The sequence below is a fragment of the Rhineura floridana genome, chromosome 4 (assembly GCF_030035675.1).
Source record: "Rhineura floridana isolate rRhiFlo1 chromosome 4, rRhiFlo1.hap2, whole genome shotgun sequence".
Lineage (NCBI taxonomy): Eukaryota > Metazoa > Chordata > Lepidosauria > Squamata > Rhineuridae > Rhineura > Rhineura floridana.
In genome coordinates this window covers 128393575-128454539 of record NC_084483.1, presented here as the reverse complement: position 1 = coordinate 128454539, position 60965 = coordinate 128393575, and the positions used below count along the sequence as shown (strand labels likewise).

Below are 60965 nucleotides of genomic sequence, written 5' to 3'. Positions count from 1 at the left end.
ACCAACTGAAACTCATCCAACAATGAAGGACAAGACCGCGCTCTGGACACTTCAATGGAGTCATCTGTCATAACATCAGAGTCTAAGTCCCGACGGATGCAAGCAATCTTATCCTGGAAGTGCTCCGCAAATTCGTTGCAGCGAGCTTCCGATGTTTCCTTAGTATCAGGAGGGCCAGAATGTAAAAGCCCTCGTACCACCCTAAAAAGCTCCGCTGGGCGGCAAAGAGATGATCTAATGGTGGCAGCAAAATATGACTTTTTTGCCGCCCTAACCGCTTTTACATACAACTTAGTGGAAGCACTCACCAAACAATGACTACATCCGTCAGGAGTTCGCCTCCACCTGCACTCTAGCCTCCTTCTCTCTTGCTTCATCACTCTCAGCTCCGGGGTATACCACGGTGCTGTTTGAGTTCTGCACCGAAGGGGGCGTGCGGGAGCCATCATGTCAATGGCCCGGGTCATCTCCGCATTCCACAGATCGACCATGGCCTCGACAGGAGCGCCAGTGCCATCAGCCGGAAAAACTCCCAGAGCGCTCTGGAAAGCAACAGGATCCATAAGCCTCCGGGAGCGGACCAACTTAATAGGTTCCCCACCTCTGCAGAGGGAAAGGGTTGCCGTGAGTCTAAAGCTCAGCAAGCGGTGATCTGTCCATGACAATGGAGTAGATGAAAAATACCCCACCCTCAGATCACCATCTCCATGACCAGTGGCGAAGATCAAATCAAGAGTATGTCCTGATACATGCGTCGGGCCAGTAGCAACTTGAGACAGCCCCATGGTTGTCATGGAGACCATGAAGTCCTGAGCTGCCCCGAACAAGACAGCCTCGGCATGAATGTTGACATCCCCCAGTACCACAAGTCTGGGGGATCTCAACAATATCTCCGAGACTATCTCCGTCAGCTCAGCTAGGGAAGCCATTGGGCAGCAAGGTGGGCGGTACAGCAATAGTATTCCCAATCTGTCTTCTTGGCCCAGCACAAGATGAAGACACTCCAAACCAGTCGCCGTCTGGACAGGGTGCTTAGTGAGAGAGAAAGAACTCCGATAGACCACAGCAACCCCGCCTCCCCGGCCCTCAGATCTACCACAGTGCTGCACCGAATACCCAGGTGGGCAAAGCTGGGAAAGAGCAACTCCTCCCTGCTCACCCACCCAGGTTTCGGTAATACACACAAGGTCGGCACCCTTCTCCACAATCAAATCGTGGATAAGGGGGGTTTTATTAACGACCGACCTAGCATTTAAAAGCAGCACCTGGAGATCCGAGAGCTGGCTGACAGTACAACCAACAGTCCTGTGGATAGGAGGAGAACCGGAACAAGGCACAGACACAACTTGTCTGGGACGAGTTCCCCTTACCTGGCACGTTCTCCTCCCAACGCCATACCTCCCATTACCCGTCACAACGTTAATTGGGGCCCCCGAAAATCTCCCTGTGAGGCCCAAGGCATGTTCTCCCAGGCACATCTTAAAATAAATCTAATACAGCAAAACACTTAAACAACATAAACACAAACACACATTCACTCAATCTCATTCACACAACAACAGACAGACAAACAAACAAACAAATTAAAATACAGCCAAACTTATTGCAAGTTATAAAACGGAGGGGAGGCGTTCCTGATCCCAAAAATAACGCTAAAAGGTGATTAAAAGGTGTTAAAAGAAACATATGGTGGCGGAGCTCCAGCCGTAGCGAGCTCTTATGCCGCCATCTTCATTATGCCCAGCAGCAGATCTTCCCAGTACAAGCAGTTCAATGAGAAGCGCAGCAATGATGACAATCAAAAGAAGACAGGAGCAAACAGCAATAATAGCTCTCACTCCCTGGGCAGCTGGAACAAATGCTGTGTGTAAGAACCAAAGTAGCAGCCACAGCTGCTCTCTTTCTCTAAGCAGCAACAATGTTCCTCTTCCTGTAGGCAAAAAGGTCTCCACACGTCCCTCAGTCCGCAGTCAACATATCCCTCCAAAGGGTAGATGGAAAAAATAAACCACGGCTGGCTAAGGTTCCTGGGACCCAATCCTGCTGGATATAGTGCAAATCAAACAACAGCAATCCAACAGGGAGGGATGATGATCTTGTTTTACATTTCTTTATTGCTGTCGCCAAACTACAGATGCAAAGAGAGACACATCTATGTGGCATTGTTCTTCAAAGTAGAATCATTTTCTTGGTTTTGGTTTTACCTTGATAATGTTGTTCATGTCCTGTTTAAAACGTTAAAAGGGAACATTACCTGGGTTAGAAATAATATTTTCTAGATAAAGACACACTTTTGAAATTGAAAGCTTTTGAGAGCTGTCCAGTAACTGCATTTATCCAAAAACTGTCTTGAAAATGCAACGGGTGATATTCAATGTTAGCCATAGAGTAGACCCATTATCCTTTGATTTCAGTGGGTCTACACTGTGTATGATTCAGCTAGCTATCACCCAATGTAGAAAGCCAGCAGTTCACTCCTATATATCTAGAACTGAGGGGAAAACCCAGGCAACTAAAAAAAAAGGAAATTAAAATATTTTCTAGCCTCCATTTATCATTCTGAGAGTTCTATAGATGGCATTTTTATCTACGATAATTGAAAACATATTCACTGGAAAGTGTGTGTGGAATACTACGCTGAAGACCTGCTGGCTGAGGGGCTATGGGAAATATGAGTGGTGGGAACCAACTAGACCAGGGGCTCCCAAACAGTGGCAAGCTTCACCCAGGTGGTCCACAGCATGTTCACATTAAATATTCATATTGATTTTTAGTTTTATTGCTTTTTTATTTCTTATATTGTATTTTACTGCATTACAATTTGCATTCTATAGCATGCAAATTGTAATACAATAAAATATAAGAAATAAAAAGCAATAAAAATACAATTAAAAATCACACAGCATCTCACACAGAGCATTACAATTGCTACAATAAGCAGAAAAATAATTTAAGTGGTCTGCCAAGACCCTCAGCAATTTTCAAGCGGTTCATGAGAAAAAAAGTTTGGGAACCACTGAATTAGATCTCTTTGCAACTTCTCCCCCCCTTTCCAGTGGCACAGAGTAAATAAATAATGAGAAACTGCAGATTCTGAAGAATCTTGAATTGAAAATCTTTAAGTATTTGCTTCCCAATTCACTGAACACAATTCCAGTCAATATTTTCCCTTGTACATAACATTTCCCTCCTCGCTTCATTTGAGTCTATAGTGGGGGCACATTTGTTGTCACATTGGCGAAGATGAAAGATTCCAGTGATTTGACTTCTGTTTTATGGAATGCAGAGAGACAATAAGCAGAGGTCTTGTATTGCTCCCTGGGTGATGCAAAGCAACTCTTATGGACCACCTAGAGAAGCCAGCAACAGCAAGATAGCTTTGCCCTTCCTGCCAAGTTATACACCTCAAAACATTCAAGGCTTATCATTCTTAACCATTTCTAAAACACGAAGAGACTGAAGAACTCCAAAAGGATCTGGATGAATGAGCAATAAAGCTGCAAATAAGATCCAGACTGCACTCTTATACCCACTCCCTAAGCAAGCTCTGTTGAACTCAGTGGAACCCACTTTTGAGTAGACGTGTATATGTTTGTGCCATCAGATTACAAGATTGCTGTAAACCACCCAGAGAGCTTTGGCTATGGGGCGGTATATAAAAGTAATAAATAAATACAGTAAATAAATAAATAATCAGTGTAAGTAAGTAATCCTAACTTCTCATACATACACAGAATGAATCTGAACTGGTGCTGAGAGATCTTAGGGTTGTGCTACACAGCTCGATAAAAGTGTCCTCAGTGAGTGGCAGTGGCACAAAAGGCAAATTCTGCACTTGGTTGTAGTCACTGCTGCTAAAGGTGGCATAACCAGGTTTTGAGTCTAAGGGGGCAATTACTTTTTCCCATGGCTGCATTTAATAAATAAATGAAATAAGTTTTCAAAATCAAAATTGTGTGTTGTTTGTTCACTCAGCTTCTCCTTTCTCTAATATTAGGTTTTGGTTCAAGATCTGATAACATTGTGCCCAAAATATGCAACAATGCAGAAAATCAGATAGGGGGCAAATACTTTTTCACAGCACTGTATAGTTCTCATATCTCAGAAAGGATCATAATGCTGCAAAAGGTGCAGAAAAGGTCAACCAAAGTTATTAAGGGCAAGTCATTGGAGTACCTGTCTTATAAGGAAAGGCTAAACTCCATAGATTTATAAATTTATGAATGGTGTGGAGAAAGTGGGTAGAGATGTATTTTTCAGTATCTCTCCTAATATTGAAACTGGGGGTTAGCTACAGAAACTGACCAAAGGAGAGTATATGTGTGTGTGTACTTTGTACAGCACATAATCAGCTGACAGAACTTGTTGCCACGAGATCAGTGATGACCGCTAGCTTGGATGGCTACAAAAGGGGTTAGATAAATTCATGGATGATAGGTCTATCAATGGGAGTTAGCCACAACACCTAAATGTTACCACAAGGTTGCTAGGGGTCTAACAAAGGGTAGTTTTGTTGCCCTGCTTGGGGGCTTCCCATAAGTATCTGGCTGATCAGTAAGGGACTTGGAATGCTGACCTTGTTCTAATCCACCTGGAGTATCCTAACACTCATAGCACTTAAGGCTGCAGTCCTAACTCCACCTGCCTAGGAGTAAGCCCTGCTGAATTCAACAGGACTTACATTCATTCATTCATTTCCCACCCTTCCTCCCAGCAGGAGCCCAGGGCAGCAAACTAAAACACTAAAAACACTCTGAATCGTCTTAAAAAACAGACTTTAAAATATATTAAAAATAAACATATTTAAAAACAAAAGCTTTAAAAACATATTAAAAAGCAATTCCAACACAGATGCAGACTGGGATAAGGTCTCAACTTAAAAGACATGTTGAAAGAGGAAGGTTTTCAGTAGGCACCGAAAAGGTAACCGAGTTGGCACCTCTCGAATAAGGGGAGGGAATTCGAAAGGGTAGGCGCCACTACACTAAAGGTCTGTTTCCTATGTTGTGTGGATGGACCTCCTGATAAGATGGTATCTGCAGGAGGCCCTCTCATCTGCAGAGCGCAGTGACTGACTGGGTATATAAGGGGTATGACAATCTTTCAGGTATCCTGGTCCCACGTTGTATAGGGCTTTGTACACCAAAACCAGAACCTTGAACGGCCTGGGAGCTAATGGGCAGCCAGTTGTACTTTGGAGTAGACATGGTTAGAACTGAGCTTTAAGTGTACAAAGTGACTTGCCATGATGGCTATGCTCTGCCTCCACTGTCTGAGGCAGCTTGCTTCCGAACACTAGTTGCTAAAAACTGCAGGAGGGGAGAGTGCTCTTTGCACTCAGGTCCTGCTTGCAGCTTTCCATGGGCAGCTAGTTGACCACTGTGAGAGCAGGATGCTGGACTAGATGGGCCTGATCCAGCAGGCTCTTATTATGTTCGTAATTCTTATTTCATTCATTATCTGAACATCCTGAGGCGTAATGTCTGCTATCACCTTCCCATTCCACCCACCCGCATTTGCTTTGCTTATCATTTAGTCTGATAGAGTTTGAAGAACTCAAAAGCTTGCACCTTTTTGGGGTTGGCCTAACAAAGTTATTGCCCTAGTCTGGACCCGAGGGACAAGTTACAGATATCCCTATTGTACATGAGGGTAATGGAGGCTGAGAAGGCCAAAAAGACTTAATATTTTCCTTGCTGATCTCTGAAGTGGGGTTCCTGGAACCATATCTAACCCACTGGACGACACTGGATAAAACCTAAGAGGAAATGTTGTAATATTGACCCTAAACTCCATTCTAAAACCAGGCTTGTCCACCAACAGAGAATTCAGTCTCTTCACACTTTGACAATATTTTATAACCTGTCCCTAGTAGAGTTGCCAGGCTCAGGGCCTGAGATTGATCCTGTATCTTTAGGAGAAGAGAAAGTTAGCGAAGTGCAGGTGTTCTTGCAACTCTGTAATGGGAAAAACCACAAGGTGGAATTCTCCCTTCCAGGTACAAGGAGCGAAGTGAAAAAAGAATCGGATAAAAACTCAAATCCCTTTGCGGCTGTATTAGCTCCTCCCATTCTTCTTGCCCTTGACAGGCCAGCTGAAAGCAATAGGGGAAAGTGGGGCGGGGGAAAGGTATTGTACGCCAGGCCATCGCCGCACACCAATAGAAAACAAGCAGGCGCTCGCTCACAACCAATAGCGGCTCAGAGATGCACTGCCCACCATAACGTAAGAGGTAACGGCCGGCCAAGGGGCGGGAGCACAAAGCTTTTCGCTTTAATGTTTGTTGCTTATGGTCCCTTTCTAATCTAGGGCTCCGTTCGTACTTTACGGCAAGCCGCCCTTCTTCTCTGCTGGAAAATTATTTAGCCGAAGGGGCGCAGCTGCTTGCGCCAATAGGCAGCGGAGTTGCGATGACAAAAGAGGCGGTGCCGTAAAGCGGAAGCCGGTCGTGAAGAGGCAGCTCGTCCCCAGTGCCAGCGCTTGAGGAGTTTGTCATTGGAAGCGGCAGAGGCGACTCGCGTGGCTGACCTGCGCCGAGCTCTTTGCCTTTTTTCTCCGCTGTTCCTTCGCAGTCGTCGTCTTCCGCCATGGCGGCGGCGCTGGCCCGGAAGGCCGTGGACTATGTGCGCAGCAAGGACTTCAGGGACTATCTTATGAGGTGGGAAAGGAGGAGAGGGAATTCGGTGTTTCTCTCTCCGCTCAGCCTCCCAACCTTCTTGGGCTCTATTACGCTCCCTCGCCTTCTTCGGGGTATTATTCACCTGCTGTCTGAAGGTGCTCGGTGTGGGGCGGTCTTCATATCGCGTGTTTCACATTTGCCCGGGTGATGGGATGGGTCCCCTCGTGCCTTTTGCAGTCGCTGAGTGGTGGCTATCCAGCGGACCTTTATAGGCTTTGAGGGGCTAACGGGTAGGAAGGAGGTCCTGAAGACTTATTGTCTGTGCATGCTTGGGGGCAAATATCCCTTCGTTGTGCATAAGGGGTCGGGCGCCCCATCATATCTTTTATTTTTATTTGTTTTAGCGGTCTGTATCTCAACGTGTGTGGCGGCGTCACTCGCCGGAGTCCTAATTTAGTTCTACTGCGTCCCCATCTCTGGGTGGTCGTGGTGGCGAAAGCAATATAGCTGAAAATGGGCTTGCTTTGTACAGATGCTCGGAAACGCGACATTTAAAAACAGGAGAAATTGGGCCGGTGTGTGGCTAGGGTGACACTTGAGACCAGGGTGCCTTTCAGGTGGCTTTAGGAACTCTTTTTACCAAAGATTGGAGTCCTGGACTGTGGTCTCACGGTGGAAGCAGTCAGTTTGCCCTTCCATGAGAAGGCGCCAGGAGCGCACTGCTGCTCCTTCTGACCCGATAAGTCTCTGATGACAAGGGGGTGGTAGATCTCCCTTTCAACCACAAAGGGACACCCCCTCCCCAATATCAGTAGTTTGTATATATAAAATTAAGCTATGCCACCATTCAAAATCCATTTGAAAGTGACTGCATTTGGAGGGACGATGCAGTAAATATTCTAAAGCAAAACAGGTTCTACTGGTTCGGCTTCAGTGTAAAGATATGTTGTACAGTTGCTTTTTAGCCAGGTCTTTATCTCTCTCCCTGCCCCCAACTTTGACAGGTTGGTAGGACCACCCACCTGTCAATCATCAGATTTTGTAATGATGTGAGGTGATTGACAGATGGCAGGTCCTGCACTCTTATCAAAGTTGCCCCACAGGTTGGGATGGGGGGAAATAGCCACCAAGCAGGGTTGAGAGAATTCAGTCCTGTTTTCTGCAGGGTTTGGGTGCATATGAGTTCACCCACAGCAAAGTATCACATGCACCTGAACTAAACAGAATTGAACTCAAGATTGATGTTCAATCCTGCTTTCTGCAGGAAAAGCAGCTGCATCTCTATTTGCCCCACACTTGATATCACATATGATGTCAGCAGTGGGGAAGTGGGCATGGTTTGGGGAAAACAGCTTGATAGCCCAAATGGGGAAGCCTGGTGCACTATGTTTGGCCCATGGGCCGGAGGTTCCCCATCCCTGCTGTACACATACCTGGAGTTAAATTCTCTTGAACTCAGTGGGATATGCTTCTGAGTTTATGGATGTCGGTTGTGATAGTCTTCTTAATCTGTACTTGCCATTATCCCTTTTTAGAAGAGAGACCCTGTATTCTGCAACTGCCTGTTCTAAAAATACTCCACAGAACAGACATTACTGCTTTTGAACCATTTAGGTACCTCAACATGTGAAAGATTAGCTGATTTGAAAGGGATAGTAAAATTCTTGAGATGTTGCCTTTAGTTCATAGATTACAGTACTTTCTTCAGGCTACAATCTTATACACAGTTGAAATTCTCATTGGGCTCAATTGTACATACTTCTGAGTAGAGATGAATAGGATTGCATTGCCAGGTGGGTTCTGACTTTCTGTATTTGGGTGCATTCACTGTTTGAAAAAGTAAGTTTTGTAGGCACTGAATGTTAGCTGTCCAGATAGAACTAGATTGTCAGAAAGGTCAAGTATGTGTTATTTTTAACCCTAGTTTTTAAATTTTGCCAATCTTTTAAAAATCTATTGAAATGAAAAGAAATGAAACTTGATTGCTCAGAGTCATAGGCTACCACAATTTGTCACATGTAAAAGGAAAATACAAAATACATATTAAAATACAGGTCATGTTTCAGCAAAGACAGTTCAACAACATACAGTAAAGGAACAACAACAAGTTACAAATAAAATTTTCTCTCCCAAGCGAAAGATTCACTGACCCACCCCTTGACTTACTATACAAGTACTACAGCCATAATAGTGCTGGGGCACATCCCACTCACCTCACAAGGTTTTTTTTTGTATCTAACTCTTAATTTTCCTGTAGCTAGAGCAAATTCTGCCACCTGGATAGTTATAAATATATTGTTGCCTGCTAGCAGAATACATATCTGCTCCAGGGAAGGTCGGTCTGACAAGGAGTGAAGGATGTAGGAAAGAAATTTAAACCTTGGGTACTTGTATAGGGGGCACCTTAGTAAATTATTTACAATGTCCTAAACTTCACCAGATTCACAGATACAAACTCTTTGATGAGTTGGAATGTTACAAAACCTCCCATCCAGAAAAGCAGAAGGCATAGTCTGAAATCATAAAGCTGTGAATGATTTTCTCAAGGGTACTGCTGTCAGAAATGTGAAGTATTGCTCCATGTGAAATGCTGTTTTATATAGTGGGTACCAAATAGAATATGACATTTGGGTAACTGAATAGAGATCCCACCATCTAGAATAAAGATGGATTCTTTCTTTGAACAGCTGTTTAACTCTAGCGGAGGAGAAGGTAAAACTTCTGTGTTGATCCCATAATGGACAGAGTAGATTTAAGAAAATTTACCCAGCAGCTTTGGGTTAGAGTTTACAGTTGTTCTAGAAAGCATTTCTTTGGCAGGCGCAAATCATTCATACAAGCCAACTTCAGCCAATACAAGGCAAGTGCAGCTTGAGCACAGGATTCTATACAATATAGTCCTATTTCTGCCCTTAAGAGATGCAGGTGTGCTTTGAGGGGCAGCTAACAGGGACCTTGTGACGCCCTTCCCTGGCTCTCCCTGTCAGGTTCCTACCTGCGCGTGGTTACTGCCTGTCACTAGGCACCACCAGGGACTCCACCAGTCCGGACTGTCCTTTTATATGGTTTCTCTCCCCGCTCTAGCACAGATCTCAACAGATCCCCCTGCTAGGCAGCACCACCAGTCACGTCCTATAACCAGTAGTCCCAGAGACTCTGCCTGAGTCTCTCTATCTGGTTACCTCTGTGACTGAGTGCTAAAGCTGTCCCAATCCCTTTGATTTACTCAGACTGCTTATAATTCTGGTTTGCTCTGAATACTTGTGGTGTTATATTCTTCCCTTCACCCGCTGCCACCATTTGTCACTCTTCAGCCTTGGTTATTTACCTCACCCTCCCTTCTGGTCTGTGAAACCCCAGCCAAGGATCAGGCCTTTGGTAAACCAAATAAGTATTTTATTATATAACAGAGATAACAAGATTTCTTTAAAAGGCACTTAAGCATATGGTTACATCTATTCCTGAGGTACTGGTCTTAGTATTAATCCGAACTCCACCCTCTCCTCTCAAAACCCACCAAAACAACCCTCTCAAGTCCACCAACGTCCACACACGTCCACACCACATCCACCCAGATTTACCTGACATTCTTCCTTTTATACTGTTAGCCATTTTAAACATCCAGCCAATCATCCAGCATTCTACTGCCCATTCACTCCCCCTCCTCTTTCACTCCACTTACCATGTATCTTCTAAACAAACAGCACTTACCCTATTTACACTAATACAGGATCATCACAGACCTCATGAAGGAATTCTGCACTACCTCAAGAGTAGAGGTATTTATGTACACCCAAAGCTCCACCATACAGCAGTTGTGGGACTATCTTCTTCCGAAACACTTCAACTGCTGGTGCAACCAAGCTACCACCTTGGAACTTAGAGAAACGCATCAATGATTGTATGGAATGGGAGGATTTCAACTTAACTGTATCCAGATGTGACTTCCATGAAAGTTGGGCATTAAACGCAGGTCCCTGGTATCTGAAATTACATTGTTGTTCAATGGGTTTATCATCCAACTTCCATACACTGGTTTTTTCTTCCTCCCCAAAACTACCACTTTTGTTTTGGCATGATTCATAATTAGATGCTCCTTTGAACACAATGTAACTCAAACTTCTTAATAACCTTCGCATCCCAATTAATGTAGTGGAAATCATAGCTATATCCTCGGCATACAAGAGGACAGAGAGCTTGGCATCTAGAACTGAAACTGGAAAATATTCCAAAGCATTCAATTCACAAACAATGCCATTGATATAAAAATTAAAAAGGAAGGAAGCCAAGAGGCATCCCTGGCGTACTCCTCTGTTGGTTGGTGTATTTTTTTATGGTAATCCATTTGCCCCAAGCCTTACCCTGAGAAAAGTATTAGAGTCCAACATTTGTATTGAATACAATAAACTTCTGTCAATATTATACTCTTTCCATAGCCTGGTTCAGGGCAAAATGACTGCATAGAAATACTGTGGTAGGAAATAATTCATTTAAACATGTGCACTCTCATGAGTTAATTGTTAACATAAGAAAAATAAAGCAATGTGACCTTGGGATCATTACACGAATAAAAAAAGAAATGGGATAAAATGGCTTTAATTTAGACCAAATCCCAAAATAAAAGGACATGAGCTTGTGACAGTGAAGGACACTAAGATCGTATTAAAAACTAACATTGTTTTCGTTTCATGAATTTTTATGTGCAAAAATCCATTAGTAATCAATATACCTTTTCCTATTTGCCTTATACCATAAATGAACTTCCAATTAATTCAAAAGTTCAGAAACTATCCCATGAAATGGGTGGCAAACTCCATAAAGAATTCTGTTTCTTTTTCAAGTTTTTCTTAAGGGGAACAAGGCTCAAATTGTGTTGATAATTGTGAAGGCACAGAAATGGCTTTACTTTCATCCTTGCAATATTGTTAGAACAGTTCTTCAACCTAATAATCCTAGTTTGAAATACAGAGACAGCCAAAAACAACAACAACCCTGGCTGAGAATTTATGTCCTTTGCAGTGCAATCCTATATATGTTGACTTAAAGCCCCTGTGAGTTCAGTGGGACTTACTCTCAGGTCAGTGGGTACAGTAGGGCCTCACTCATATGGCATATTAGGTTCCAGACCCCCACCGAAAAGCGAAAACTGCCAAAAAGCGGATCAGCTGTAGTGCGAGGGTCTGGAACCTAACCCACTGATCGCACCAGAGGAGGAGATCAGCTGTAGAGCGCTACAGCTGATCTTCCCCTCCTCTGGCATGATCAGCTCAAGCAGAGGAGTCTGATTGTGTCAGAAGAGGAGATCAGCTGTAGCGCTCTACAGCTGATCTTCCCCTCCTCCAGCGAGATCAGCTGGGAGCAGGGAGCTCCAGCCCCTCCCCCCAGCTGATCGCCCCCTGGCACCATATTAGCGGAATGCTGTAGTATTCAGTGCCTGAGGCCTAGATAGGCTTCATGTCCAGTAGTACTGGTTAATCAGGAACAAGCAACATCAGGTGGTAATCATGACCTCGGTTAGAATTCTGGAACTCTTAAGTATTGCTTTATTGCTGAAATATGTAAGAGAACTGGGTTGTTTAATGGAAGTTGTTTTTTTTAAAGAAGTTGTAAGATAGCAGGGGACTTTTCTCTTATAAATCTTGGATAATTTGGAAATAGGTAGCCAACTGCAAAAGAGGACAGGGCCCCTGCACCTGTAACAGTTGTGAAGAAGAAGGGATTTCAAGAGGTGCAGGAGTTATGTTCTCTTCTGCAGTTGGCCATCCTATCTGGAAAACACTAAAAAAAAAAGCAGTAGCTTCCAGAGAGGTGGCCATAATATTTTAGGTTTTTAAGGTATTGCATCTCTTTTACTATAAATGATAAAGTAGAACAGAAGAAAAATGTTCCCTTCCTGTAATAGACAGATATCTCTGCAAGCTGAGCTTCAGCCTTTTGTAGATACCCATGATGACATTATTACCTAAGGGGATTGAGCAAGTTTAAGTAATGAAGAAAGCTTTCAGTGCTGAAATGACTGGTGGGAAGACACAAAACATTATATGGTGTAGATTGGACTTAAGGTCAAAGAAGGTTTTTAGGATTAAGAATGTCCTAAGGTGGCATAAGATCATTGGCTTGTTCCATGCAAGAGAAATATATCTAATTAGTGAGGCTGGTACTTTATTGTTAAATGTTAATGTTAGAAATTCAGATCTGTTATGATACAGTTGAGTTTCAAAGTAACATGTGTAAACATGATGTGTTTGGGAAAGAGCTTAAAGCCTGTTTCCATAATGACACCACAGCTGTCTTTACCAATGCCACATTCATATTGCACAAGTTAGAAATGGCTTACACAGTACAGATCTTTTCCAACCATTTGAAGTTGCTGTTTAAGCCAGGGACCCCAGAAGTCAAGAAGGCAAAGCATCTATTTAATTTAAAAGGATGCTGCCTCTCCTTTGCTTAAGCTAGAACTAACACTCCCATTCATTCAAGTACTTCAATGAATTTCTATGCCTCCATACTCATGCCAGTACTATACTTTATTTAATTAATGAATTTATATGCCACTGGTCAAAAATCTTCCCACAACTGATTACAACATGCAAAAACAATTAAAAACTGTATAAAATATAAAACAATACACTAATGACAGCAGCAGTAAAATATTTAACTTCTTCCAATCCAGTTCCAACAGCCAACTATCTCAATAAAAACAGAGGCTGCTTCCTCTTACCCTCAATAAAAGCAGTAATGAATAAAAGTTTTTAGAGCCCATCTAAAAATATAGCAAAGGAATAAAGGAACTGGGTTTATTTTTCTTTCTACAAAGTTACTTGTGAGCCCTGTTGCTAAGATACTCCCTAGCTGGTATAATAAATTTTACTTCAGCTACTGGTTTAAATTCAAGAACTTTTTTTAGATCTTTTGGAATCGCTGATGTAAGATTACCCATTTGTTAAATCTTAGCGCTTCAGAATTAAAAATATTCAAAACCTGCTATACAAACCTCATTTTATTAGCAATAAAGGAACAATATTTAGTCTTTTGAACTAAAGCTTTCCACACTCCAGGCAATCTCACTTCATTCTATCGGATTGCGTATAATACCTATGCTTTTGCAAACAATTATCCCCTGTTCCTTAATCTATTATTGTTACTGTAGCAAGCTGTCTTTGACCTGAGATGGGTTTGCTTTTTCCTCAGCTTTCTAGTTAATTGCTCTTTCAGTCTCATAGTAGCAGTGTGTAATTTTACATTCCTGCCATACTGAAAGTTTAATTGTAGAAGATAACGTACTCTTGAATCTCCATGACTATTCTATCACACTTCACAAATAAACTCTGCAAAAGTTACTAGCCCAACAGCCCACAAGAGACCGTTGTTAGTCTGATTATGCTTCACAAGAAGATGACTACTAGCTCTTGTAAAGTTTCCCTATCTGATCGCTGGTGTCAGATCTTACTTGCCATAGGAGGCCAGGCTAGTGACTACTTACAAGCTGCTTCCAGCAGCAACAACAGAAAACACTCCGTAAAACCAGGCTGAAAGTAAATGCCCTTACATACGAATGTTACCTTCTAGAGGAAGTGGAAAAGTAACAGGAAATGCAAGACAAGCTTCATAGGTAGACCTAGTCCACAAAGGATAGCTATTATGACAAGAGTTCTGGGATTAGTACAGAACTAATTTTTTGTCTGTGTAATACATCTTTTTTTTAAAGTACAGAGGAAATGCTGATGTCAGTATGTCCTTACAGAAGTAATTTCTTCCAGAGTATCTTCTCAGTTTGTACTTTGGAAGAACAAACAGGTAACAAAGGCCTTTGAAGAGTATGTTTTGAAGTGCTTGCAATATTTAATTTTGGCACAATTGAATTCCATATGCCCCAGGCTTTCAGATGGTAATGTTTGATAAGAGGAATATTATTGTTGCATAAATTGTGTAAAACTATAATTGCCAGACACATCTAGTGCTGAAATGGATAGAGAAAAGGTTTTCTCCCTCTCTTAGAACTCGTGGACATTAAATGAAGCTGAATGTTGGAAAAATTCAAGACAGATTTTAAAAAATACTTCACACAGTGCATAGTTAAACTATGAAATTTGCTCCCACAAGAGGCAGTGCTGGCCACCAATTTGGATGGTTTTCAAACAGTTTTAGAAAAATTCATGGAAGATAAGGCTATGCTGTGCCTCCGAATACTAGTTGCTGGAAACCACAGGAGGGGAGAATGCTGTTGCACTCAGGTCCTGCTTATAGGCTTCCCATAGGGATCTGGTTGGCCACTATGAGAATAGGGTGCTGGACTAGATGGGCCACTGGCCTGACCTCGCAGGGTTATGTTCTTATGATTTCTAGTGCTGAAAAGGCAATGATGATTTAAAGTATAAAGATTTATTAAAAGTTTTTATGTGGGTCTTTCTGATTCAACCAATGCTCTTCCTTCTTGTGTATTAAATGTATGGGTAGGACATGATTGTGTTGTCACATGCACATGCTTATAGCATGAGACTGAACCACATGGAAGTAGCTCACGCTGCTGGGAGCACATGTGAAGCAGAGCTTAAGAATGTTAATGAAAGATAGGTACATGCGATGCCGGGGCCGGCCCCAGATATGCTGGGGCCCTGGGGCACAAGCCTGTCCTGGGCCCTGGCGCCCCCTTCCGTGATTTGTTGCAGGATTACTGCCGCGGATCGCACAGCGAGAGCTTTGGAGCCCCACCATTCCCTTTCTTGACCTACCTTTCTTGGATGTGTTGTGCGGTTGCGTGTGCAACGCTGCCCTTTACCAAGATGGAGGCCAAGGTTTTCCTGAGGGACTGAAGCCTCTGCTGCCATCTTGGCTCATGGTAGGGATGCTCACGTGTAGCACACGTGTGCCATCAGCCAAGATGGCTGTAGAGGCATCAGCCCCTTAGGGGAACCTTGGCCACCATCTTGGTTAATGGCAGCGCTACGCGCACAACAGCCAAAAAAGGTAGGTTGAGCAAGGGAATGGCAGGGGCTCCGGAGCTCTTGCAGTGCGATCCGCAGCAGCGATCCTGCCACGAATCGCAGAGGGGGCCCTCAGGGGCCCTTGTAGCCCCAGGGGCCCTTGGCCAGGGCCCCACCTGGCCGCCCTTTGGATCCAGCCCTAAATGAGGCATATAGTGTTTCTGCTGCTTTCCCAAAGGCCTGCTGTGGATTAGTAAATGTAACAAATGCAATAGAGAATGGTCCCCTTGTCACTAGTGGATGTATGAAACCCCATAATATATTTGTAAAAAATGGTATTTTGCCCTTCATCATCAAACCATCTTGGGGTGGGTTGCAGCAGTCAGAACTACATAAAACAAATCAATAAACTTTAAAATGGGAATCTTGTAAATAATTATTATTGATACAGGATGTCTGTAAAATTCATTTTATAGATATTGCCATGACGGGTGGGGGTGGGTTGGGGTGGACCGATGACAGTAGTTTTATTTTTTGACTCTGTTGTATTCTGTTCTCTTTGTGGTAGTTTGCTTTAGTTAAAAGGAAACTGGTTGGATTTATTTCTTATTTTGAGATACATGTTGTTTATGTTTTTGCAAATTTTAACAGATGTATTTGTAATGGAATCTGTTCAGTCTGTAAAATCAATAAAATTTAAATTACAAAAAAAATAAAAATAAAATGGGAATCTACTCTCTGATCCAAATACATTATCTGAAAAGATGTGCCATTAATATTTAGGGCCAAATTCCACATGTTTAAGGATAGGATATAAAATAGTTGGAGTCAACACAGTAATGCATGACTAGTAATTATGGGGGGTTGTAAATTACATGGTTTACCTTTCAGAATCAAGCATTTTCCCATCCCCCAAGAGGAGGAATAGAACGAAAAGCAAAGCATCTGTTGTGTTCTTGTCTGGGCTAAGAACAAACTTGCCCTTGAGAATCTCTGTAACTTTGGTGTGGCTGTCCCAGAGACACCTAACCAAATGGGGATTCAGTGCAAGCCTGGATATCCATTACTGATCCAGTTCCTGTACTAAGATACTGAGTTAGTTTCCCACCTGGTAGCTTGTAGCCTCTGCTTAAAATTGTACTTGGTAGGTGATTTTTAACAAATGTGTATGCATTAAGATTTCTCATTGTGTGATCCCCAAATATTCCATGTAATTTTATTTGAAAGGCACTGCACATTGTCATCCACAAAACTAGCTGTGGACTTCCTTGCTGCAATACAACTTTTTCATTGTGGTAACAATGAGGAATGGGGTTTTTGTTTGTCTTCCAAGTCCAGGTCCAGTTTCCTTACTAGATAAAGCATCTATTCATATGAATGTTGTTTTCTAAGACATTTGTAACACTATTGATCATGGAAATGTGTGTAATTCCTTTTTTATAGTTGTCCATTAACAGTTTTTAGATTGTAGTGTGTCTCCAGTGACAGCTCCGGACTACAATGTTAGATGGGAAAGCAGCATCTAATTTGAAAATGGGGGCAGCATGTCCAGTACCATTGTTAAAATAAAAATCTAATAATATATCCAAGGCAATGCATATAATGTACACAGAAAGTTATTACACGCATCCATAAAGTAGGAAGTTTGAAATAAAGAAATAACCCCTAGCAAACATCACTGAGTAAATTTTATAGATCAAAGTTACATGTGGCTTCTTATTTCAAAAGACATTAATTAGAATATAAAACTCATTTTAGCAATTGGTTGCTAAATTAGCAAACTAAAGTGCTTTGACTTTTTGTGAAGGAAACATAATTGGTGTCTCATATACTTACTACATTTTATTTCATGAAGCAAATGATTCTCTTAATTTTCTCTTTCATGTATCCTCTTAAATGTTGAACCGTTGGCTTCTCCTAACACAGTACGGTAAGGCACTGTCTCTGCTTTCTTTCAGCCACTTGTAATTGTGCTGCTGTTGCGTGGTTATGAACAAGTCCTAATATACATTGGAGTAGATGTGCTGTTCTCTCCATAGATAAGTTAGATAAAATATTCATTCTTCTCCATTTGTATCATGCCCACATTCTAATAGTTACCCTGAGATCTCAATAAATTCTGACTTGATATGTAGACAGACTTGATTTTCAGCCATTCTCTTTGGAGATGGAAGCTTTTAAGTGTTTGCCCCTTGAAACTGTGTAAGACACTTGGTGCCCCTAACTCCCACTGCTAAAAGGGAGGGGAAAGCATTTAAAAAGAACAATGCAATGAACTGATTTAATCAGTACTGGCCAGCTATGACTCTTGTCTCCACAGTACCTATAGCAATAAGGGTTACAACTAGCTGCTGTATTCTGAAGTATGTTCAAGGCAGTGATACTGTTGTGCTTCTCCTCTGTCAGCTGCAAAATTGGTTTGTGACTCCCCCAGCAAACCAGCAGTGTGGGAGCATTTTTTGTTTGGAGAAATTGCTGAAATGAGCTTTGTAGCCAGCAGTGCTACACAAGTAAACTCAGAACTGGAACAAAAAAAGGACTCTAGAGACTTTGGGCACAATCCAGCTCACCTTTCTGCCGGGCTGGGGGGAGTTAGGTGCCATGGAATCCTGACTGCACTGGCAGGCTCTCAGCATTGCCAGCAGCAGCCCTCCACTGCGGCACTGCCAGGAGCCTGCTGGCACCACCAGGGGTCCACTAGGGATGGCCAGCCAGGTGGATGGAGGACTGGTGGAAGCCCCGAAAATGGGGTATGGCAGGGGTGGAGCTGTGGTGGGGGACATGTGCAAGATCCTTCTCGCGTTCGGAGCCCTCCCCCAGGTCCCGATCCACCCAGCAACTCCATTGCCAAAAGGCCGGAGCAGTAAAAACATTCCCATGGTGGTCTACAAAGAGTGCTTACTCCCTGGGATGCCTGTTTGTGGAAGCCGGTGCTTCTGGCTGGCTCATGTGTATTGCTCCCGATGGAGCCAGTGTTCAGTCGAGCTGGTGGCTCCCGCGCAGGAGGAGGATCCCACGGGGCTTACCACCAGGTTCCCATCATTTAGATTGTTCTGTCCAGTAATTCTTCCCTTCCCCCTGGGCCAAAAAAAAAGCCAGGCTAGTAATTATTTATAAACTCCAGGTGAGGCAAAATTAGTCCCACTTTCATTTAGCTTTTAAAGATGGTGTTTTCATGTTCATGTTTCTTACCTTTTACATTAGTAATGCCAATTCAGTTGGTTTATTAATAATACGAGTGTTTAATTACTCAATATCCTGTTGAGTAGTCTTAGTTATATATGTATGTTAATTTGGTGCACCATGGTATTCAGTAATGTTCTTTCAAACTTTTCACCACTGCATTTTCTGCGTGTGGTTTTTATTAGGGAACTGAACTGGGTGAAATATGCATAGAAATCCTTTTTGCCTTTAATTCATATAAGAATGGCGAGTAAAGGGATTGCAGGAGGTGCCAGGTTCAATCCTTGGTCTGTTCTATTAAAATGGTTTCAGGTTGCAGGCCTGTGAAGGATTGCCAGCTAAACAGTGCTGGATAAATGATTAGTCTGACCTAGTGTAAGGTAGTTTCATGGTTTTCTTTTATCAACCTGGAGTGAAAATATGCTAAGCTAATGCTTTGATTCCAACGGAATCAAAGTGAGTACCCGGCATATGCTGGGGGGTAAAGAAAGGCCGGGGAAGGAACTGGCAATCCCACCCCATATAAATGGTCTGCCTAGTAAACGTCGAAAGACGTCACCCTAAGAGTCGGAAACGACTCGCACTAGATGTAATGCTGAATAAGAACCATCTTGTGTCTAGAAATTCTAGTTTTAAAAATATGAACAAGCAGGGGTATAAAACTTCATTTTCTTTTATTGTTTCTCTGTTATAGCACTTCTGGGGGCCAGTAGCCAACTGGGGACTCCCAATTGCTGCTATCAATGACATGAAGAAATCGCCAGAGATCATCAGTGGCCGAATGACCTTTGGCAAGTAGTAAAATATTTTACCTAGCAATGAAACTGACCAATTCCTAAAGTGCCAGCAAATTTTACTTAGATGTGTATGCTGGTGTCGCTTGAAGAGCTACATTAAGTTATATTTCTTGAACAGTTCTGCCCCTGGCAATGCTGCATGACAACCTACTATTCAAAGAGAAAAATTCCACTAAGGTTGTACAGGCCTAAACTATATCTTTGGTTCCTAGCTCTTTTCCCTAGCTACTGTGTCTGATAGGAGTGGGATACCTGCAGTCATTTAAAGAACGGGTGGGGTGGGGTAATTGATCACTTGACATATAGTACTGCTGAACAAAGTTAAAAGGTATATAAATATGTGACAGCATCCTTGAGTTCCCATATCACTATTCACACAAGGCAGCAACTCTGAAGTATAGAAACTATATATACAGTACCTATTTTATGTATTTACATAAGAAGAGCCTGCTGGATCAGGCCAGTGGCCCATCTAGTCCAGCATCCTGTTCTCACAGTGGCCAACCAGGTGCCTGGGGGAAGCCCGCAAGCAGGACCCGAGTGCAAGAGCACTCTCCCCTCCTGAGGCTTCCGGCAACTGGTTTTCAGAAGCATGCTGCCTCTGACTAGGGTGGCACAGCACAGCCATCACGGCTAGTAGCCATTGATAGCCCTGTCCTCCATGAATTTGTTTAATCTTCTTTTAAAGCCATCCAAGCTGGTGGCCATTACTGCATCTTGTGGGAGCAAATTCCATAGTTTAACTGTGCGCTGAGTAAAGAAGTACTTCCTTTTGTCTGTCCTGAATCTTCCAACATTCAGCTTCTTTGAATGTCCACGAGTTCTAGTATTATGAGAGAGGGAGAAAAACTTTTCTCTATCCACTTTCTCAATGCCATGCATAATTTTATACACTTCTGTCATGTCTCCTCTGACCCGCCTTTTCTCTAAACTAAAAAGCCCCAAATGCTGCAACCTTTCCTCGTAAGGGAGTCGCTCCATCCCCTTGATCATTCTGGTTGCCCTCTTCTGAACCTTTTCCAACTCTATAATATCCTTTTTGAGATGAGGCGACCAGAACTGTACACAGTATTCCAAATGCGGCCGCACCATAGATTTATACAACGGCATTATGATATCAGCTGTTTTATTTTCAATACCTTTCCTAATTATCGCTAGCATGGAATTTGCCTTTTTCACAGCTGCCGCACACTGGGTCGACATTTTCATCGTGCTGTCCACTACAACCCCGAGGTCTCTCTCCTGGTCGGTCACCGCCAGTTCAGACCCCATGAGCGTATATGTGAAATTCAGATTTTTTGCTCCAATATGCATAATTTTACACCTGTTTATATTGAATTGCATTTGCCATTTTTCCGCCCATTCACTCATTTTGGAGAGGTCTTTTTGGAGCTCTTCGCAATCCCTTTTTGTTTTAACAACCCTGAACAATTTAGTGTCATCAGCAAACTTGGCCACTTCACTGCTCACTCCTAATTCTAGGTCATTAATGAACAAGTTGAAAAGTACAGGTCCCAATACCGATCCTTGAGGGACTCCACTTTCTACAGCCCTCCATTGGGAGAACTGTCCGTTTATTCCTACTCTCTGCTTTCTGCTTCTTAACCAATTTCTTATCCACAAGAGGACCTCTCCTCTTATTCCATGACTTCTAAGCTTCCTCAGAAGTCTTTGGTGAGGTACCTTGTCAAACGCTTTTTGAAAGTCTAAGTACACTATGTCCACTGGATCACCTCTATCTATATGCTTGTTGACACTCTCAAAGAATTCTAGTAGGTTACTGAGACAGGACTTTCCCTTGCAGAAGCCATGCTGGCTCTGCTTCAGCAAGGCTTGTTCTCCTATGTGCTTAGTTAATCTAGCTTTAATAATACTTTCTACCAGTTTTCCAGGGACAGAAGTTAAGCTAACTGGCCTGTAATTTCCGGGATCCCCTCTGGATCCCTTTTTGAATATTGGCGTTACATTGGCCACTTTCCAGTCCTCAGGCATGGAGGAGGGCCCGAGGGACAAGTTACATATTTTAGTTAGCAGATCAGCAATTTCACATTTGAGTTCTTTGAGAACTCTCATGTGGATGCCATCCGGGTCCGGTGATTTGTCAGTTTTTATATTGTCCATTAAGCCTAGAACTTCCTCTCTCATTACCACTACTTGTCTCTATTTCCTGGGAACTACTAAATTAAACTACTATATCTGTATCCCACAACCTTCCAAAGACTAAAAGCAGTTAATATTTAATTGCTTCCATGGGAGGATTGCTTAATACAATTATCATACTTTTCTAAAAAATGCATAAAAGAGGCACTTTTCTTTCATATGATGAGTACGCATAACAAACCCGAAGCATTGCTGAAGGGAATGTTGAAATCATTAGCGAGTGGATGGTGTGAATCTGATTCTTGTAGGAGGACCTTTATTAAAGAGCCATTGAGAATAGGAGTAATTCAGGGAGTTTTTTGTTTCCAAGTTGGATTGTGCTGTTAACAAGGCATCTTGAGTTAGATCAGTGGGATAATGGACTCCCTAAAGGTCCAAACTGCTTGGTGTACTTGGATGCCCCCCAAAAGTGCATTTTTAAATGACTGCTGCATTTTTTTTTTAAAGTGAAACCGAGATGACCAGGGAAACACCTTGAACTTTAGTAGAGATGGGTGTGTGTGGATTTTTCATTTTAACTGGCAGGTCTAGGTTTTCTTCACAGTGGATTACTTTCCCAAGGCACTCCTATCAAAATGCTTCTCTGTTTCTTAGACCAGTAGTCTTGTATAGCTTTTTATATACCCATACTCTAAGTGCCTTTTCTCAAAAAGCAAGTGAATCTTTTCCCTTTAACACAATGCCTAGAACTACAGTACACTGGTTTCCTACAACATAAGGTTAACTGTAAAACTGAATGTGAAAATACACATTCATAAAGAATATAAAACCCATAGAATTCTTCTTCTAATTAATGCAGTAGTGGATTTTCAGTCACATGGGTTTAATTATTATGTTTATATGTAATTTTTAAATTCTCCATTTGAATATTGGAGAATTCCAGCTGTGCTTGAATTTGTATTTAGGGAGAAATCATGAACTTTGTTGAAATCTCATTAACCTTTTAATAATTGGGTGTCTAAAATACAACCTTTCTGACAGTTCTAATAATTAAACAGTTTTTAATATTGATCTTGTCAATTTCAGTGAAACAAACATATATTAGATCCTTTCAAAATTAATGCTGTCAATAAGGAAATCATAAAATGTCTCTAGAATAGTTCTCTCTGAATTCAAGTGTTTAGCTCCAACTGATATAAAGCCAAGGAAACACTGACTGATTAAGAAACAAGAGGGAGATGTTAGCATTCTCAGGGGAAGTTTTTAAAAAACATTGCAGCAAAACTCAGTCCAATGAAGACTGAGCATTCTCACTAACAACATAATGTTGTGTGTCACTTGGAATACAAAATGAGAGGAGGAGAATGCCCTGACTGAGCTTCTTCCATCTTATAATGTCCTGGCAGAAGGTGTGGCTAGCTAGCAGGAATCCTGAGCAAGAGCACTTGCTGAGAGGTGAGGATGAGCGCCAGTAGTAATGGTAGTTGTAACTGTAAAATGATGAAATAAGTGTATCTTACTTGGCAGTATGAAGTGAGGTTGATTATGATTACTGTTTTAATACATTCAAAGAGTGCTTGAAGTCAGAGTTCCAGAATACTAAAATCTTGTATTTTACTTTTATAGCACTTTGCTGTTACTCATTGACTTTCATGCGGTTTGCATACAAGGTGCAGCCAAGAAACTGGCTGCTGTTTGCTTGTCACTTTACCAATGAATTTGCACAACTTACTCAAGGAGGAAGATTGATCAAGTTCAAGTGAGTGAACTTTTAAAATCTGGTATTGCAATTAGGGAAATATTGCAGTTAGGGAAACAAATTAAACAGCCTTTTCTCATGCTTCTGTTTTCTTCATAAGCCTAGTTGGCTAGAGACTTTTCACTGAATCAACTCCTTTTTTTTCTTTTTGACAGCCTAGAAAAAAAGAACTGAGTGTCTGTTTAACGGGGGAAATGGAAAAGGTGCTCCACAGATTACAACAAAGGAAGGTCTATATTTGCTGCGTCGAATATTATTGCATCACCATCATCATTAAAACATAGCAACGTTCAGTGTCATCCCAGCCCTAAATTTTGTAGACTGACTTTTAAAAAAACCTGTGTAGCAGTTTGAAACATTACATCAAATATTTTGCCTTATAATTACTACTTTTTAATATATTTATTTATGAAATTGTTCCATGTGCACATACCAGATTTTCAGAAGGATAAGAATTGTTCTTAACAAGCTGCAAAAAACAGGCTCTGAACCAATTTGTGTAATTTGATTTTAAGAATTTAACAATGGGTATTTGCCTGGCACACAAATGTACTAAAGAGTGGTGGTTCTGTCTCCTTAAGTGCGTTGTAGTTGCCATAAAATAGTGCATGTGTTTAGGAGCATCCATTCATCACGGTTTTTATAACTAAATTGCAGGGCTGTCACATCAGCAATACAATGCTGACTAAAAGCAAATATTTGCTGACTAACTGCTCTCAGGTTGCTGATTTGAATGTTGTATGTGCTCTCCCACATATACAAGTCTAACTCCTAGTTCCTAAAATTTAGGGGATTCCAACCCCCCAGTCCCTCAAAATAAAGTGAAGAGGGAAAACAAAATTTCTTTGTTTTATGGGCTGGTTGAAACAAAATCTGAGAGTAGCACATTCTACATGTAGATGGAAAGTAGGATTATTATAGGAATACCTTTTTGCCTTAGGCCTGCTTGACATCTGCACTGCAGACAAAATGTTAGCATGGAGTCTGCTTTTGTAAATGCCAACATTTTAGGTCTGAAAAATGGGTAATTTCTTGAGTGGGTTAGCAACCATATGGTTTCGTCCTATGCACAAGAGAAATTTCACATGTGAGTTGTTTGCAAATGTTGCATCCAGTGCTTGGATATTTTGTCGCCTTTGGTCAAATGTGCTAAGTGAACAAAATGAGTAAGCTTCTACAACCCAGTGTGTGTAGACTGCATACCCCAAATAGTTCATCCAAAGTGTCACATCTTACAAATACTCTGAATGCTGTGGATATTCAGTTTGTGTCAGTGTCCTAATTCATATTACTTACTTAAGATGTTGATAGAAACCTTTAAATGTTATTTAACACAAAATGTAACCACAGACTTAAATGAAGACTTCTGGAAAGAAAGAGTTGAAGGATACTTTGGTCTGCCAGAATTATAAATTTAAACACGACGTTTTAATTACTTCCTTCTATAGCACTTATGACTTTTATCAACAACGGTAAAGTACCATATACAGGTTGTATTTAAGTTTTGTTGTTAGCGCAAGAACTCTGGGGGCAGTAAACTTTCCCAGCGTGGGCGAGAAGTGACAGTAAGAAACTTCTAATTAAACTAATGGCAATAAACTATTCTGAGGGAATTTTGTACTGTCAATTTTCAATAATGTTAATAAAAGCAGTACTGTACTTGCATTACTGGATTGTACAAAACAAGCTACTATTTATGGGAAATCTATGAAGGATGGGACTTCTCATGTGCAAGGTCTGTTTCTGTTGTAATGACCTCCAAACTAATATTAATACATTGGTAAAAACACACAGGTGGTTTCTTTCTACTGACTTACTAATGTAAAAGTGGGTTCTATTGGATTTTAGTAAAGAAGTAAAGAATACATGAGGAAGAACAGCAAGCCACTGTTAATGCTAAAGTTGTGATTTTTCTATGTCCATTGATGTCCAAGTATCCATTGATACTTCATGATAGTAAACTTTTCTTTGCATCCATGAAAAACATGTACCCCTTTATAAACCAATGGCAAGTTGTCAGAATTCTTTTCATGGAATCAGAATTTCAGATTCATAGGGTGACATAGCTGTTAATTTAATATGGATGTGCAACTTCAGATTCTGGCATACATAATAAACATGTTTGCAGCAATTGAAAATAGTCTAAAATCCCCATGAGATTGTAATATATGGTAAAGTCTGCTATACACACACTACAAGTGTGTGTGTACTTTGAAAGATTTAAATATTTGCAGTTAATATGAGATACTTTCACATTTGGGGATTTGAAGGTTTCTTTGACAAGAAACTATAGTCATATCACTGAAGTATAAACGTTGAGTGTGTTGTGTGATAAGGTGTGTATATTTGACTGGGCTGGATTTCAAGGTATAAGTTGAACATTATATTAATGGGTTTTTAATTAACCACAAAACATGCATGGGTAATCTAAAATACCACACAGTGAATAGCGTAATAGCAAGGCACAGAAGACTTTGACGACTTAAAAACAAGGCAGTCTTCCTTTTAAAGATTTGAAATGCTTTCCTAAGAAAAATGGCTGCGAGAGTTAAAACACATACTTGACCTCTTTGACACCATTGTCAGCATGGATAGAATTTTAAATCTTTAAGCCCATAGGGTTGTATTTATTTATTTAAAATATTTCTATCCTGCCCTTCTACCCTACAATAGGGCACTCAGGGCGGCTACAATGAAATTGCACACATATATAATAAAACACACAATAAAATATTAAAAATTACAGTAAATTAAAATGTATAAAATACTATTAAAATACATAAAATGCATTATGCACATACGTACATAAAATGCATTATGCACATACGTACATAAAATGCATTATGCACATACGTACATAAAATGCATTATGCATACACATACAAACATACATGTATATATGTGCATACACATATAAGAAGGTGAGAATAAAAGAGCTTAAAAGATTAAAAATAAAAGATAAAAAACTTAAAACAGTGTCAGGCTGACCCGTCAGTCCCAACCAAAGGCTCTCCGGAACAAAATAGCTTTTACAAGTTTCCGGAAGACCTTCAGGGAGGGAGCAAAGCGGGCTTCTTGGGGCAGGGAATTCCAAAGTCTGGGAGCCACATTTGAAAAGGCTCTCTTCCACATGCCTGTCAATCTAACTTCTTTCATTCCAGGCACGCAGAGGAGACAAGAGGTAGATGATCTTAAATCCAGTCTAGGAACATATGGGCATAAGTGGTTCCTTAAGTACACTGGTCCAAGGCCATTTAGGGCTTTAAAGGTCAAAACCAGCACTTTGAATTGGGCTCAGAAACAAATTTGGAGCCAGTGGAGTTGATAAAGCACGGGGTGATATGATCCCTGTGCCGTGTTCCAGTTAACATTCTGGCTGGTGCATTTTGGACCAACTGTAGTTTCCGAATCATTTTCAAAGGCAGCCCTATGTAGAGTGTGTTACAATAATCAAGCCTCGATGTCACCAATGCATGTGTCACCGTGGCCAAGTCAGCTGCTTCCAGGAATGGACACAGCTGGTAGACCATTTTGAGATGGCCAAAAGCACACCTGGCTACTGCAGCCACCTGATATTCCAGCAGCAAGGCAGGATCCAGAAGAACTCCCAGACTGCGGACCTGCTCTTTCAAGGGGAATGCAAGCCCATCCAGAACAGGTTGCAACCCTATCCCTGGGGCAGTTTTTCCCTTGGCCAGCAACACTTCCATCTTGTCTGGATTAAGTTTCAGTTTGTTTGCCCACATCCAGCTCTTCACAGCCTCCGGGCACCGGTTTAGGATGAGCAGTATTCACCTGAGTTCTAGTCACAGTTGACCCATTGAAATGCACAAACCTTTTAATTCTAGTGGGTCTGCTCTGAGTAGGAATAATATCGCCTATAATAGCCATCAATTTCCCTGAGGGAGTAATGACAAAACACTGCAGCAGTGCATGGAAGAACATATCTTAATTCCATAGCAACAGAATAAATTGGTAACTAAGGGTACAGCAGAGCAACCACTGAATACTGGGTAGCCAACCACATTTACCTGTTTTGCTTCATTCCAACACACTTTGGAGTACACATAACAAGTAGGAGAACTTTTCCCTCTTTAAGTGTGTGGTAAGTAAGCTGGTCACAGGATGGTTTACAACAGAAGCTACTGGAGGTTGCTGATTCGTAGGGTCGCCATAAGTTGTAATTGACTTGAAGGCACATTACAAAGTTGATCATCTGTTGGTTATCCAATGTCTTTCTCAAATAGGGCTTCTCAGAGGTGGATCCCTATGAAATGCCCTAATTCCTGAATTGTGACAAGGGAATTTAAACTAGTGTGTTCATTTTGTTCCATGGTATATTTTACTTATTTTTAAGTATGTACCTTGCAGTGAAACAGGTTCACGGGGTTGCTTACAAAAAAAGTTATAAAGTCACAATGAAATAAAACAAACATTAAACCACCACAGCACGAAAGAACAGTATAAAAGCAGTTGGTGGAATTAACAAACACAAAATAAAATTCACAGAAATTCCAGGTGACATTATTATATTTATTGTTTACTACAACAGGTTTTGTCTCAAAATGACAGTTTTTAAAATATAATATTTAAAATGCATTAGAGATAAACACAAAAAACCCCAACCACACACATTAACTAAAAGTGCTCATCCACCAGTAACATAAAAAAGGATATATCCTTTTCTACCCAACTAAAAGTTGAGCACCAGTTAGGAGCAAAATGCCTAATAGCTTGATATTTCAAATGGCTGTGGAAGTGAAATGGTCTTTATAAGAAAGCAGAAGGAAAGAAGCAAGGTATTCTAGGCAGGGAATTCCACAACTTAGACATGGTTACAAGGGCCTGTCTTGTATCCCAGATAATGAAGAGTCATGGAGAGATTTTTTTCTGGTAGATCTTGCTGACAAGAGAAGTGAGTGTGGTTACTTTATATGTATTTGAAAACCCTCCCCTTGCAGTCTTGAGATACATCTACCCATGTCATTGGACAGATGTGGATATACCCCTCATTGCTGGGACCACCTACATCCCTTTTGAAATGGACACATTGCAGGATAATGCAGAATAAATCTGCAATGAACCTTTATTTTTGGAATGAAGCCAGTATTGAAGGGCAAAAAATATGCAATACATCCAGATTGTGTGTAGACTAGGTAGAAAAGCAAGATCCCAGTCTCCATTGATGCTAGAATAAAATGTGTATGCATTCAAAAACAGTAAATAAACAACATTTGTTGAAAAGTTCGACACAAGTGAAACGTGTTGTGTAAGCCTAGGTCTTTGCAATGACAAAAAATTTATAGGCAGGCTCAGTCATTTGTTATATATCAGCACGCGGTAATGCACCTTGGGGAAAGGATTTGTAGATTAGGCCTCCTCATTCTATTTGGTGGAAGGCTCTGAAGCCATCCAATGAAATTAATGTTGCAGCAGAGCCCGATTGGACTATATGACATCATGGACTATATTAAGCAAACACCTAATAGACTCAGATGTTAGGGAAAAGCCCCTTTGGTCCAGTGCTATTTGTTGCCCAATAAATGTTTAATCTTTTAACCATAATGCCAGATAACAGCTTGGCATCCACATTTATTAGACCCAAACCCAGAATGCACAGGGTATTTCCTGAGTTGAATAATAAAACCATTCTCAAGGACTTCTCAGATCCCAGAATGTACCCTTCGAGGATACTCTTAAATGAGTTTGGTCAGCCCTGGTGTCAGGCCTTACACAAAGCTCCTCTGAATCCATCAGGCCCTGGGATCTTGCCCTCTAGTCACTTAATGGCCTCCCCCACCTCCTCTTCCATTATTGAGCTTTTCAGCAGATCCCTGTGCTCATCAAAAAGGATGTTGTGGTCCACTAGCATCAGATAGTCATCAACTGACATTGTGGGAGGATTGTCTGAGTACAGAGTTGTAAAGATGTTTGTGAAAGTAACTTTCACCTATACTCTTGGCATAATAGCAATGCCGTCAGGATGCCTAATAGCATAGGATCCCCTCGTCATTACGGAGGCATTTGACTGCATTTCTCAAGCACCTTTTTTTAAACATGTGCCCAAAGTCAAGATGCTTTATGACGAAACTCATAGTGCTTGCTCTGCAGGGTAGTCAGAGTTGTATTGATTTTCCAGCATCTGCAATTCCACACTTTTTGTCACTAGAGATTTGTAAGTGCAGGTTGAGACAGAGTTCTGATATATTGCCCATCGCTCGTAACATTCAAAATAAATGCAGTTCATTGATGACAGAAGGAAACCTCAGGTAATGGCACGCCTTTACCATGACGTGATTCATTGGTTGGATAGGAGTTAGAGCGAGCAACTTGAAGATCGCTGGGGGGGGGGGAAGTCACGCGGCATGCGTAAACAAAGGGATTGAAACCGAAGCTTTTAAAAACAGGTCGGGTTCCCCACTAGACGTGTAAGGCAAACAATAGATTACGGCACCACAGAGTTTTGGAAATCACGTGTTTCATGATTTTGCATTTTGATTCGGCCCCGCACATGGCGGCCTTCAAATAGCCAGACAGATACAGGAGGGGGCGTGGCCAACGGGTAGTTTGCCGTGTGTAGTGAGGAAGCGATGGAAAGGTAAGGGCGGGGCTACTCCAGATGAGGATTTTTAATTAAGAAGGAAAAAAAGGGGGAGGGGGTGGAGCCATGACGGCTGGCTGAACTCTAGAAAGGTGTTTCCGGGTTTCCCTCGACTCCCTACTTCCGGTGTCGCTGTTTCTCCGGAGGAGCTGATAAGCAGAAAGCCAGGAGGAAAGGGGCAGCGGGGGGTTGGGCTTCTCGGTGGTGTGGGTCCGTGGTGCTGAGGAGGAGCGGCTGTTGGGATAATGGAGAAGCTGCGGCGGGTGCTGAGCGGGCAGGACGATGAAGAGCAGGGGTTGACGTCTCAGGTACGAGGTTTCTGTCTTTTTACTCAGTAATTTCGGGGTCTCGCGGCTTCGCCTCAGGCCCAGCGCTCCCCGGGGTCGTCGAGGCAGTAATTCTGGGCACGCTTATTCGAGAGCGAAAACCACAGCGGGCTGAGGGAGGCTGACTCTTGAGCAAAGGTGGCTTGCCCGGCCGCCTGCTGTCTTCGCCATTGTTAAACCTTTCGCTTTCCTTTAACCAGCAGAGGTCCTAGTAAAGGAACACAAACCAGTGGCGAGGAGCTGCTGTTTAACGGAGAACGGGGCTCTGGACGAGGGCTGCTGGCTGTCGGGGGAATTCTGAAAGTCTGTAAAAGGAGTTGAAGGCACAAATATGTGGGCGGCAGTATAAATTGTGGCTGATTCGGGTAGCCAGTTGCTGTTCGTGGATGCCCTTATCCCCTTACTTTTCTCTGGTATGGGATTCGAGGAAGGGGCCAGCCCAGGCTGGCAGCATCTCTTTCCCTTGTTTTGCTCCTTTTCCCCAGATCTTCAGGGTCCGGGACTGAGGAGATTTTTGCAGTGCATGTCGAACTCGGGGCTTGTAGCTTCATGCAGTAGGTTTGGGGTTCAAGCCCTGTCTTCAACAGGTTGGGCAGGGAAAGACCCTTGTCTGAAACCTTGGAAAGCTACTGCCAGCCTGGTTAGTTTCTGATGCAGCCTGAGGAGCTGGCGTCAGGAGAAGTTGGATGGTCCAAAGTATGTATATGAGCTCTTGCACGCAAATGCAATAGCGTTTTTTACTGTTGTTCTATTTTTCTGTGGGGTCGATCAAAGATGTTTCTGCGCTATAGAAAAATAGTAGGCAGAGATACATTTCGTATCTCTTTCCCCTTAAAGAACAGCTTGGTCTGTCCTTTTAGCTCAGATTTAGAAGCTGGAAAATGGAGTGCAGATGCTATTTGTGGGGTGTGTTTAATCAATGGCTTTTTCTTAGTTGCTTATGAGCAACTACCACACAGTTACATGATCACATATGTTTAACATAGGCTTAGTATAAGAAGATGTGTTGACTCCCACAAGGTTAACTAACTTTCTTCAGTATAATAAGCAACAAAAACTGCTTATACAGTATATACTGTTTGTTCTCAAGTCAAACTTCCAGCATAAGATCTTACGCATCCATTGGGACCTAGACTCTCATTTTATAGCAGTTAACCCTAGTGAGGTGTCTGGAGCACAGTCTTATCATGTTTTGTTGGATGAGTTTCAGTCGGTTCAGTTCGAGGACGTGGACAAGGTGCTTGGACAGGTACGTGCAACCACTTCGGTACTAGATCCTTGCCCCTCTTGGCTAATAAAAACTGGCAAGGAGGGAACAGTTGGCTGGGCCAAGGAAGTGATAAATGCCTCCTTGCGAGAGGGAGTGGTCCCCGGTTGTCTGAAAGAGGCAGCAGTGAGACCACTCCTGAAAAAGCCTTTCTTGGACCCAGAGGATTTCAGCAGCTACAGACCAGTGGCGAACGTTCCTTTCCTGGGCAAGATCTTGGAACGAGTGGTTGCTGTCCAGCTCCAGGCACTATTGGATGAAACCGATTATCTAGATCCATTTCAATCGGGTTTCAGGCCTGGTTTTGGCACTGAGACGGCCTTGGTCGCCCTGTTTGATGACCTATGCCGGGAGAGAGACAGAGGGAGTGTAACTCTGTTGATTCTCCTTGATCTCTCAGCAGCTTTTGATACCATCGACCATGGTATCCTTCTGGAGAGGCTTGCGGAGTTGGGAGTTGGAGGCACTGCGTGGCAGTGGTTCCGCTCCTACTTGGCGGGCCGTCTCCAGAAGGTAGTGCTTGGGGAACACTGCTCGACACCGTGGGTACTCCAATGTGGGGTCCCGCAGGGTTCGGTTTTGTCTCCCATGCTTTTTAACATCTATATGAAGCTGTTGGGTGCGGTCATCAGGACTTTTGGAGTGCGTTGTCACCAGTACACTGATGACACGCAGCTCTACTTCTCCTTTTCATCTTCTTCAGGTGAGGCGGTCAATGTGCTGAACCGTTGCCTGGACGTGACAATGGACTGGATGAGAACTAACAAACTGAGACTCAATCCTGATAAGACTGAGATGCTATTGGTGGATGGTTTCTCTAATCAGATGGTGGATACATATCCTGTCCTGGATGGGGTTACACTCCCCCTAAAGGAACAGGTTCGTAGTCTGGGAGTCGTTCTAGACTCTTCCCTGTCACTTGAGGCTCATGTAGCCTCGGTGGCACGGAATGCGTTCTACCAACTTCGATTGGTAGCCCAGCTACGTCCCTACCTGAGTAAGGAGGATCTTACATCAGTAGTACATGCTCTGGTAACCTCACGTTTGGATTACTGTGATGCGCTCTATGTAGGGCTACCTCTGAAGACAGTTCGGAAGCTACAGCTGGTGCAAAATGCAGCGGCCAGATTGCTAACAAGAACGAAGCAATCTGACCATATAACACCTATTCTGGCCCGCTTGCACTGACTTCCAATACACTTCCGGGCCAAATTCAAAGTGTTGGTATTAACCTATAAAGCCTTATACGGTGCAGGACCTCGATATCTGTCGGAACGCCTCTCCCGTTATGAACCGGCTCGTGCACTACGGTCTGCTACGAAGGCCCTCCTCCGGGTCCCGACCCATAGGGAGGCCCGGAGGGCGGTGACAAGATCAAGGGCCTTCTCAGTGGTGGCCCCCGAACTATGGAATAGTCTCCCCGAGGAGGTCCGCTTGGCGCTGACACTATCATCCTTTCGGCACCAAGTTAAAACCTTTCTCTTCTCCGAGGCATTTTAATTATTTTTTTTGTTAATGATTGTAATGTTTGTAATTTGATCTTAGCTTACACAGTTTTTAGATTGTGAAATCTGATTTTAGATTGTGATGTTTTTGTACTATATTGTATTTTATTGTATTTATGTTCACCGCCCAGAGAGCTATTGCTAGTCGGGCGGTATATAAGTTTTAAAAAATAAATAATAAAATAAACTTGTCTGTCTTTAAAGCTCAGTAGAAAAGCCTGTCTCTAGAGAGAAAGAAATGTGTGGTTTTGGCCCTTTATGCAGCTAGGTGACTGCAACATAGTATGATAGATCATATTAAGAATTCCAGCTTTCCCTTATATGTTGCCTGGATGCACCTCTGATCTGGGGGAAACATGCTATTGGTGAGAAGGAGAATGTTGTTTGGCATTAATAAGTGATTAAGATCCGAGTTTCTTGCTACTGCTGAAAACTTTATTTTATTATGTTTAGCCTCTGCACAACTATGTATGTTGGACCACTCACCACCTTGATCAGTGGTCCTTCTGAATATAGCTCCCCTCATCGTTATTATTTCAGCACGGCTTTGAACTTTGGTTTTAGGCCTTCATAGATGTAGATCTGTTGTCTTAACCAGGGCTGTGGAGTCTGAGTTGGGAGCAATTTTGGGAGGAGTCAGAGTTGGTAGAAATGTACCAACTCTGACTTCCAAATAAATTTTGATTGACAAGAAGCAATTTTGGGTGGAGTCGGAGTAGGACAGTAGAAAAATAGAGGAGTCGGAGTCGGACAGTAGAAAAATAGAGGAGTCGGAGTTGAAGGTTTGGTGTACCGACTCCACAGCCCTGGTCTTAACTAGTAGCTGGGATTCTATGGGTCAGTGACCTGGAAGGTTTATATTGTCTGGCCCCCTCCCAGCAGCTGATGTAATAATACTTATTTTTCTATAGATTGTTAGTTTTGTTAAACTTAAAGGCAGGGCTGTGGAGTCGGTACGCCAGACCTTCACGAGCCCAATCCCTGGGGCTGATGGGAGTTGTAGTTTAAAAAAGTAACTTTTTCAAGCTCTGGATTCACGTGGTGGTGATGAAATGCCTTGTGCTACCATTTTACTACAGTAAATTTGTTATTACTAGTTAATATACATTTGCCATTTATGAAGGAATCGGAGTCGGTACATTTCTACCGACTCCAGCTCCACCCAGAATTGCTCCCGACTCTGACTCCGACTCCACGACTCTGACTCCACAGCCCTGCTTAAAGGGTAAGCAAGTGGTGCTTAAGAAGTATTGATAACCTCATATGGAGCCCCTTCCCTTTGATCACGATTAAAGTTGATCAAATGAAAATGGTCATAAACTTTTGCTCTGGACAGAAAACTATCTGGTGTGTGCCACCTCAAGTTTCACAATGAAAGAAAAGTGGGATGTGTAAGTTTGATAACGCCCCAAATGAATTCAGTATTTTATATTTAGGTGACATGGCTTTTTTGTTTTGATTAGTTTGTCTTGTCTTTAAATTGGGGTAGATATTAGGGCTGTGTGTCAGATTTGGCCGAAGCCTGAACTGATTCAGGCAGTTCTAGGATTTGGCTGAATTGTGTTGAGACACCTCCAGATTGCCCTGGGTCAGGTCAGACCACCCTGAGCAACCTGGGACTGTCAAAGGTGGGGTGGTGGGGGAGAAGGAGGAGAGGCGTGCTTGCATTCATACTAGAAAATAAGCCACCTTTATTTTGCTGGAACTTCTTTCAAATAAGCATGTGCAGTAGTGGTGGATGGGGCAGGGAGGCATTGCTTACCTGGCTGCCCAGCGCTACACATTGCTGCCAAATGCTGAGGGGGGGGAGGTTGAGGAAGTGGGTGCAGATGCACAACTGCATCCACACCTTGTCATGATCCCCACTGTCTCACCCCTCCCCCTCAGTAACTGGCTGTAATGCTGGTATTGGGAAGCCAGGTAACCCTGACAGCCGGCCACTACTGCTCCTTCTTCCCCTACCTCCTTCCGAGCACATGTTTAATTAGGGTTTAGTTATCGGATTCGAGAACACCACGCACAGCCCTAGTCTATAAGCATTGCATGGTTTCTTGTGATGCTGCATGGTGTTTAAAATTGACAAGGTTCTAAAAAAATTCTCAAAATGAAAAACTTCTTTCCACACACCAGTGGGTTCTCTGATCAGGAATATGAGTGTTGCCCGCTTTCTCACTTCTTGGTGCAATTGTTGAATTTTTATATTTTTTTCCTTGCTGCCTATATAAGGATAAAGATTTCAATCAGAAAAGGTAAGCTAGACATGATTATTTTTTTCAAGCTTTTGCTGTTTGTTGCTGTGATCATGGGAGAAGATTTTTCAATAATTGGAATGTCAGCACAATGATCTGAGACAAAAAGAAGTACCTGGTTTCTGATAGTAGCTGTTAGAATTAAGGGTGGGGGACTGACTAGATACTGTTATCTCCTTAAATACAAGGCAAAGGCAGGCAGAGAGGTAACATGTCCTCCCCCCCCCCTGCTCACAGGCTTTTATTTGTGATTTGCAATGCTTCTCCTAGGTAAATTAAAATAAAATGCTGCATATAAAATAATTTTAATGTTTTGTTTTGTTTTAAATAGCTTGGCTAAAATGAAACCTGAATATATGCTTATTAAATTCTACACTTGAGAGATTTTAATTTTAATTGATCAAGAGTTAGTAGCTTTTTGACATAAAAGAATGGATTACGGGAGTGTTCTGGTATTTTTAGGTTAAGCATTATTATGGCATGCTAAGTTCTATATAGCGGTGATATGGGGTTGATGCAGGGCTTAGAGGGGGTAGGAACTGGAGGTTGTCTTGGGTGTTCGGACCTAGCTCCTGTCTCCAGGAAGTGCCACCTTATATCACTTGGAGGATCATCCATTGTGTTCATCTGGCCAAACTTGTTTACTCTTAGTTTTATGACTCTTAACTATTTATGCTCTGCAACTTGCTCAGCTCTCAAAGCAAACAAAAACGTTGCTTTGCATGAAAATAAACTGCTCTGCCTAGTAAGTTGCAGCCCTTGCTTCTGGCAAGTTTTGAGCCCTTAATTGCCTCTGCACATGAGCAAAGATGCATGGTCTGCAATGAGCAAAAGTTTTGAGCTACTTCTTCTGGGGTGTGATGCCATTGGGACAAGGCATGAGAGTCATCTAATGTAAGAGAGAAGTAGAAGGGAAAGAGTAGCAAGAATGGAAAACTGTACTCTCAGAGGTAGTGTAGATGCTTTTATTTAGCTGTAAATGTACATGCTTTAGTAATTTGGAGCAGTGTTCTTCAACCTTGGTTCCCCAGATGTTGTTAGACTGCAGCTCTCATCAGTCCCAGCCAGCTTAGCCAATGGAGCTGTAGTCCAACTGAACAACAGTGAATTAGAGTAGACTATCAGTACTCTTAAAGAGGGTGGTGGTGTGTTCATTTGTTTTGAGCCCTTGAAGGGAATGCTGTGCCAAAGTGTTTGAAAATAAAGCCCTATTCAGGTGTTAGTCCTCTGTGTGGTGGGCTGATCTGTGGAAGGGGAATGAGACCACCTATCCCTATCCCCAATGTTGTGCCCCCTGCTGGGCCTCTCAATTGCACAGAGAAGCCTATGCAGCTAACTCCCCCGTCATACTTGCATGAATGTGTGGAGGTCACAGAGGGGTGGGAGGGTGGGGGCAGAAATGCTGTGAATGAGGCAGGCAGATACAGCATAGAAGATAATATGTGAAGGGAACTGTAGAGTATCTGTTGGTAATGGAAGTTGCTATCTTTCAAATTGGAATGCACATTGACCAAATTCATGAACAAATGCTTGTCTTGAAGCTCAAAAAATTGTTTGCTATCTAAAATGGGACTGAGAGTGCCCTGAACGTTTTGGAGAAAGAGTCAGATAAAAATGTAGTAAGTAAATTTGAACCGAGTCCTAAAAAGACAGTGGTGTTATATAACCCAAGTTGAGTCTGGAAGGAGGAGAGACAACATATTCTGAACTGTGTTGCAGTCCCATGGAAGAAGCAGGTCTGTAGCTTGGGAGTGCCCCAGGATCCAACCCTGTCATTAGAGGCTCAGGTAGCCTCAATGGCTAGAAATGCTTGTTTCCAGCTACAATTGGTTCACCAGCAGCCCCGTTGGACAGAGACGACTTGGCCACTTGGCTCCATATTGGACTATTGCAATGTACTTTTTGTGGGGCTGCCTTTCAAGACTATTTGGTAACTTCAGCTGGTGTAAATGCAGCAGCCAGATACCTGGCTGGGGTTCCATTTAGAACTCATACAACCCATTTTAAAACAACTGACTGGTTGCCAGTTTGTTTCCAGGCTCAATTCAAGGTGTTCATATTTGCTTTTAAGCCCTAAATAACTTAAGCCCCAACTATGTGAGCGTTAATATCTGCAGAGAGCTCTCTTGGTAGTTCTGCCACCCACAGAAGTGCAAGGAATGGTGGCCTGGAAGATGAACTTGCTTTCCACAGAGATCCCTAGCATTTTCATTGTACAGCTTCTGGCATATGCTGAAGCCACGCATCTTTATCTTGGCCTTTGATAATTAAGGTATCTTTTTTTGTGAGACCCATCTCTTTTGCAAAATTTATATTGTTCCATTTGGAACAGTTTCATACATTATCATTGTAATGATTTTATCTGTTTTATAATTGTATCATCTATTGTTCTTACCTGCCCTGGGAGGTTATGGTGAAGGGCAGGTAAGAAGTCAAATAAATAAATGTAAATGTTCGCTTTCTAATGCCAAGATCTGCTTGTAAGTTTGCTCATAAACACAAGTAACTGATTATAGTATGTTTGTAAACATAGGGTGATTACCACAACATATTACAGGTGCCAGTACATGTTTAGATCCAAAGAAATGTAAGCCGAAGCAGAACCTGTTTTATTATTGCTTGCTCCATGAAATATTGAGCAAACGCTAGTTGAAGACTACTTGTAGTACAGCATGACAATGTATTGGGAGTTTTTATTGTATGAGAAGATGGTAAATAAAAATATAATGCAGGCTGGAGCTCATACACTGTAGTGGGCTATTAAAGGTTTTAACGAGAGCTTGTGCAAACGGAAATACAGTTTTGGCTTGGAGATCAGTTACCTTACACAACACTTATCCTCTTGGTCAGAAAATAACTGTATCATGGGGAGAAAAGGCTTTTGGCTCAAAGATACACTCTGTGCTCTCTAGCAATTATGTGGCTAGCAAGCTATTAGAGAGATTCCCTCATTTGAAAAGCCTGTTTGAATTGGTCTAACATATGGATGTATTTGTTGGGTATTGTGATTCTTGATTCTTGTATTGATGAAATCTTCATCCTAAAGATGTTTTGTTCTACTATTAAAAGCTAATTTTTTCTTTTTTTAATCCAAAGGTACTTGATTCTTCATCTCTTAGTTTTAGTACTCGAGTGAAATGGTTCGCTATATGCTTTGCAGGTGGCATTGTGTGTTCTATTCTTGTAAGTAAAAACGTTGTGGAGCATATGAAAAAGCAACACAGTGTCTTGGATCTCTGTGTTGGTACTTGGTTTTATTTTTCTTGGGCAAAAGTTCTAGAGATGCATGGAACTCCTTGTGTAAACACTAGTCATTTTGCATGTTTGGAAAAAGTATGTGGTATAGCCCTCATGCCATTGTCTCACCTTCAGTCTAAAGTGAGATTGTGTAATCAGGAAAAACTTCCTAACTGTTAGAGCCGTACGACAATGGAACCAATTACCTAGAGAGGTAGTGGGCTCTCCGACACTGGAGGCATTCAAGAGGCAGCTGGACAGCCATCTTTCGGGAATGCTTTGATTTGGATTCCTGCATTGAGCAGGGGGTTGGACTCGATGGCCTTATAGGCCCTTTCCAACTCTACTATTCTATGATAATTGAATATACTTCATGTCAAAATCTCTTTGTCCCTATAAAGCTGTTATATCTATGTAAGCATTTGAGACTTCCCTTCTCTGGGATGAGTGTTCTACATGAGGTGAGTTTTTTTAATGTGAAAGAGCTGTTCAGATATGCACTCCTCCCCACAAATGTGGCTGTAAGGGTTGTGCATGACAGAGTATATGCTCATGCACTGCTGTCCACTTGAAAACTTAATTCTAGAATTTATCAATCACCTTTCCCCATAAAAACGAATGTGGACCAATTTACAAATCTAAATCTGAAATAAAATCAATTTAACAATATTGATAATTAAAATATAATTGATAAAAACATGAGCATCAATATTTAACATCATTCAACAGAGCCATGTCTCATAAGTGATCATTTATAAGTGGGCTTCCCATGGGCATCTGGTTGGCCACTGCGAGAACAGGATGCTGGACTAGATGGGTCATTGGCCTGATCTAGCAGGTTATTCTTATGTTCAGCGATCAGGGAAAGCTTCAAACTTTTTTTTAAAAAAAGTACACAAAACTGATAGCAGAAACGGTTGAAGGAGATTGCAGTTCCCTCCCTGGAGAGATCTGCCAGACACAGTATGGGTGCTGGTACAGGAAAAGACCTGCTCTCTTTGTAAATGAGAGGATGTAGGGCAAGGCCTCATTTGTAGATCTTAAAGGATGGCGAGGCATTTATATCCAGTTTCTGGCCAATGTGACTTCAGATGAAATAAGGCTAGCCACTTTTTATGGTTTTTGTTCTGGATAGAAAGGTTAATAAGGTCTCAGTTTCCTCATGCTCCTATATCAGGAGGGAGAAACTTCCATTTGGGATATACTGTTGGTTTGAAGTATTATTTTATACAATTCATCTCTTACAATCTGGAATATGTGGCCTTTTGAATTGGCTTCAACTTGTGCTTCTGCCTTTTTAGTTGTACTTTCTAAGAAGAGTAATTATATGAACTATGAAATAAGCTATTAACTTATACAGGCACTTCTATTAATTCCAGATATTTAAGTCTGTCACCATTAAACTTTTAGAGTCTATTGATTAACTTCAGAATATCTAGTTGCCAGTAGAGGGTACTATTGCAGAGTCTAGATGCTTGCTGTCATGATGATTTTGTGTTAGTATAAACTCTAAATATGTCTTACTGCTCACGTATCGCTCCACAGCTAAAGTATGAAATTGAACTTATTTTATACAGGGGACAGGGATGCTCTGGCTCCCACGTGCAGGCCCAAAACTCTTTGCAGTGTTCTACACCTTCGGAAATATTGCTGCTTTGGCCAGGTTTGGAAAGATTTCTTTATTTAAAAATTTAAATGAGATTTGTCTGTACACTTCATTTGGAGAGAACTGCAAACTGAAAAGAATATTGCACATGCTACTTTTAAAATGATACACATAATAAAAGCATTTAATCTCTATAAAATGAAAACTGACTTCTTGTGTTGCTATCTGTTTGCATGTATTTTATGCAAAATTTTAGAAAACAAAAAGATCTGGCTCATATTCTGTACAACTAGAATACCTCAGAAAATATTGACACATAAAAAGGAGCTGGGGAACTCCTGCCTGTCTGGGTAGATTAGAAAGTTATGATCAACTCATATGCACATGTTCATACATACATTTGTATTTTTATGCATACTATCCTTGTAAATAAACCTGCCAAATAAGTTGCTAGTCCGTTGGGTACTGGTAGAGAAAGGATCTAGGCTTCTGTCCTTCTTCTAGCAGACTATTGCAGTTCCAGATGCTATTACAGAGGAAGGAGCTACCCTCTCTAGAGCAACCTATTCAGGTTTTGCACTGGGCATAGAGGAGGGACAAAGCACTCCATCTCCTTTCCACTAGCCTACCCACTCACCTGCATGCAGTTCCTTATTGCCTGTGAGTACCAGGCGAGTATTTAAATACAATAAATACAAAACTGATTACATACACATGTGCACTTCCTTCATTTTTACATGTGCATACTCCATTTCAAGATTAAATAGTTTACTTCACCAGAAATGTTGTCAGTCAAGAACTTCTGTTCTGTAGTATTTGTACTGGTACTCCACTGTCCAGTAAACTACTGCTGTTCTTTTTGCTTTGTACTAGTAAAGCATAGGTGCAAGTATGTCCTTGAATGTCTTTTTCCAGCATTTTGGGGAAAGATCAGTAAATACTTCGGCTAGTCTAGGAGTAATTAAGCATTGTACTCCTGCTAGTATTACAAACATGCCTCTTAAAATTAGAAAACAACTTTATATTTTTAAAACAACGTTTTTACCTGTGATAGTAAAAAAAAAATTGTCTCCTAAGACTCTGAAGCAGATTTGAGGTGGGGCAGGAGGGGGAAAGTCCTATTGTGCATGTGGAAATCCTTGCACTGATGAGATGTGCTAGTTGAATACCACCCTAGCATATAGACTTTCAGCAATTGGCAATTAGCATTAGGTTAAGACATCTTGTTAATATATAATGTTTCAGGCTTTTAAATCTGTGGTACTTCTAATGAGAAAATAGAAATTTCCAGTGCCACAAGGCTAGTCCATGAAATTCCAAATATAGCTCATTTCCAACATCTCCAGATATTCTTCCTCCGGTATAAATCAGCTCTACTGATTATGCTTTCCACACTGCTAGAAGGGTTTTTAACAAACTTTTAACAAACACACGCACTTCTTTTGTTCAGTTAATCTAGGCATGCTTATTTTTTACTTTCTTCCATACCAGTACCTGCTTCTTGATGGGTCCTATGAAACAGCTGAAAAAGATGTTTGAACCAACAAGATTAATTGTGACAATTGTTATGCTGGTAAGCTATGTCTGTTCTGTTTGAAAGCAATGAAAAGATGTTGAGCTTCCTTGAGCTTTTGGCAGGGTCAGTAACAGGAATATGCCCAAATTAATATTTGGATTATAACATCATTAAAATCACTGCAATATTCTCTAAAATCTGAAAGATGGAAATAAATTTTCATGTTTAGAACAGATTGGTTTCTAGCAGCGATCAGACTTGGTATGTTATAAACAACAATTGGATATTGTGATCAATTTTGTCAAACTTAACTTTGTGAGTCGAATGAGTCATCCAGAGAAAGTGACTTGGGTAGTAAGTTTTTTTAATGTTTAAATGGTATCTTTTGATCTTGATATGAATTTCCCCCTTTATATGATCAATTTCAGCAAGTAGAGAGGCAGGGGTATATACTGCTTCTAGAAAGATACTAAATAAAATATGCTGAAAGCTGCTGCGAATGCACTAACTTTTGGTAGGTTTTATACATTCCATTGTTTTAATGGGAGAAAATTAACTAAGTTATGTCTTTCTTAAGTATATACTGATATAAATCTTCTTTTCTCCAGTTGTGTTTTATCTGCACCCTATGTGCTGTGTTCTGGGTAAGTAATATTGACTTAGTACAGGGGTTGCTAACCTTTTGGGGCACATTTGGAATTTCGAGAGTGAACCTTGGGTACCACCACTCTGGCTGCTTTTCTTCACTGCCCCCAAGGCCAACCAGAGTGTGCATGTGCACTTTGCTTTTCCAAAGGGTTTGGGTAAAAGTCTGGTCCAGCAGAATTTGAAAGAGCCTCTTTGTATGATTTTACATGCAAACCCCATTTAATTAAAGCTCCCATTTGTAGATTACACAGTAAAAGCTGCATCTGTAAGTGAAGCTTGAATGGTCCTTGCATTTAGGACTTGTGTAGCACACTCTGAAATAGGGACAGGGAGCCTGTGGCCCTCCAAATGTTGTTGGACCACATCATCCCTGGTTATTGTCAGCACTGGCTGTGGCTGGTGGAAGCTGGAGTACAACATCTGTTGAGCCATATGTTCCCCACTCCTGCTCTAAATGTTTTTTAGTGTGATGTAGTCCAAGCCATAGATGTTATACCATGTTAAAAGCATCTTGTCAGTATAATATTCACAAAGGGTAAACCAGTCTAGTGAAAATATCTCTATTTTTAATGCTACAGTCATACGTAAACTCAGTGGAGAAGATGTCCTGTTGGCTTTGGGGGAAGTATGTATAGGTTGTGTCAATTACATTTGCACACCTGAATGACCTTTAAAGGTGCTGCTTGTGCCCTCTAATGGAAGTGTGCAGCACTGTGTCTTGCTTTTAAATAAAGGTTAACATGCAGTTGGAGCTTCTAAGATTCCTTTTATACGTCTTGATTTAAACGTACCACTAACTAGTTCAACACATGTTCCTTATCTCTTTCTCTAGTGGGGCAAGAAAGGGCTAGCTCTGCTTTTCTGCCTTCTGCAGTCCTTGGCAATGACCTGGTAAGGTTTTTTTGTATTTTTTTCACACCAACTACTATCATTTAAAGCTCATTATGTGAAATATGAGTAGGTATGTTATGTTGCCAGCGAGAAATACTATGACCACCTTGATTGTTCTGTTGCCTTTTAAAAATATAGCTCATCTGCTTCAAGGCTTATTGCAAGTATCTAAAAAGCAGAAATGATTTTATATATCTTTCCTCTTCCCAATCCACTCTGAAACTTAAGATTTGGGCTCTGACTAGAACTAAGGTAATACATGTGTGTGAATAACAGTGTTCTTGTGAGCCCTGGGGTCTTGGGAAATTACCAGGAGCTCCCCAGTGCTAACATCAGTAACAGTGAATATGGTTCCTTCAATATATGGTGATATGGGAGTGCTGGGTGTGTTCTAGCATGTGATTTCTGCAAAGCAATGGAGAGGCTCAGTAGGCCTTGCCAACGTCCTTTGTGAATGTGTGCACCTTAGAACATGTCTTAGAACTCTGTGCAGTCTTCATTGAGTTGTCTGGCACAGAACCAAAGTGAAAAGCATTCTCTGAACATAGGGTTGAAAACTACTGTTGTGTTTTTTAAATAAGCAAAAGTTAACTCCTCTTCAAGTCTTGTGAAAACGAAGTGATTTTTTTTTGTATGCCTAGTATTTTTAAACAATAAAGTTTATGTAAAAAAGACAGTGAATAGTGATATTTAGACTTGGCATTTTAGATGCTAAGTATGCATACTTCCCAAATATGCCTCTTCAAGCGTGCGTATGGATATATGTATGCTGCTTTTCACTCTACATTCTGTAAAGCAAGGGAATATTCCATTGCAGTTCTTTTGGTGGACGGACACTATTGGATGTCACCCTCTGTTAAATGGGAAAAAATAGATTCAAAGTTAGTTTCATGTGAGCCTTTTCTCAAATTCATTGTATTGCAAAAACAGCATCCTATTTTCTTAACAAAACTGGAGTTTTTCACTATGCCCCAGACCCTGTGCAACTGGGAATTGTAGCAAATTAGAAATCTTATATACAGCAATCTTGTGCTATATTTTGTCCCCAATCCACATGCAGTTCAGTATCTTTGCTCTTGAATACCTGAACAGGAGTGCACAAAGTTCCACTGGTGTTGGGTTGGGGGGTGGGGACACAGAAGTACAGAACACATCCTAAATAACTTTGGTTTCATACAAGATGTTAAAAATTTGGTGGTATCTTCTCGTGGTGCTATCTTCCTGTTGGTGAATGGTCCCTATGATTGACCCTTAATAAGATTCAGAAGCTTCTCTTCTTTGAAATGTGTTCAGGTTTCACTTAAGGTGACATATGCTGCAGTAGTATGACTGTACAACGTAATAGCCATTTTTGTTATCAGCTGTTATGGGGTGGGAGTCTGAGTAAAAGCAATACCTGAAGTGGTGAATAGAATTGCATAACTTCACATACACATTGATGGTAGTGTTAGCATGGCCACTGTGGTTTATGCATTGGTAATATCACAATTGGACTACTGGAGAGGTGGGAAACCTCCAGCCCACAGGTCAGTCTTGGCTCACTGAGGGGCCAGTTTGGCCCACGAGACCATTCTCCCCAAACCACACCCACCTGCCCCTCACCTTTATGGGTGTTTCTTTTTAATTTCACAGTATTATTATCTTGTGTTTTGGAATTGGCTTATTGACTATTCCATGTTTGTAATTTGTTGCTTTATGGTCATTAGTTATGTTTTGAAAATGACTTACTGCTTATTTTATGTTATAATTTCCTGCTTTATGGCTATTGTATTTTGTGGATTGTTTGAGATACAGGTATGTTAGCAGATGTTTAATTCATGCAGATTTTGATGGTTAATTTGTTTTATTATTGTATATATTGTATTTTATTACATTTTTTCTTCTGTAAACTGCTTTGCAATCTTTTTCGATGGAAAGTGGTGTGTAAAATATTTGAAACTTAAAAAAACCTGACATTGCTGGTGACTTAATCTGATTGGTGGTAGGACAGGGTTTAATCATGCATTGGCTGCGTGCCCTCTTCCTAGCGGGAAACAGGATTGCGCAGACAAAGCAGTGGTATCCAATTCCTGCTCATCAGCTGGTGAGTAGGGGTTAGAGCCCTTTGCAAAAGCACTCTGAAGCAGCTCTGCGCTTCTCCTTTATATGTGTGTGTGTGGCAGCAGCTGTGGGGGGAGATGAGAAAGAAGCAGGCTCTTTCCTCCTCTTCCTCACCTCCACCCTGTTGCTACTGCCCCCCCTTGCTTGCTTAAAGGATGGAGCTGCTTCGAAGATCTCTTCTCCAAACGGCTTTAAGACAGCTCCCCCTGCTTCCGTTTGAGATCCCTTTGCAAGTTTCCCTGCATTCCTGTTCTAAACGTCCAACATTGGGGGGTTTAAAGGGGGAGCAACAGAAGACTTGCAATCCCTTACAAGGGATTTTGACAGGTGGCCAGCCCCACCTATCTGTTAAATTTGACCCTGCAAGGCTGATCCTGTTAAATTGTGCATATTGGAGCAAAAAAATCTTAATTTCACATACACACTTAATGCTTCTGAACTGGCGGTGACTGACCAGGAATGAGACTTGGTGGCTGTGGTGGATAGCTCAATGAAGATATCAGCCCAGTGTGCAGAACTAGTGAAAAAAGGCAAATTCCATACTAGGGATCATTAAGAAAGGTATTGAAAATAAAACTGCCGATATAATGCTGTTATACAGTCTATGGTGCAGCCACATTAGGAATACTGTGTACAGTTCTAGTCACCTCACCTCAAAAAGGGTATTGTAGAGCTGGAAAAGGTTCAGAAAAGGGCACCAGGATGTTAAAGGGGATGGAGCAACTCCATTATGAGGTAAGTTTGTAGCAGCATTTGAGGCTTTTTAGTTTAGAGCAAAGGCGAATTAAGAGGTAACACAATAGAAGGGTGTAAGATTATGCATGGCATGGAGACAAGTTTTTCTCCCTCTCTCATAATGCTAGAACTCATGGACATCCAATGAAGCTGATTGTTGGAAGATTAAGGACAGAAAAAAGAAAGTGCTTCTTCACGCAGTGCATAGTTAACTGTGGAACTCACTCCCAGAGGAGGCAGTGATGGCCCTTAACTTGGATGCCTTTAAAAGAGGATTAGACAGATTCCTGGGGGATAAGGCTATCAGTGGCTACAAGCTATGATGGCTATGCCCTGCCTCTATAATCGGAGGCAGTATGCTTCCAAATATCAGCTGCTAGAAACTGCAGGAGAGGAGAGTTCTCTTATGTTCAGGTCCTGCATCCAGGCTTCCCATAGGCATCTGGTTGGCCACTGTGAGAACAGCATACTGTACCAGATGGGCCATTGGCATGATCCAGCAGGCTTCATATGAAGCCAAAAAGGTCCTCCACTCCTGGACTAATGCAATATGCTCTATGTGGAGTTTCCTTGAGATTGGTCTGGAAGCTGCAGCTGGGCCAGAATGCTGGGGCCAGATTGTAGAGTAGATCATGTTGACATGCATATATTACATCTGTGCTGAGGGAACTGCACTGGCTGCTGATTAAGTCATGTTTGAGGCCTTGTTACTAACGTATACAGCCCTGAACAACTCAGGACCCGGTTACCTGAAAGACCAACTGCCCCTGTATAGATCTCTTACATCATCTGGGGAAATTTTTCTTGTGGCAATGCATCCTACAGAATATATCAGGTCCCTGCATACCCATCCCTTTGTCATACATGAAGCATCATCCATCCGTTGCTTCAGATGTATGATAAAGATGTATCTCTTTGCCCAAGCTTTCCATGACCGTTAAATTGGACCCTTTTACTAGATTTGTTTTATCTTTCTTTATAATAGTGTGTTACTGGTTTTTATGTTTTAGCATTTTGTTTTTGTGTATCATCCAGATTTTTAAGTATTAAGTAGTTCAGGAATTCTTTTAAATGAATAAATAACCAGCAAAGAGAAATTTGGGATATGGTGGATAGCTCAGTGAAAACTTGGGGTATAGCAGCTATGAAAAAAGGCAAATTCTATGTTAGGTAAGGGTTGAAAATAAACCTGCCAGTATTATAATCCCTGCAAGTCTGTAGTGCAGCCATATTTAGAGTATTATAGGCAGTTCTGACTGCCCTGTTTCAGAATTGGATATCACAGAGCTGGTGAAAGTGCAGAAAAGGACCGCAAGCATTATCGAGGGGTTTGACTATTTGTCCTACAAGGAAAAGCTAAAACATTTAGGGCTTTCTTCTGCTATATGTTTTGTAAAGTTGTTTTTTATCTGTTCATTAGGCATTTGGACATCTCTTAAGGTATAACCAAATTTTTCATCATGGTTCCTGAGATCAGAGAAGGTTTTTGTCCATCTGGATACAACTGGATACCATTTCGAATCAAGATGGACTGAACCTTTCAAAGCAGTACTGATTTTTTAGTTTCATAGAATTCGCAAGCAATGATGGTTAGGAGGCTGCTAGTAGTTTCGAAAAGGAGGAACCATGAGGTTTATAAAATTATGCATGAAGTGGATAAACCTGTCTAGAACTTGGATCACCCAATGAAAATGGCAATAGAGAAAAAAGTACATCTTCACACAATGCACGGTGTTTGTCATTTGCTGCTGCAAGATGTGGTGATGGCTGCTATCTTAGGCAGTTATAAAACGGAATTAGACAAATGAGTGGGCAGCGTTCTGTCAGTAGTTATTAGCCACAGTGGCTATGTGGGAATTTCTTCTTCAACGAGAATGTGCTACTGAGACATATGTTGGCCACTGTAGGGGGTCATTAGTCTGATGGAGTACAGCTGTGTATGTTCAGGATTAACTTCCTGACATATTACTATTGGATTTTCCTTAGGTTAAGGAGACTTGGTTATGTACCTAGCCTTTCCTCTCTAGGAGGCTTACAAATTAATACAATATTTTATTACAGCTTTGTTTAACACTAGCCTGGTAGCCATGGGCAACAGATTCCATGCAGGTGAATGAGTGGATTAATGTAGGAGGGAGAGTCCCCAGCAGACTAGTAGTTTTTGTGGGGTTATTTTCAAGGTTGTTTTATTGTGCTCTCAGACTGCTTTGGTCCTATGGCACTTGCAGAAGGCCAGCCTGTGTACCATTTTGCAGGAGGCTATGCAATTTGCTTGCAGCAAAATCTGAAGTGGAGAGTGGAGTCAGGAATCTCTTGGCAGTACACCTAGTTCTTTTAAAAACTCTTATTCTGAAGTTATGTATAATCTAGATAGTTAATCTAAAAGGCATACAGAGGCAGTAGATTGACTTTTTTGAGGGTGGACTAAAACAGGATGAGTGAGCTAGAACGTTAAGCTTTTCCCTCTTCCTCTTTCAGGTACAGCCTATCATATATCCCTTATGCAAGGTGAGTCAGCTTGCTCTCTTGTCCTGCAAATATAAGAGAGTTTGTATAGTTACAGCTTTTAAAAACAGTTCTTGTCTTGTGAGGAGTCTTTCAATCTTTTTCTGTTTAATAAGTATCAAGCACATTTTATATCACTTAACTAATATTGCTATCAAAGAGCAAACTTCCTGTTACACTCAACATAACCTTGTATCATGTGGCTTCTTAATTTACCAGGCTTCTAATAATCCCTTCCTTAAAGGGCCAGGGTGTCATTTTGAAATATCACTGCTTGAAAGCAAAACTTGCTGGTTTTTTGTGAATTTTGCCACCAAAGGTTTTTTAGAACAGTATAGCTGATTGTGAATTGCTGTTACATTGTAGCATAACCCTAATACATGCTTATTTGAAAGTAAGTCCTGTTGAACTCAATGGAGCTTATTTCCATGAAAGTATACTCCAGATCATGACCTTATCCTGCTTAAAAGAAAACTGGGACAGCTTGAGAATTTGCTTATTGAAAGTAGATTGAGGAAGATTTTTCCTCAGACCCTCAGTAACAAATTTGCCTAGTTTACACAATATGTTAAGCCAGACTATATCTTACTGGGATCACCTGAATGTGTAGGCTTTTGGAAAGGAGCTCACATTTGCTTTGCTTCTCCCTTGGCCTTTTTGATCCTGTACTAAGCTAAAGTGCGGCTTAGCTTGCTGCCCAAATCCAGGCTCATGGTTAAGTTCTCTCCTCGCTGCCCACAAGCTGTAGCCAAGACTTGATCGTGTCATGCAAACCAAACCAGTATTTGAGTTCTTAGAATTCTTCATGTGATTACTACAAGTTATGATCACAATTGTGGAGCAGTATGAGAGTGAGTTTTACTATAATAAATGTGGTTGATAAAGTTAATATGCAGTGTATGGATAGTGTACATAATGATTTGTTTTTCTTTTAAAGGGATGCGGTGATAAAATGCTTCACATCCTGCCTAGCTTAAAATGAATAAAGAGGAAGTCTGTAATATTTTTGGGGAGCCAACTACATTTCTGCAAGTTTACTTGGATTGTTTCAGCTCCTGAAACAGTGAAATCCTCCTTCCACAATGGGTTAAATTGTGTTAGCAGAATAAAGTTTTTAAAACTTACAGCACCTGCACATCTGTTTTGAAAATAGTTGACCATCTCACATAATGGTGTTAAAACTGTTGCATCAGGTTCTGCTAACAGTTTAATCTCAAACGTAGATTATTGAGTTTCAGGAAAAAATGCATGTAAATACTTTTGTCTTAAAAATTTGCTATTTATCTTACCTATTTGTGCATTATTTGTTATATGCTTTTCCCAAAGACCTTTAAAATTACTATAAAATGAAGTATGTTGATAAATTTGTACCTAATGGGGCTCTTTTGAAAAGTTTAAACCTAGTATAGAAACATTGTGAATGTATCACACTGTTTTTAAATGCTTGAGCTCTTTGTTAAGCTTATATTTTAAATGCCAACTTTTTATACTGTGATACTTAAACACTTGACTAAAAGTGCTTATGAGTAATATATTAAATCATTGACTACAAAATAAATATAATTTTAAAAATATGCAGACTCTTTTGAATCAGGGATGTAGTATAACACCAGTTTTGTAGAATAACTTCACTCTGCAATACCAGGTTGGTTCACGTGTGATGCCAAATTATGGCATGGCATTTTATGATGGAGCCTTGAGCTCACGCACCCCCTTCACATTAAGTGTAGTTACATACTTCCTGTTTGCACAGTAGTTTGCCAATTTGGATATAACAGCAAACTGAGTACTGAGTATGACTTGGATATCACCCAACAAGTTGCTATAAATGAACAAATTTCATTTACCAATGAAGTAACCAATCTATGGTTACTGTGTGAGCTTCTCAATGCTTATTTAGAATCCTATTATCTAATGTAGTGACAATCTTACAGCATCACATCACTTTGATACAAGCAGCTCTTTCCAAAATGACGGCTACCTTGCACCATGTGTGCAGTAAACATGCTCTATATTTTTGCCTATTGTGATCAATTACAATCTCTGTGCATTCAAACTTTTCCTTGTTTCTGCCCCTGACAGCGTTGGTCATCTTCCTCTGCAAATTGGGGGGGCAACACAAAGAACCAACCAACGTGTGATGTATGAAATTTGTGATTAAATCTCCTGGTGTCTGCCTTTTTCTAAAAGCAGCCATTAGCGGTGGCATTTTGGATCAGTTGCATTTAGGGGGAAGATTCTTTCCCCTTCCACCAATTCACTAGTGCAAATTGTCTGCTATTGGTCGTGGAAGAGGAAACCATAAAGGTGTATTTGCACCTCTGCGACTGGAAGTGGACTGCCTTCAAGCAGGGCTGTGGAGTTGGAGTCAGAGTCGTGGAGTCGAAGTCAGACAGTAGAAAAATAGGAGTCGGAGTCGAAGGTTTAATGTACTGACTCCACAGCCCTGCCTTCAAGTCGATCTCGACTTTTGGTGACCCTATGAATAGGGTTTTCATGGTAAGTGGTATTCAGAGGGGCTTTACCATTGCCTTCCTCTGAGGCTGAGAGGAAGTGACTGGCCCAAGGTCACCCAGTGAGCTTCATGGCTGTGTGGGGATTCGAACCCTGGTCTCCCAGGTCATAGACCAACACTCAAACCACTCCACCATGCTGCCTCTTGTTGAAGGAAAAACTTTCCAGACCAAGATTGTGCTCCAAAAGACAGAGGTTTATTGATCAATAACAAAAGATACCAATATGCATAATGGGAGAGGAAGCTCTCTCGAACTTCACTCTGCCAATCAACAGGAATACATTGCTTTTTATAATGATTAATACATCATACATACATTGTGCCTTGTGACCCCCTTGTGCCAATCCCTGCCCTGGTATCCTCCCCTGGGGGCAGGTATCTGGCCTATGTGTCTAAGTACTGTTTTTGTTCATCCACATAAAAAGGAAGGGTTTTTTATGCCCTTCTTACCTTGTTTTGACACATTTAAGGTACATAACAAGACATCAAAAAACATTTCAAAAAGAAGTAACGATCAACACTTCACACAATACATTTCCAGCATATATGACTTCTCCTAAGAAAACATTCTTGCATCAGTTTCTCTTTTTAACACTGAGTTGCCTTGATTGTGGCTCTGGAAACTTGCTAACCACAAACCACAATCTCTTCTGACAAACTGTTAGGAGAACATTCAAATAAATATGCTTCCCCATTATAATGAACACTGCAAACAATATATTTTAACAAACACAGCAACCCAAACACACTAAATATGATAAAATCAGAATTCCATTCACACTCTCTACCTCTGCGACTAGGGAGATGGAAATGCACCAGGCATTTTGTAGGTTTAATCCTTCTCCTTTGCAGGGCTGCTTTTAGAGGAGATGGATCTCCTGATGTTATCTCAGATCAGCAATATGCATAATCTTTCCCAGTAGTTCAGAAGGCTATGAATGTGCTGAACATCCTACTTTTTTGTATTTTGCTTTCATCACAGAGGACTGCATATGTTAGTGGTAGGATGTATATGGTGAATGGGGAACAAGGCTGGTAGATGAAAGATATAGATGGACAGAAGTGTGGAAAGACCAACATTGGTACAAATGTTTGTGTTGAAAGTCAGCAAAATAGAAGAGGTAAGTCCTATGTAGGATTTATTTCAATATTAAGATAGATTGCAGTGTATTGTCAGTAATAAAGTGGCAATTTCCAACATCAACTTACTACAGCAAGAGACATTAAAAATCCCTTTAAAAGCTATTAAAACTATTACAAAGCCTAGAAAAACACTGTCTTCTAGGCACCAGCAATGCACTCACATAGAGCATTGACATACTAACATACACAGAAGGGCTGACTCAGACTAAATGTGTTTTTAAGAGCATGAATGTTCCATTCATGCACTTAAAACGCATTTAGTTTGAGCCAGCTCTTCTGTGTATAATAATAGTAAATCAGTGCTCTGTGGATGTGCTGCTTTGCCAATTCCTAGGCCTACACAAATAGAATGAAAGCAGCCTTAGAAGCTAGGCTTTATGTTCTCAAAGATAGGGAGTAGCCTACTGCTGCTTTCTCCAGAACCCTAGGTGTTTAACCTTGTAATGAACATCTAGCAGAGACTCATGCTACAATCTTCATTGTAGTAGCTGACGGTATGGCTACAGCATCCTGACCAATTTTTTACATGTTTTATTATTTTTTTGCATCATCCTGTCTAACATCTTCCCATATTGAGAGTGCTGGAGAACTATGCCTGTTCCCAACTGCCCAACTGGATTTTGGAGCAAGTATAGTGGCTACGGCTACCTGCAGTACTTTCATGAACAGGTAGTTTGCCTATGGCTGCCAAATCAACCCAACGTATGCTTCAGCAAGGCCACAGGCTGACAAAGTTTTACTGTGTGTAATAGATCAGGAGGGTTTTAAGGGGGACAGAAAAGGCTTTTTTAAAAATTAAATGAAGAAAAGCGAGTAAGTCTACAGCCTTACAAATCCCAAAATCCGCCACACGGATTTTTTGTTATTTAACTCGACCCTAAAAGAAGAAAGGGCCGGGGCCTTCCCTTTCCACCTGATAGTGGGCGGGTTTTAGTCCGCAGCTAAGGTGGCTAGCTCGCCGGTCGGCCTTACCCAACGCCTCTCTCCACTCTCCACCCCCCACCCCGCCTGCCGCCCTCTCGGCTCCTCCTCTTGACTCCAGCCAGCAGCGGCCGCCGCGTGTCTCATTCATCCGCCGTACCAGGGACGAGGTGCGCAACGCTGCCGTATTCGTTCACGGAAGACTGGAAAACCCGATTCAGAGGGAGAGGCTGACCGCCTCTGAGGAGAAGATGTCGAGCTGAACTACACGGAGGAGGAAAAGGGGTTCTACTGGCCGCGCCATGTCCTTGCCTCCTATCGCGCCACCACCTGCTGCCGCCCCCCGACTACAGCTTAGGAATCAGCAACAGCCTTCGCCGCCAGTGGCGGCACCCAAAAAGGCGGCGGCACCCCTCGCTCCAGCCAAGCCTCCTCGAAAAGGTCGCGGTGCGCCTTCGGAGCACTCCGGCGCCTTTTCGAGTTCTTGGCCCAGCGCTTCTCTCCAAAAGCAGCTGCCGCGTAACAGAGCCGCCCAAGCTAGCAGGAATCCCACGCCGCCCAAAGCAGCAGCAACAGTAGCTCCCGTCTTGGGGGCTCCTCAATCTCTCGCCCGAGGCCGCTCAGTCTTGGGGCCGCCGGGCTTGGGCACACGCTCCTGCGAGAGCCCTTGCGCGGCGCAAGCAGGACGTGGAGAGGCCGCGCTACGCTTTTCGCTCAGCCTTCCCCCGGAGGCAATCCGAGTGCTGCAGCGCCGGAGCCTGGAGAAGCAGCACCAGCAGAAGCCCCGAGGGCGGACGCCCTGCTCCGCCTCCCCCGACGCCACGAAACGCCTCCTGGCGGGCGGCTCAGCCGCCGGCGGGGACTTGCGCGCTCTCCTACAGGTGTCGCTGCTGAACGAACACCACCGCTACGACGATGTGGAATACGAGGAGGAGGTAGAAGGGGTGGCCGGTGGCCCTGGCGCCTGCACGGCGGATGAAGGGCTGGTGCGCAAGTGCACCGAATGGCTTCGAGGCGTGGAGAACGCCGCTGCCCGGGACCGGACCGACAAACTGGACACCCTGCCTCACTTGAGCACCCTGTGAGCTCTTTGCGAGTGCCTCCTTATGCTCGCAAACGCCCTTTACAAAGAGGCAGGCGCAGGTCCTCCATGTTTTTTCCCAGGTTTGCATCGCAGTTTGTTCATCGCGGAAGGCCTTTCCACATCACCTGTTGTTGTCTATGAGCGGATTTCTTCCAGGTCGGCAGAAAGCTTTTCCACCAGCGCAGGGGTGTTGTGTGTGTGTGCCTTTTCTCAAAATTAATATAAACGTTCCATTATAATCTGCTCCAAAGTCAGCCATCCCTCTCTCTTGCCAGAGTCGCATCATCTAAACATCTTTCTAATGGATTGCTACAGTTGAGCTGCACAATTCATCTGTGCTAATAGGATGTCGAAGGAAAGGTGTTTACCAACACTCCCCCCCCCAAAGTCAATGGACATGAACATGAGATAAGCCTGCCTAAAGAGTACTCTGACCCTGGGTTGGGAATCAGTTTCACGTTCTAAATGGGCCATATTTCTGGGGCGTTGCCAAAAGAAAATGTCTTGGCTCAAAATACTATAAAAAAGGTCAGTTTTGCTGATGATGCTGGGAAGAATTAACCTGTTGTATTATTCTTGGTTGGCCTACTAGTTATGACAGAAAGGGGAATGAAGTTCCACCCTCAGTGTATAGATTTTACTGAGACTGGCCACATACAAGTATTGAACTGTCTCATCTCATTGTGTTTTAACTTATGGTAACGTAACAACGCGCTTAATGTTTATTTTATTTTTGTACTCTTTGCAAGGAACTGAGTGCACAGAGACAGCTGAATCTGTTTTGTCACCCTTTACAAAGGCTTAATTTGCAGTCTGAGGACCATGAGATGGTAAGGAAACAGTTTCTCCAATCTTTCTTTCCTGATCCTCAGATTGCAAAGTTTACAAAAGTGCTTTTGTACTACACAATAAGGTGCTGTGGCACAAAGAAAGAGACTGTGCAGTACCAGAACTTGGCACAAAGTGTACTAACAAGCTTTTTTAAAAAAAAATATGAGTACATTGTAAATGAAGAATAACACAGTGATTTTGTAAATTTGTAATACTTCTATTTATTTGAATAAACAGTTAAAATTTGTGAGGAAACAGGTGTTTGGGTATAATACAATTGCCTATTTATTCTGCTATTCCAGAGTTATTAAAGGGGAGGGGAGGAAATAAAGGCTATCCCGTTGTCAAAAAACTGGGCATGATCCAGCCAACGTTAAGCATTTTTAGGTCCTGTTATTTCAGTGGGTGAGATTTAAATACATAAATCTTTTATTGAAATCAACAAAACTTCAAATTGCTTAACTTTTACTGGGTTATTTTCAACTATGCTAACCACGTGGCTGTTCTATAAAACCATCCAACAGATTGGCATGGTATCTCACTGGAATGATAGCTGGGTCTTTGAGATCACTGTACCTGAAGGAACCAGAAAGGCAAGATAAACAGCAAGGGCAAGACACTGCCAGGTAGTGGTTTTTGAGGAACTCTCGTTTAGTAACACTTCCTTATTTTTGTATATAAAACTTTTTGTGTGTGCCTGTCTTTTAAGAGAACTGATAGTAGCATATTGAACTAACATTTGACATACTAGGAGTCTATGTTGATACAGAGGACGGAAGAAGGCAAGAACCCTTGACCCTGTGCATTCACTGGCAAGGGGGCTGGCCTTGCTGATATCAATTGATCCCAAAGGATCAGCAAACACCTTTTCTTTCTAATTATTAACATTACGTATGGAGCAAAGTAGTAGCATAGGCTTATAAACAGAGTCCCTTAGCTGGAGCTGGTGCATAAAGATTACCCAAATAAGGGCAGCAACCAGTGTTCTGAGGGTGGGGGAGGCCAGAACGTGTTGTTCTCTAGTGACATGTTTCAACTTCTAACTAAATACCTTTTCGTGACTTTAGTTGTATGTGTTTGTTTGATGCTAATTTTAAAATACAAGGAATGCATTCATTGAAAGGGTTTTAATGCAATTTTCAATGCATTTTCTCCAAAATATTGATGCCAGCAACAATGGAACTGCTTGATCAAGGGCCATTTCATACATTATCTGAACAGCATGGGAGTCACTTAAATGTGGAAGAATCTCAGGCTGCTATAGTAATTTGTAATAGAAATAGCAACTGATGCGGATTTTCCTCCATTCCCATGCCAGCATTATCCAACTCACAATGTTCTTCCTAACAGATATTACCAGAGTAGTGTGTATCAAATGAGGCAGTAGGTCCCATATGGCTTAGGACACACATGAATCAGTTTGTTATAAGTTTTATCTCTAGCCAAGGAAAGAAGATATAAAAATGAGGATCTATTTGGCAATATTTCTCATAGTTTGGGAAGGAATGGCATGGAACATGATAATGTGGCTTTGCATTTCCAGAAAGGTTTTAACAATGCTGTGCAATCCAGAACAAAATAGTGCATTGCATGTACCTGAAAGTATTTAGTATCTATGCATTAAATAGGACCATAATTGTGATCCTGTTGATCACAACATGATCAAAGCTTTTTGAGAATTACGTTCCAATCCTCATCAAAGGAAGCTTAGTTCAGTACGCAATAGTCAATACCCAGCCAGAATAAGTAGAGCTGCAGGTGATTTTCAGCCTCTTCTCCTGTAATGAGCTCTGAAGTCCTGGGAAAATGGGAGAGGGAGCTGTGATGCAGAGAAATCCTAATACCACTTTTTTCTTACATCACTATGCATTCTTGCATATTGTGCTATATGTGGTACAGGGGTAGATGGCATGTGGCCTTCTAGATGTCATCAGACTCCAATTCCCATCATCCCTGCCCATTGTCCATGGCCGCTTTAGCTGAGACCCACATTTATGGGCCTTTAAAAAAACAGTAACACACAGCCGTATATTTGTATGGTGATAATTTTGCTGTTGCAACCCCCCCTTACCTCTGGTTGTGACAGTAGTGGGTCCTGACCCACCTACTGAAGACCAACAGTGGAACATATTTGAGGAATATCTGGTGGTGATGCTGTGTTTGGGTCCTGATGAAATAGGAGGCTTTAGGCAGGTGTCTTGGGATAAGGTTGGCCCAGTACCTTTGTAATACAGAGGTTCTTCGACAGGATTTTTTAAAATGCAGAAGATTGATAGCACAGTCCAAACCTGTATATACTATAGCAAGACAGTTCTAGAGTTGCATGTTGGGAGGGCAAGGAGCACAAACTCTGGGTCTCCTTTCCCTTCATTAAACTAAAAAAAACCACTTCATTTTTAAGGCGTCAGCTGCCTGCCATCTTTATTTGTCTAGAGACATCTATATACATGAATTAGCATATGCTAATTAGCATGTATTTGTATCATGAGCTTGTGGCCTGAGTCCTTTAAATACCTAGCAACACTCCTATTGTGTAACCTTGTGTATCTGGGCTGGCTTTTCATTTGATGACTAGCATCCAGTGGTGATTTGCATGTGTGAATGAGGCATTGCAGATAGGATTTTCATATGACCCATGCAAAGTCTACGGCATGTTTTTCTTAAAAATGACACGTCAATAATGAATAGGACTTGATTTTCATTATGTTGTTCTAAAGCAGAGATGGGGAACTTGTGGCACTCCAAGAAGTTGTTGGATTCCAAACCCCAGAAGGCCCAGACAGCATGGCTAATGTTTGGGGATGATGGCAGTTGTAGTCCAACAATAGAAAGTCACAGGATCCTCAGCCTTGATACAGAGTAATAAGATAGAGTATGATTTATCTCCATGTTAATGTTTGTGAAGTCATTTCTGGGATAATACAGAATAGATTATGAGGATAAACTTGCATTCAAATAAGGGATTATCTGTCCTTGTGGCAACCAAAATCGTTCCTCCTATCTATATGACAAAAGTGTAGTTAAAATATTTTTGGAGTTAACTTAGTTATTTGGGGGAAGCACCCTGAAATTCATCCTTGTAATTAAGCCCACAAGCATAACTAGCCTGTGGATTTTTTTTGTTAGCCTGTTGGGGCTTGCCACAAAAGCGATGGAGAACTGCATTTTTATGTGAGACACAGAAAAGGAACAGAGAGCTAAATCCTTTCTCTGTCAGCCCAGTCATTTGCCTGCATTAAATTTGTGGTCATTTTATACCTACCAGGTTGGTGCTTAAATCCAGAGCTTGGAAAAGTTACTTTTTTGAACTACAACTCCCATCAGCCCAATCCAGTGGCCATGCTGGCTGGGGCTGATGGGAGTTGTAGTTCAAAAAAGTAACTCATGGGTGGAGAACCTGTGGCTTTCCAGATGTTGCCAGACTACAAGTCCTTTCATTCCCAAACATTGACCATGCTGGTTGGGCTGATGGGATCTGGAGTCCAACAACATAGAGGGCAACAGGCTCCCCTTTCTTGGCTGAAATACAAGGCAGGGCAGCTTGATGATGAGTGCTAGTTGATAGGTATCAGTTAATTTTATTCAGAATTAAAAGGGTTTTTTTAAAAAAAAATTTGAGGGGCTCATTGCCACTTGCATGGCTCTATAATGAGTACATAGACGTGTGAAAAAGCAGCACAGAATCTGAAATACTTTGTAAGCTTGTGTTGTGGACATCAGTGGGACTCCTTGTGCTTTTACAGTTAAACTATTACATGTTTGCAGGAGGAACGTGCTAGCAGCAGCTAGAAATGGAGTTTTACAAAGTAAAATGCTGTGACTGAGAAAGACAGCAACAAGGGCGCTGTCAACAAATGAGATCATTTTCCTTCTAAATGTTAATTGCAGCAATCCAGCTACAAGTAAAGAGGAATTCTTGCTCATGCTTGAACTGGGTTCCATGAGAGGATATTTGTCCATAATGGGGAAATTTTGCATTCACTGTCACTTTTTCACTTTAATGGGCAAGACTCCATTAAGACTTTCTCCACACATAAAAAAGTTTAGTGTTTAGCAACCCAAACACACACAAGCTTACTCTGAAGAAAGTTCCAATGAATTCAAGTGACTTATTTCCAAGTCAGTATGCGTAGGATTGTAGCTATAATAATTGAGAACCTGTGTTTGTGTATTGCTATTGTAACAGATTATTATACTGCCTTTTGGTCAAAAAGGCCCCCAAAGCAGCTCACAAAAGTTCAGACATGAATATAAAATCCGAGTTAAAAAAATGCAACTTACAAAAATTTAAGACAACAAAATAGAAACACTTTTTTAAAGGCTAAAATCCAAATACATCCATGTTCCCGCTGTAGGCAAAGGGTAGTCCCCACAAAAACATCAGAAAGCAGGATAAAACTTTTAGGGAGTATCCTACACAGGGAGTGAGGTAGGGCAGGTGGAAAACCTGGCCCCTTGACGATGGCCCAGCACAGTCTCCCCTGCAGCAACAGACACATGTAAATGTATCCATGGATATGGGTGGTGTGAGAAGGAAAAGGAAAAAATCTGTCCATTTCCTGGACTTCTTTATCATTTTTTTAAAATATAAGTTATATTGAGGGATTAAATACAACTGACTTTAAATCTACTCAAAGGAGGGACCAAAGAAAACTCAGTGGCCAGGTTCACATGTCATGCTATACCAAACCATGGTTTAGGATGAACATGACAGACTTCCTCCATGGTCCTTTTTGCTGCCACTTTCTACCTCCATGGTGCTTTTTACTGCCGTGTCATAGAATCATAGAATAGCAGGGTTGGAAGGGGCCTATAAGGACATCAAGTCCAACGCCCTGCTCAATACAGATGGCTGTCCAGCTGCCTCTTGAATGCCTCCAGTGTCGGAGAGCCCACTACCTCTCTAGGGAATTGGTTCAATTGTTGTATGGCTATAACAGTTAGGAAGTTTTTCTTGATGTTCAGTCAAAATCTGGCTTCCTGCAACTTGAGCCCATTATTCTGTGTCCTGCGCTCTGGGACGATCAAGAAGAGATCCCAGCCCTCCTCTGTGTGGCAACCTTTCATGTACTTGAAGAGTGCTATCATACCTCCCCTCAGTCTTCTCCAGGCTAAACATGCCTAGTTCTTTCAGTCTCTCCTCAGAGAGCTTTGTTTCCAGTCTCCTGATCATCCTTGTTGCCCTCCTCTGAACCTGTTCCAGTTTGTCTGCATCCTTCTTGAAGTGCGGAGACCAGAACTGGATGCAGTACTTAAGACGAGGCCTAACCAGTGCTGAATAGAGTAGTACTTCATGTGATTTGGAAACTATACTTCTGTTAATGCAGCCTAATATAGTATTTGCCTTTTTTACAGCCACATTGCACTATTGGCTCATATTCAGGTTGTGATTAACGACAATTCCAAGATCTTACATGTCGTATTGCTGAGCCAAGTATCTCCCATCTTATGACTGTGCATTTGGTTTATTTTCCCTAGGTGAAGAACTTTGCATTCATCCCTGTTGAATTTCATTCTGTTGTTTTCAGCCCAATGCTCCAGCCTATCAAGGTCCCTTTGAATTTTGTTTCTGTCTTCCAGGGTATTAGCTGTGCTCCCCAATTTTGTATCATCTGCAAATTTGATAAGCATGCTCTGTACCTCCTCACCCAAGTCGTTAATGAAAAAGTTGAAGAGCACTGGGGCCAGGACCGAGCCCTGTGGTACCCCACTCGTTACTTCCACCCAGTTTGAGAAGGAACCATTGATAAGCACTCTTTGAGTACGATTCTGGAGCCAACTGTGGATCCACCTGATAGTTGTTCCATCCAGCCCATATTTAGCTAGCTTGCTAATCAGAATATCATGGGGCACTTTGTCAAATGCTTTGCTGAAGTCGAGATATATTATGTCCACAGCATTCC

The 60965-nt window shown here is 41.7% G+C and overlaps 3 protein-coding genes across 3 annotated transcripts; all 3 read left to right on the top strand.

Annotated features, from left to right (window-relative positions):
* The first annotated feature begins 6241 nt into the window (after nt 1-6241).
* MPC1 (mitochondrial pyruvate carrier 1) lies at nt 6242-25171 on the top strand. The gene is made up of 5 exons (XM_061624358.1): nt 6242-6658; nt 17470-17473; nt 19421-19517; nt 23250-23382; nt 23538-25171. Exons 1-5 carry the CDS (start codon nt 6588-6590, stop codon nt 23554-23556), a joined length of 324 nt encoding a protein of 107 aa, XP_061480342.1. The 5' UTR covers nt 6242-6587; the 3' UTR covers nt 23557-25171.
* Nucleotides 25172-30045: 4874 nt separating this feature from the next.
* On the top strand, nt 30046-50140 carry SFT2D1 (SFT2 domain containing 1). The gene is made up of 8 exons (XM_061624356.1): nt 30046-30291; nt 38427-38513; nt 40145-40230; nt 41665-41746; nt 42298-42333; nt 43170-43228; nt 48542-48571; nt 49506-50140. The coding sequence occupies exons 1-8, from the start codon at nt 30229-30231 to the stop codon at nt 49543-49545; spliced, it is 483 nt and encodes a 160-aa protein (XP_061480340.1). The 5' UTR covers nt 30046-30228; the 3' UTR covers nt 49546-50140.
* A 2994-nt stretch (nt 50141-53134) lies between these two features.
* Nucleotides 53135-55317, top strand: PRR18 (proline rich 18). Its single transcript, XM_061624355.1, has one exon. The coding sequence runs from the start codon at nt 53450-53452 to the stop codon at nt 54230-54232; it is 783 nt and encodes a 260-aa protein (XP_061480339.1). The 5' UTR covers nt 53135-53449; the 3' UTR covers nt 54233-55317.
* The last annotated feature ends 5648 nt before the right edge of the window (nt 55318-60965 follow it).

What these genes read in the sequence shown, in the direction of transcription:
- PRR18 (XM_061624355.1), top strand. Translation starts at nt 53,450, where the DNA reads ATGTCCTTGCCTCCTATCGCGCCACCACCTGCTGCCGCCCCCCGACTA.
- MPC1 (XM_061624358.1), top strand. Translation starts at nt 6,588, where the DNA reads ATGGCGGCGGCGCTGGCCCGGAAGGCCGTGGACTATGTGCGCAGCAAG. An exon ending in CAGTGGCCGAATGACCTTTG is followed by an intron (nt 19,518 to 23,249) that starts GCAAGTAGTAAA and finishes TTACTTTTATAG; the next exon opens with CACTTTGCTGTTACTCATTG.
- SFT2D1 (XM_061624356.1), top strand. Translation starts at nt 30,229, where the DNA reads ATGGAGAAGCTGCGGCGGGTGCTGAGCGGGCAGGACGATGAAGAGCAG. An exon ending in AATATTGCTGCTTTGGCCAG is followed by an intron (nt 40,231 to 41,664) that starts GTTTGGAAAGAT and finishes CTTCCATACCAG; the next exon opens with TACCTGCTTCTTGATGGGTC. An exon ending in CCCTATGTGCTGTGTTCTGG is followed by an intron (nt 42,334 to 43,169) that starts GTAAGTAATATT and finishes CTCTTTCTCTAG; the next exon opens with TGGGGCAAGAAAGGGCTAGC.